This window comes from Garra rufa, chromosome 3, assembly GCF_049309525.1.
Source record: "Garra rufa chromosome 3, GarRuf1.0, whole genome shotgun sequence".
Classification (NCBI taxonomy): domain Eukaryota; kingdom Metazoa; phylum Chordata; class Actinopteri; order Cypriniformes; family Cyprinidae; genus Garra; species Garra rufa.
In genome coordinates this window covers 49,007,732-49,075,440 of record NC_133363.1, presented here as the reverse complement: position 1 = coordinate 49,075,440, position 67,709 = coordinate 49,007,732, and the positions used below count along the sequence as shown (strand labels likewise).

The 67,709-nt window shown below is 35.9% G+C and overlaps 2 protein-coding genes across 2 annotated transcripts; one reads left to right on the top strand and one right to left on the bottom strand.

The window, feature by feature from the left end:
- Positions 1–10,142: 10,142 nt before the first annotated feature.
- LOC141332135 (uncharacterized) lies at positions 10,143–18,685 on the bottom strand. Its single transcript, XM_073837232.1, has 4 exons — positions 18,583–18,685; positions 16,693–16,767; positions 13,508–15,073; positions 10,143–11,117 (listed from the first exon to the last, which is right to left on the bottom strand). The coding sequence occupies exons 2-4, from the start codon at positions 16,765–16,767 to the stop codon at positions 10,944–10,946; spliced, it is 1,815 nt and encodes a 604-aa protein (XP_073693333.1). The 5' UTR covers positions 18,583–18,685; the 3' UTR covers positions 10,143–10,943.
- Positions 18,686–19,006: 321 nt separating this feature from the next.
- On the top strand, positions 19,007–36,079 carry ccnb3 (cyclin B3). The gene is made up of 12 exons (XM_073837473.1): positions 19,007–19,132; positions 19,380–19,481; positions 19,579–19,659; positions 20,262–20,362; positions 20,479–20,596; positions 20,907–21,005; positions 22,896–22,988; positions 23,103–23,240; positions 27,880–28,035; positions 32,610–32,759; positions 33,408–33,538; positions 35,613–36,079. Exons 2-12 carry the CDS (start codon positions 19,398–19,400, stop codon positions 35,677–35,679), a joined length of 1,218 nt encoding a protein of 405 aa, XP_073693574.1. The 5' UTR covers positions 19,007–19,132; positions 19,380–19,397; the 3' UTR covers positions 35,680–36,079.
- Positions 36,080–67,709: the final 31,630 nt, after the last annotated feature.

Sequence of the window (67,709 nt, the reverse complement as noted above, 5' to 3'; positions counted from 1 at the left end):
TTGACTAAAACAAGTGAAGATGAAAGACTTGGAGTATGTCTAATAAATTACATTTATCACTTGTACTCTTCAGCTGCCTGTCTTGAACATTCCAGTCGTTTTGAGATGAACGGTCTATGGCATAACTGAAGGGACACGAAACTTCACTCCTCTCAACACACTGTAAATATCTGCTGCCTTTCTGTCTTTTTTAGTCATAAACAGCGGGAGAAGAGCATCGCGTGTGAGCCGGAGCGTATGTTTGTCTACATTAGCGTCTAGTGGAGATGGAAGACAGATGTCTAATGTCAGATGTTCGGGTTGGTCGAGGACCGTGGTCAGCCGGAGAAACCAACCAGACTGATGCTCACACCTCGACTACAGATCATCTCTGCTCAGTGCTATGGAAGTGCTTTGAAAGGGGTGAGCAATTAATAAATATGTGAGACATCTTCTCAGTGATCGCTCATGTCTGCTACTGATCATTTGTCAAATGATTTCCAGCAATTGACATTTAGTGCTGTCAACAGGGAGAAGAGCTGGTGCTGGTTGCAAAAGTTTTAAAATGTAGTAATAACTGAGTCTGGTATGTAAAGTCAAATACATAAAAAAGTAGTCTGATTTGAATCTGAAAAGTAAAACACAGTCAACTCAACATAGTGGCATATGGAACTGGCCCCTGAGCTATAGAGAAGAGCTATCAAATCACATACAGCAGAACAATTGTTTATGATTTAATGGAAGAGAATTAAGGATAAGGATTTTTAATATTTTTCTTTTATTATATAGATTTAGAAGCTTTGCATAATTATAAAAATGCATATTCATTATAAAACTGCCCATTGGTTTATAAGATCTTATTAACTGACATAACTTTTCTAGGTCAAGTGTGATTAATCAAAATTAGGCTACTGAATACTCATATTCATACTGTAGATCACGTTTTTTTTGTTTTGTTTGTTTTTGATCAACTGTCCTCAAAGGCAGTCCAGGAAATAACCCTTGTAACATCAAACTTTGCAAGAAAAATTACAAGTTTCTATCTCAGAATTACGAGTTTAATCGCAATTCTGACTTTATTACTTAGAATTGCTAGTTTATATCATGCAATTCCAAGAAAAAAAGTCAGAATGCTGACTTTATTTCCTACAAATGCGAGTTTATATCTCACAATTCTGACATTTTTTTTTCTCTCAAAAATTGTGACTTATAGTCACAGAAAAAGACTGATATGTTTTCAGAATTGCACATTTATATCTCAGAACTATGCCTTTATCACAATTCTGACTTTATTATTTGCAATTGTGAGTTTATATCACGCAATACTGAGAAAAGTTAGAACTCTGATTTAATTTCTTAGAATTTGCGAATTTATATCTCACAATTCTGACTTTATAACTCACAGTTGCGAGTTTATATTTCATAATTCTGAGAAAAAAGTCAGAATTGTGAGTTTGTATCACCCAATTCTGATAAAGTCAGAATTGCGAGACATAAACATGCAATTGCGATGGAAAAGTTTTTACCACATTTTTACCATATTTTAATGTTATATTATATACAAAAGATAGCTGTATAAACAAACCCCTCTGTAAAAACATTTAGAATATAGCTAGGGATGAAACAAAAAAGTTTGGTAGTTTGGTCAACATAGTGGTTTATGCAACTAGCCCCTGAGCTATAGAGATGAGCTATAAAATCACATACATCAAAACAATTGTTTATGATTTAATGGAAGAGAATTGAGGATAAGGATTTTAAAAAAATATATTTCTTACAATTACTTCATAATAAGATAATTACAAGCTTTGCATTACTATAAAAATGCATATTCATTATAAAAGTGCCCACTGGGTACTTTATTAGTAAACATAACTTTTCCAGGTCTGTAAATGACACTTTTAAAATTAGACTACTTTTAAAAGTAGGCTACTCATACTCATACTCATACTCATACTCATACTGTATATCACGTTTTTTTGTTTGTTTGTTTTTTGATTGACTCACCGATCAACTCACCTTAACGTCCGTCCAGGAAATAACCCTAACATCATACACTAGCCTATTTAAATCACGACTGGCTTAACTGGATTTTTGTTAATGACTCATGTCATGTATTTTAAGAAGTTATTGAATTAATTATCATGAAAGCAAATTCTTGATTTGTAGTTTTTGTTAATACTTATTGTGATACAAACTAGTAATTCTGACTTTTCTTTTTAAATTGTGAGATATAAACAATTGTAGGAATAAAATTAGAATTGTATGCTTTTATCTTGCAATTCTGACTTTTTTCTCACAATCCAAGTTTATATCTCGCAATTTTTACTTTATTTCTCAGAACTACGAGATATAAACTCGCAATTGCGAGTAATAAAGTCCAGTTTTGAGGGCAAAGAAGATTGATAAGTTCTCAGAATTGCAAGTTTATATCTCAGAAATGCAAGTTCATCACAATTCTGACTTTATTACTTTGTTTGTATCACGCAATTCTGAGAAAAATGTCAGATTTGTGAGTTTATATCTTGTAATTCTGACTTTATAATTCACAGTTGCAGGTTTATATCTTGCAATTCCCAGAAAAAAAGTCAGACTTGCAAGTTTATATCACACAATTCTGACTTTTTTTCCCCTCAAAATTGTGACATATAAGTCCAGTTTTGAGGGAAAAGAAGACTAATATGTTCTTAGAATTGCAAGTTTATATCTCAGAATTACGAGTTTATAACAATTCTGACTTTATTATTTGCAATTGTGAGTTGATATCACACAATTCTGAGAAAAAAACTCTGATTTGTCAGTTTATATCTTGCAATCCTGAGAAAAAAAGTCAGATTTGTGAGTTTATATCTGACTATTCTATCTCTGAGTTTATAACTCTGACTTAATTTCTTTGAATTGTGAGTTTATATCTCACAATTCTGACTTCATAACTCACAATAGCAAGTTTATATTTCATAATTCTGAGAAAAAAGTCAGAATTGTAAGATAAAAAGTCACATTTACTTTTTTTATTTAGTGGCGAAAACAAGTTTCCATGAAAAAACTGATTCAACAGCCAGATTTTTTTTTTTTACCATATTTTTAGGAATAAAAATGTTATATAATATACAAATGATATACTGTATAAACAAAACTCTCTGTAAAAACGTTTAGACTATAGCTAGGGATGAAACAGAAAAGTTTGGTAGTTTGGTCAACATATGGTTTATGCAACTATCCCCTGAGCTATAGAGATGAGCTATAAAATCACATACATCAAAACAATTGTTTACGATTTATTGAAAGAGAATCAAGGATAATGATTTAAAAAAATATATTTTTTACAATTACTTCATGATAAAATATTTACAAGCTTTGCATAACTATAAAAATGCATATTCATTGTTAAAGTGTTCAATGGGTTATAAGATTTTATTAATTTACATACACTGCCCTCCAAAAATGTGAAAACGACTCCAGAAAAGTGGGGTTTTGGACAATATTGGCATGAATCCTTTTTTAATTTGTGATGATTTTGCACTGATAAGGGACAACACAAACTACCAAAACATATTTTATTACATAAACAGTTTATACATAGAAAAAAACATACATTTTCGATTCATCAAAGCTATTACAGCTCTGCATAATCTGGGCATCCGAGCTGTCAGTTTATTCAAACATTGACTTGATATATTACTCCAAGCCTTCTGAAGAATTGCCCAAAGATGATTCACACTATGCTGATATCGTCCAAAATCACACTTTGCCAGGGGTGTTTCCAAACTTTTGGAGGGCAGTGTATGTTTTCCAGGTCTGTAAATCATACGTCTAAAATTAGGCTACTTTTAAAAGTAGGCTACTATATACTCTTACTCATGCTCATACTGTATATCACGTTTTTTGTTTTGTTTTGTTTTTGACTCATTGATCAACTCACCTTAAAGTCCTTCTGGGAAATAACCCTAACATCGAACACAAGCCTATTTTCATCATGACTGGGTTTTTCATCCTGTCATACTGTATTACTGTAGTAGACATTACTGTACTAGAATTAAAGAATTTGGATATCTTATTTTTCCAGAAAATTGTGGAAATCTTTTTCCGCCAATGAATAAATTTTTTTTAAAAAGGTTGGGCGACTTTTTATCTAACAGTTCTGACTTTTTTCAGAATTGTGAAATATAAATTCACAATTGCAAGTTATAAACTCACAATTCTGACTTTTAGTTTAAAATTAAGCTACTTGAAAAGTAGGCTACTTTATACTCTTACTCATACTCACACTTTTTTTTTTGTTGTTGTTTGATTGTTTTTGTTTTTTTTGACTCATCAATCAACTCACCTTAAAGTCCGTCCAGGAAATAACTCTAACATCGAACACAAGCCTATTTTCATCACGACTGGCTTAACTGGATTTTTTTATTGACTTAAAAAAAAAACTTTTATTCTTTTTAATGTTAAGTATCATGAATTAAGTATCATGAAAGCAAATCCTTGATTTGTATTTTTTGTTAATACTTATTCTCTACTATTAGTTTTTTTGTTGCTTATTTTATTAAAAAAAATTCTTTTATCAAAACAATTGTTTTGTATTGCAATATTTCTAAAGTGTTATTTTTAAGTATATTATACATTATCTAATTAAATATGCACTAATTTGCATACATTTGCAAATATTGATTAAAACCAGGTTCAAAATTTGTCTATGTTGCTGACATACTGTATTACTGTAGTAGACATTACTGTACTAGAATTAAACAATTTGGATATCTTATTTTTCCAAAAAAAATATGAAAGTCGTTTTTCACCACTGAATAAAAAATGTAAAAAAGATTAGGCGACTTTTTATTTCAGAGTTCTGACTTTTTTTTTCAGAATAGTGTGATATAAACTCATATTTGTGGAAAAAAAAACAGAATTGTACATTTTTATCTTGCAATTCTGACTTTTTTCTCGCAAATGCAAGTTTATATTTCACAGTTCTGACTTTTTTCGCACAAATGCAAGTTTATATCTCACAGTTCTGACTTTTTTTTCGCACAAATGCAAGTTTATATCTCACAGTTCTGACTTTTTTCGCACAAATGCAAGTTTATATCTCACAGTTCTGACTTTTTTTCGCACAAATGCAAGTTTATATCTCACAGTTCTGACTTTTTTCGCACAAATGCAAGTTTATATCTCACAGTTCTGACTTTTTTCGCACAAATGCAAGTTTATATCTCACAGTTCTGACTTTTTTTTCGCACAAATGCAAGTTTATATCTCACAGTTCTGACTTTTTTCGCACAAATGCAAGTTTATATCTCACAGTTCTGACTTTTTTCGCACAAATGCAAGTTTATATCTCACAGTTCTGACTTTTTTCGCACAAATGCAAGTTTATATCTCACAGTTCTGACTTTTTTTCGCACAAATGCAAGTTTATATCTCACAGTTCTGACTTTTCGCACAAATGCAAGTTTATATCTCACAGTTCTGACTTTTTTCGCACAAATGCAAGTTTATATCTCACAGTTCTGACTTTTTTTTCGCACAAATGCAAGTTTATATCTCACAGTTCTGACTTTTTTCGCACAAATGCAAGTTTATATCTCACAGTTCTGACTTTTTTCGCACAAATGCAAGTTTATATCTCACAGTTCTGACTTTTTTTCGCACAAATGCAAGTTTATATCTCACAGTTCTGACTTTTTTTCGCACAAATGCAAGTTTATATCTCACAGTTCTGACTTTTTTTCGCACAAATGCAAGTTTATATCTCACAGTTCTGACTTTTTTTCGCACAAATGCAAGTTTATATCTCACAGTTCTGACTTTTTTCGCACAAATGCAAGTTTATATCTCACAGTTCTGACTTTTTTTTCGCACAAATGCAAGTTTATATCTCACAGTTCTGACTTTTTTCGCACAAATGCAAGTTTATATCTCACAGTTCTGACTTTTTTTTCGCACAAATGCAAGTTTATATCTCACAGTTCTGACTTTTTTCGCACAAATGCAAGTTTATATCTCACAGTTCTGACTTTTTTCGCACAAATGCAAGTTTATATCTCACAGTTCTGACTTTTTTCGCACAAATGCAAGTTTATATCTCACAGTTCTGACTTTTTTTTCGCACAAATGCAAGTTTATATCTCACAGTTCTGACTTTTTTCGCACAAATGCAAGTTTATATCTCACAGTTCTGACTTTTTTTCGCACAAATGCAAGTTTATATCTCACAGTTCTGACTTTTTTTCGCACAAATGCAAGTTTATATCTCACAGTTCTGACTTTTTTTCGCACAAATGCAAGTTTATATCTCACAGTTCTGACTTTTTTCGCACAAATGCAAGTTTATATCTCACAGTTCTGACTTTTTTTTCGCACAAATGCAAGTTTATATCTCACAGTTCTGACTTTTTTCGCACAAATGCAAGTTTATATCTCACAGTTCTGACTTTTTTTTCGCACAAATGCAAGTTTATATCTCACAGTTCTGACTTTTTTCGCACAAATGCAAGTTTATATCTCACAGTTCTGACTTTTTTCGCACAAATGCAAGTTTATATCTCACAGTTCTGACTTTTTTTTCGCACAAATGCAAGTTTATATCTCACAGTTCTGACTTTTTTCGCACAAATGCAAGTTTATATCTCACAGTTCTGACTTTTTTTCGCACAAATGCAAGTTTATATCTCACAGTTCTGACTTTTTTTCGCACAAATGCAAGTTTATATCTCACAGTTCTGACTTTTTTTCGCACAAATGCAAGTTTATATCTCACAGTTCTGACTTTTTTCGCACAAATGCAAGTTTATATCTCACAGTTCTGACTTTTTTCGCACAAATGCAAGTTTATATCTCACAGTTCTGACTTTTTTTTCGCACAAATGCAAGTTTATATCTCACAGTTCTGACTTTTTTCGCACAAATGCAAGTTTATATCTCACAGTTCTGACTTTTTTTCGCACAAATGCAAGTTTATATCTCACAGTTCTGACTTTTTTCGCACAAATGCAAGTTTATATCTCACAGTTCTGACTTTTTTCGCACAAATGCAAGTTTATATCTCACAGTTCTGACTTTTTTTTCGCACAAATGCAAGTTTATATCTCACAGTTCTGACTTTTTTCGCACAAATGCAAGTTTATATCTCACAGTTCTGACTTTTTTTTCGCACAAATGCAAGTTTATATCTCACAGTTCTGACTTTTTTTTCGCACAAATGCAAGTTTATATCTCACAGTTCTGACTTTTTTCGCACAAATGCAAGTTTATATCTCACAGTTCTGACTTTTTTCGCACAAATGCAAGTTTATATCTCACAGTTCTGACTTTTTTTTCGCACAAATGCAAGTTTATATCTCACAGTTCTGACTTTTTTCGCACAAATGCAAGTTTATATCTCACAGTTCTAAATTTTTTCGCACAAATGCAAGTTTATATCTCACAGTTCTGACTTTTTTTTCGCACAAATGCAAGTTTATATCTCACAGTTCTGACTTTTTTTTCCGCACATATGCAAGTTTATATCTCACAGTTCTGACTTTTTTCTCAAACTATCCCTTTAAATTACTTTTTTCTCCCCTCATCAATCTACACTCCCTACTCCATAATGGCAAAGCAAAAAATAGGTTTTTAACATTTGTGCAAATTTATTAGAAATAAAAAACTGAAAAGATCCTGTTGCATAAGTATTCATACCCTTTTCTGGGACACTCGAAATTTAGCTCAGGAGCATTCATATTGCTTCTAGATGTTACTACACTTCGAGTGGAGTTAAACTGTGGCAAATTCATTTGAATGAGTATGATTTAGAAAGGCACACATCTCTCAGAAAAGGTCTTACAGCTGAAAATGCATGTCAGAGCAAAAACCAAGTCCTGAGGTCCAGATAACTGCCTGTAGAGCTCAGTGACAGACTTGCGTTAAGGCAATGATCTAGGGAAGAGTTCAGAAAAATATCTGCTGCACTGAAGGTTCACAGAAGCATGTAGCCTCCATTATCCATAATGAAGATTGGAACAACTAGGACTTTAGAAAATGTCTGCCAGCCCCCATCCAAGCTGACAGAGCTTGAGAGGTGAAAAGGTGAGGCAAAGAATGGCAGATAATTGCCAAATGCAGATGTGCAAAGCTTGTCACATCATACCCAAAAAGACTTGAGGCTGTAAAGGTGCTTCAACTATGTACTGAGTTAAGGGTGTGAATACTTATGCAATGTACTTATTTCAGTGTTTTATTTTTAATAAATTTGTAAAATTAGCAAATCTGTTTTTTGCTTTGTCATTATTATTATGTATGGAGTGTAAATTGATGTGGAAAAGCTAATTTAAAGCAGTTTAACATAATGCTGCAACAAAACAAAATGGGGAAAAAATTAAGGGGTATGAATACTTTTGCAAGGCACTGAATAAACTCACAATTGCGAGTTATAAAGCTCTGAGGGAAAAGAAGACTGATATGTTCTCAGAATTGCAAGTTTATCGCAATTCTGGTTATATTACTTGCAATTGTGAGTTTATATCATGCAATTCTGAGAAAAAAAGTCAGATTTTCAGTTTATATCTCATAATTTGGACTATAACTTACAATTGTGAGTTTATATCTCACAATTCTGACTTTATAACTTGTAATTGCGAGTTTATATCTCATGATTTCAAGAAAAAGGTCAAAATTGCGAATTTGCATCAGACAATTCTGAGAAAATTATGTAAGCTTGCAATTGTTATTTATTTATTATAATATAACAGAAAAGTTTGGTGAAAGTGCTACTGAACTGGAAATGTCTGGCCCAGTGAATGAGAAAAACAAACAAATTGTAATTTAAGTCTACAGATGCAAGTAGATAAAATGTAATCAAATATTTGTATTTTATATGTGTTCTTTTCACTAGTCAGAAAGAATACATGTTATTGGACAAAAAGTGTTTTGTCCATTCAATAAAAGTCATATAATGTCAAATAAACATATAATATATACATATAATGTAAAATGTCAATAATTTTTTTAAAGAAAATCTTATCTTCTTTTTTTTTGCAGAAAGAGAGCAACTCAACCCAGTTTGGAACAACATGAGGGTGAGTAAATGATGATGAGTTGGGTTTTAAGTGAACCATCTCTTTAATATAATGTGACACACATTGGATCACATTACAAACTGTGGATCACATGAAGAAAGTTGTGTTTTACACAAAATGACCTTATCTTCATGATCAACTGGGCCTACAAAGAGCCTGACGTGAAAACTCCATAAACCTGAACACACATCCCTATTCTCCAGAGCAAGTACATGTTACGTGTTAAATGTACTGTACTCATTTTATTTAAATTTATTAATCCTTTATGCAGTTTCCCTTCTCAGTCGGCTCCTTTATGGCCCGTTTGATCATACAAATACGAAGGATTGCTCGCCATCCCTGTTGACTTAAGTCGCGGCGCTTCAGTGCTTCGCCAGGCTTGAGTGATACGAATAGAAAAAATATAAGTACATTAAGTCTATGAGGCCTGTTTAGTGTAAGGAATTCCTCTACATGTGTCTGGCTCTCATTGTAGAGAATAAATCGATGCGTCATAGCTTGGGGAAAAGGGTGGGTGTGGGGGGATTTGGGATATTTTCCAGAACCCCCACGATCCATTTGACTCTATGTGTGTCAGCTCTGTTGCAATCACGTCTTCCCTTTTCTCTGTTCCCCACTCCCTTTTTCCTGCTATCTTTTTTCCTTATGCAGGTTTTTTCACAGTCTCTCTCATTTTTGGCAGCGACGGTTCCTCAGACATTGGAACAAACACTTCTCCAGATGCATATAACGGGGCTGGACTGAAAGCCATTGTGTCTTCACTGACACTGCAGCTGTGAAGTCAGTCCCCCTTGTGTATGAGAATATGCGTGTGTGTGCGGGAGAGAGAGAGAGCGAAAGACGGAGCGTGTCTGGGAGACTGATAGAGTGAGGCAAAGGGTCACAGAATGAGTATGTGTGATTTTGTGTGTGTGTGCGTGTCCCTGATTTTCAAGCTGTGGTCGCCAAGAGTGGGAGTGAGTGGGATGCAGGTTTTCGCTGAAGCGCATTCCTGCCATGTTAGGTATCACTGCTTGGGGAGTATTAATGGGATGCAGTAAAATAGTCCTGCTTTTTACACACCCTGCAAAGCCCTGCACAGCTCCATCATAAAACAGCTTCAACAATACAGCATTCACTGTTATATCACTTTATTATAGGTACTGACATGTTTTTGAAAAATAACAACACAGGAGCATATAGAATAGACCTTTTTCCTGAGTAAACGATGAGCGCCGCCATTACGAATTCTAACGTCAGATTGAATGCTTTTCTGTTCCGGTTTCCATAGGAACTCATTCAAATAGCGTCCATCTGTTTTTAATGTAGCTAACGTCCGCTGCTTCGTGTCATCTACACACTCATTAAAGTGAGGCACTGACAAATGATGGTCATTGCGACATTGCCAAGTGATGGCGCTATGGAGCCATGTGCTTTTTAAAAACATTTTAATAGGTTTAACATTAGTTTATTAGCTCGGAATATACCCTAATTTGACTAGAAACAATGCAGACCGGAAATGCAAAGCATTCTTTCAGTTAAGAGCCGGACTTACTTCCGTGTTCAGGAAAAAGGTCTATAGAATACAGGATCTTTGGTCAAGAATGTGTCAGTGTGTTTAGGTGCTAGTAACTTTCAGAGCTGATTTGTAGTCAGATTTCCGCTTACCTAATAATGGCTGCGGTTTGAGGGCTTGGAGCGGGAGAGCAGATCTCATATCCATATAAACAGAGAGCGTGCATGCAGCTGTTTCGTCTTTAAGGGCTCATTTTCAATGGGTCAGAGTGAAATTGATTATAGCTGCGTATACTTTGTTATGACTTTGTCTCCTTTTATTAATGTTTGGGATGTGATAGATTGTGTGGATGAGGATTAATGTATACCATTTTCCGTCTTTATTTCAGAGGGTGTTGCATGGATCATTGACCAGGGGTATCAGTTTAAACAGACATTGTCAATCAGGTGCTGCAGATGCTCCAGGAGAGAATCGGAGCTCTTATAGCTCCCTCTGCTGGTCTCTTGCTGGATATTACAAAACTCATCCAGAGAAGCCATTAAAGCACCCACCGTCCAGCCATTCAGACGGGCACTCCGAGAGAGTCTGCAAAGCTATGAGAAGGTAATAAAAAGCAATACAGTTATTTTATGATGAAAATGAAAGAATTCATTGTGAGGACTTTAAACTGATTGGCTCATTCAAAGCAAGTCAGCTAGTATTGGTGATATAATGAATGCCATAAAATAATTATAGTGCTTCCTTATACCCTCGTAATAAACTCAAAGCTATTACATAAGATGGCAATACTAGGATTGTTGTAAAATGTGGTGAGTTGTAAAACTGTCAATTTAACAAGTTAGAAATTAATAAAAAGGATTTATTGGAAAAAGTGCTTTTCGGAAAGAAAATTTTATTTGATTTGCAAATATGTTTTCGTGCTTACTTCGACTGGAACTTCAATGCAAACATATTTAATTGTTATGCCATTGTTACTGACATGTTTTATAGTATTTATTTAATAATTTTGGAAAACAATTTTTTTTCTTAACTTTTTGAATTATGATCCTATTATGATCGTCTTTTCATATTTGTGACCCTGGACCACAAATTGAGATTTATACATCATCGATAAATAAGCTTTGCATTGATGTATGGCTTGTTAGGATAGGTCAATATTTGCCCGAGATACAACTATTTGAAATCTGGAATCTGAGGGTGCTAAAAAAAAAAAAAAAATACTGAGAAAATTGCCTTTAAAGTTGTCTTTAAAGTTCTTAGCAATGCATATTACTAATCAGAAATTAAGTTTTGATATATTTACAGTAGGAAATTCACAAAATATCTTCATACAACATGATCTTTACTTAATATCTTATTGATTTTTGGTATTAAAAAAAATCAATCGTTTTGACCCATACAATGTATTGTTGGCTATTGCTACAAATATACCTGTGTGACTTAGGACTGGTTTTGTGGTCCAGGGTTTACTTTGAGCATGAAATAAACATACCTGAACATCAGAGCATTTTTTATTTTGACCATGGAAAGATGTCAATGCACACAATACTCTCTTTTCTGGTTTGTTTGTTGGACAAAATGGCGGATTTGGCATTATGATTGGTCAGATCGTCTGTCACACAACCTTTTTGAGAACAACCAATTTGCCATTTTTGTCCGACAAACAAACCAGACAGTAGTAGATTAACATCGTGGACTTGAACTTTAAAAATGCTTTGCTCTGAGATTACTTTGTGAAGGGTCAACTGGGTAAACTGTAACAATGTCAGTTTTTCAGGAAAAAAAATAGTCAGTGTTGCCAGGTCTGTGGTTTTCCTACAGAATTGGGCTACTTCAAAGTCCCCATGAAATCAAAATCGAAGTTTTATGGCTTTTAGTATAAATGTATTAGACTTGTGGTTATCTAATCATAACAATGACAAAATTCACATTTATAAGCATTCAAAACTTACAGTCTCTAACTTCTGCTAATAAGAATCAATGATTTCAATGACATCACGCTGCACTTCAGCTTTTCTGTCCAATCAAATGCTTGCGAGAATCAAAAGCATCCCGCCCCCTACACTATAAATAGATGCTGAAGCTGCAGCTGAAATCAGTCACTTTTTCATAGAGTGAGTATTTTCTGTGTTGTATGGCACAGAATGCACTATATAGGGTATAGTGAACAATTCAGACAGTGTAAATATGCTTTCCATTGGTGCAAATGAAGTCTGGCTTGGCATTATATCACATGAAACACCGCAGGTCTCACACCCATTTAAATTCGACATTGAATGCTATATATATATATATAGCGATATGGGTGAGATTGTGGCTGTCATAAGCTGTCAATTGAGCTTTACCGAGCTCAAACTGCTCTGACCTAAGCTGTGGCTATTTAAAAAAGGGGGCGGGACTACTTGATACACCCTGTCTTCCTGTTTCAGTTGAAATTACATCAACACAAAGAATAAAGCTATGTGTTTCAAAGCACTACAGTGGACCTTTAACAATGTTGCAGCTGGTCGTTTTTCATGTCTGTGGGTTGAAGCGACCCCAATAACGTGATATTGAGCCCTTGAAATGTGAATTTTACCAGGGGAACCCTGCCAAAAAATGTGTATTTTGCCCCCCTAGAATGCAATTTTTACCGGTAGAACACCCCAAAATGCAATTGGGCTAGTTTTGGACTAGTTTTGAGTAACAATTGGGCGGGTTTTGTTGTGAAAACCTGGCAACCCTGGTTATAGTTCTCTCAACTCCTACTTTAAATGATCAGGCTCTTTAAAACTGAGTGGATTCTGACAAAATTGGACAAAATTGTTCTGGAAGTGATTCCAATATTATTATTTGTATTATTAGTCGTTATCATCACAGAGTTAAAATGATTGTTAAAACTTTATGGTTATTATTATAGGTACTCTCCTTGGTGTGAACAGCCTTTAGACATTAAAGCAAGGTTATATAAAAATCAGTCTGTAAAAACTGTAAAATTCTGTACCTTTTGCTGAAGGCTTTTGTCTGGAAGCTCAAACTGAAGTGCTTTAGTCCCTTTCTGAGAGGCTGCGGCCCAGAGTAGAGCACATTGCAGTTCCTGGACCGGACTTTCCCCAGCACGCATCTTGATTACCCATGTTTTAATGTCTTTCTCTGGGCCAACTTCTGCTCCCTGAGATTGCTTATAGTTAAACAGTAAGCTGGAAACGTCACACACAGAATGCTGAAGCATGTCTTCTGCAAAGTTGCTGGCAAATGCGTGTACAGATGATTTCACTTTTATGCCGTCATCTGTAATTGGGATCAGTTCTGATTTATCGATGCAACATCTGAAGGTTTTAGCTTTGTGGGAGTTGATTGAGTCGTTACACAGTGTGCTTGAATATCTTTCTTCTTCCCATGGCTGCGGTTCTACAGCTTGGCCCGAAAGATGTGGCTGAGTTCCATGTTTAAACACGCCCTTCCCTAGCTTAGCAAAAGCATGAACCAAAGCATTAATGATTAGCTCACTAGCTAAAACTTTCACCCCATCTCTTGCAGAGATCATAGACCTTGTATCTGGAGCCATGTCTACCTTATATGTGGAGTATGATGTTGATTCTTCCTCTAAAACTTTCCTTTCTCCTCTCGCCAATATATCTGCTAAAGATGTTGTGAGAATTTCACTTGCAAGTTCATCAGCAACAACCCACATGCTTTTCACACAACCCTCATCCTTTACTTTTATCTCATTTGTGGTGATAAATTGAAGGATATCTGCAGAAATTTGAGCGGCATAATCACTCAGCGTGGGAATGTCATTTTGGAGTCCTCCATCATCAACTTCTCCACCCTCGTCTTCTTCTAGGTCTCCATTTCGACAGCACTCACGTGAAAGTGAGCGCATCAGTTTCACCATAAAGTCAGTGGACGCGTCTGTCATTTGGCTCTCCATTAATGTTTGCATATGGTCTTTGGGGGTCGGAGGAGGGGGTGAAGGAAGAAACTCTTTAGCCAGTCCTCCCTTTAGCTTCCTTGTGAAACTGGCTCGACTCCTTATCATCTCTGGAAGCAACGGGGTGCTTGGAGGAGCATCAGGGTACTCAATAGAGCCCAGACTAGCCATGCTCTTCAAGGAAGTAGCATATACGGTGGCGGATGTGTCATAATATTCTTCCATCTTGTTGTCTGGTTCCATTTCAGATGCGTTTTTATCACAGTTGTACCCTGAAGAGCACAGGACCGATGCATTCCCATCCATAACCCCTTTATCATCCATACTCTTGGATGATGGATCATCAGAGTAATGATGCCTCTCCATCTCTTCCAGTGCTTTGCAACAGACTTGTAAAGTTAACTCTTCAGCTAGCATCTCAACGTCATCCCCTCTCACTTTAATGTCTCTGATTCCAACGACTGAATCTAGAATTGTTTTGGCTGTCATCTGTGCATAGTGTTGAATGGGCTCTAAATTCTGTTCTAACGTTACATTCAGCAAATGGCTGTATGTTTCCAAAGTGTGTTGGATCGATGATGGGTTATAAGCAGGTTGTGGGTATGAATCACTGTTGATTACTACCTGTGCAGAGTCCTGAGAAGGTCATAACAGAAAAATTAAAACTTGACTTTTAAGAAATAAGGTTGAAGTTAGTGCTTAATACAAGTTTTAATAATACAGTAAACAATTAATATACTTTATATGGGCCATTCTACAGAATTGGTTCAAAGCCAGAGTTGGAAACATCTTGAAAAAATGTCTTTTTCCACAAATTTTGTGTGTATGCAAATTGTATAAAATTCTAGTACTCGTGCAGATAATTCTCATATTGTATCTCCCCAAATTTGTCACTACTGAAACAGTAACATAACATTTAATATGAAAGGTTACATTGACCTATTAAGGTTTTGCTTACATTTTCCTTGTAAATATCTAATTTTTCTATTTTATTAAAGTTCTCAGAGGCAAATCAATTGCAATTACAATTATAACAATATTTCAAGTGCGATTTAAGATATTTGTTGTATTTTGAATCCAATGTTTCTTTGTAAAAGGCAAAAAGTTGATCATACTGATTTCAAACCTAATGATTCATTAGCTTAAATATACATTAAGCCAAAAACATTTCATAACATCTTAGTTGATAATTCAGTATACTTTAGTATTGACAAAACATTCCATGTTTCGGGTTGTGACAGAACATTTTGGTAGTGACAGTGACTAAAACATACTAAAACATACTAAAATACAAAAAAAAATGCACAGCTGTATTAAAATTGTGTTTATTTCCCCCAAATAAAGGATTGTGTGTTCCCCTTTGTCCCTACCAAAACAATGATGCCATGTTTCTGTTGTGACTGTTATGGTAGTGACAAATTTATGGGATAACACCCAAAAAAAAAACCATGATGTCACTACCAAAACTTCACCAAATGTTTTGGTCCTGACAATTTTAGGTACTTTTGAACCTAGCTCAATGATGCTAATCAGCACATGGTTAGCTAGCACAGTTCTGAACAGTTGTACACATAAAAACTACATTTTATCGAATAAATCCTAAAAGAAATGATCTAATTATGAAAAATAGTGTTTGGTAGTGACATTCTTTACAATTATACACAGAATTTTCATACTTTTGAACACATTTACCTCAACATGATGGGGCCTATCTACTCACACCATGTAGCTATGAGAGAGAGTGATATTTCCTGATCGTAAATGCATGATAAAACAAACTGTTTTGGTAGTGACATGAAAATGTGGGACACTTTTTTTTAAAAACATAAAGTTTCATAAATTACAAAAAAAGTAAAAAACTTCACTTTAAAAAACAAAATTGAACTTGACGTTTTTAAAAACAAATCAAAAAGATATTATTAACAACAACAATAGAATCAAATGCAAAAATTATTTTGATATCATTTTCATAAGTTGAAATTTAGGGGTTTGGGTTGGCAACAGCCACCTCCCAATTGCAGGTACCCACTAAATGATAAGCTTACTGAGAAGCTTACTACTAAGCTTACTGATATTTGAAATATTATTGTGGGTTTTAACAGATAATAAAAGGATCTTAGTAAACATCTAAGATTGGAATACTTAAATGCTTTTTAAATGTGTTTTTTTTAGTTGTGGGACAGCAGTTTGCACCAATTCTGTAAATGGCTCATATACGTTTAATATATTAAATATGTTAAAATTTCTGTACTTACATCAGAGTGAGCAGACTCTGCAGTGACTAGATCACACAGTTTAAATGAGCTGCACAGCCAATCCTCGTTAATCATCTGAAAAAGACAAAATATAATTTGGGGTTGACATATATATGTAACATCTAAGTGTTTTTGGTAAATAATTATTGGCTTATCACTATCAGTCAGAATTTTTATATCTGTCCATCCATAGTAATAAAATGTTGTTTAGTTTTAAAACCAAACAACATGTAGGTTGGGATTTGTTGGATCAGTCTCTTATCCCTGTTATGTCTGTTGTGTAGTTATTTTCATGAGATTCCAAATCCAACGGCCAACTTGTTTGTTGGTGTTTGTATGTGCAGTGTGAATTGGGCTTTAAAGATAAAAGTTCTATGTATCTCAGGGCGAAAGTTCATTGATATTCTATTGCAGAGTTGCCTAATAATGCTCTTGGAGACATAACAACCTGCCTAATTTGGTTCCAACTCTTTTCTGACACACCTGCCAAGTGAAATTGAAGGCTTTGTTTCTTTGGAGGTAGATGTTCAAGATCCTCTTGGGGTGCATGATATTACTCAATTATCACTGAGGACAAAAGAAGCCCTATTCTCTGAAAAACAGCATATGATGGTTTGACTGTTATCCGTCGCACCCCATAAACGCCTTATTTTATCCAGAAATAGTTTAAATGTTTTAACTTGTTTTAAGTGTTTGACTAGTACATCCTGAGAGCACAAAATTTGATAATGGTGAGAGGTCAGGAATGAAATCAAGCAAAGAAAAGTACATTTAAAATCAAAGCAACGAAAGAAATGTGAGTCTCAAATGCGCAGTAAAAGAACTGAAAACCACAAGCGATCACTAGATGAACTGCACTTACAGGAACTAAGTCATGTGACTGACAGGAAAGTATGAAAGCATTAGAGTAGATGTTTCAGTTTGCATTTTTCTGCAGACTTTTATTTAATAATTAAGGCTGATACAAGACATCATAGTTCTAGATCATAAGGCAACCTTTACCCAATGCAATGTCGTGTTGGGTAAAGGCTGCATTATGAGTGTGAAGAGAAACAGAAAAGAGGCTTGCAAGAGGATGTCTGTTTAAGCTCTGATAAACATCGGCTCAGTCTAACACTTGTAAAGCACTCTGAGTCAGCGGCAGCAACCACATATTTATTTCATTTGGCAACGAATGCTACAACACATGCATAACCTGTTAGCTGCAGTAGGTTCAAGTTCAACGTTGAGGACATTTCAAAAGAATGGGGTCTCATGGGCAGTGTTGTGGAAGACATTACATTGAAAAGTCTTTGGTTTTCTAATTTATTGTTTATGTATTATAATTCTTTGAGATTTTCAAAGGAAACATGAAACGCTCAAAGGAGCTTTTCTAATAAACCACAAATGGCTTTCCAAGGAAATGCTTTGACATCAAATGTCCTATTAAAGAAAAGCTGTAGAAGGTGGGATTCATCATATTTCTTGGTATTGCTGGTAAGCATGTGTGAAACATGTGTGGTTGTAGAACAACGCTGTTCTTGAGACTGCACCTTAAAATTGCTGATTAGAGTATGAAAGGCATCTCACCAGTAATCACATGTGACCCAATCTATCAAATGTCAAATAACATGGCTTTAAAATGGATGATAATATGATTTTCATCCCCACATTTGATACTGGGAGACAATTGAATCCATCTTACATATAATTAATCTTTTTCATTTGCTGAGCAACAAGAGCAAAGCACGCAGACTAGCTTTTAACATATTGTAGATGTTAAAACAAAAAGGGAAAACATAATTTTAGCCAAAAAATAATTAAGTGAAACAAAATCAATCCTACAATAAATAAATAAAATGAGTGATAAATTCACCTCTTCATACACAGCGTAAATATCATTTTTCATACCTTTTTGAGAGATATCAGTCAAACAAGTTCGTCTTGATAAAACAGGCAGTTTGCAGACTATGCTGATTTCCTGTGTGAAAGATATACACTGCGTGAGTGTGCGCGTGGGTGGCTAGGAGGTGTGGCTTCATTGTAAACAGAATAACATAAATAATGTTCACAAGAAGCGAAGCAGTTATGTAACTATTAAAATTATTTTATCTAATAAGCGGAACCTCAGTTGGTGTCATTTAACCACATTCCCTTCAACGTCCGCCTTACTCAAAAGTCAAAAGAACGCTATCTCTCTTCCTATTGGTTGCTAGGATGTTTTTGAAAATTCTATTGTCCCGCCCCTTAACAACGGCATTCTAGCTCGACGCTCATTGGCTTACGGCAAGGTGCAGGCGGCCAATCAGATCGCTGTGTGTAGTTTTGGACGCATGCAGACAGTAGGGAGCTGTGTCGGTTTCAGTCTGGATAGCTTTCATTGTGCTTTTCGTGGATGTTTAAACGCATTCTCTTTCAAAATATTTTCATGCTTTGAGGTTGTTCAGCGTGTTGTAAAAAGGTAAGGTCGTTTTACAGAACTTATGATTTTATTTCTTGTAAAACTAAATGAAACGGTCACTTGTTGTTGTTTACCGACCGACTTGATGGTTCCTGCGATCAAAACAATTTCTATACCAAGCTTTGTTTCAATGTTTGGTAACCTTGAGGTGTATAACAAGTGTGTGTCTGATAGAAGTGTGCACTATGTATCACTAGTGTATGGTGACCTTTCCATTCATTCTTTGTATACTTCGCACTTCAAACAGAATATAAGTTAACTCTGAATGATCAAGATGCCGTTTTCAAGAGGAAAAAAACCCACCACTAGTAAAATCCCCAAACTTCACCCCAAAGGACTGGAGAACCAGGTATACACTGAGATTATGTCAGTTTTAAATGAATTAGAGCTTTGCTGATTTTGATTGTTGTTGATCTGATCAGTCTTGTGTTGATGTGTTTGAGCAGGATGGGCTCCAGACCAAGCGTTCATCTAATTCTCCCCAAGGGGCCCCTAAGAAAAGAACCGCTTTTGTTGATATCACCAATGTAAGGGTGCTATTTCAATTTTTGTTCATACATGCTTTTGTACACCATTTCATTGGTTTATGTTGCCTGACTAGGCTGTCTCTCAGTGTTTTTTGGCCCCTCGGTTTGATTCTGACGATGTCAAACCAGTAAGTGTTAAGCGTCTATCTTGTAACCACACTAACACCAGGAGTTTGCTTGAATGATGCAAATCGGCACAGATTTTGCATGGCTCATAAGCTCATTGAAATCCTATTCATGCCCGAGCAGTAAATTACAGACTGTACACAAAAGCAAGAGATCTCACCTTTTATTAACTCAGATGGGCACTCTTTGGTGGGTCTGGGATTCCAGGTGAGGTGCTCTCATATGCAAATTGCAATGATGGCTCTATTTGGCGTCGTCTAACACCTTGTATTCATTCCCTCTGTCTCAGATCAAACCAGTTTGATTGATTTGGTGTGACTCATTGCTCGTTTAACAAATTAAAGCTAAAGTACAGTGTTGTGTTAACAGTTTTTCCCAGGCTGAACTTTGACCTAAAGTCTCAGATTAAATAAAAAAGAATAAATTGTTTTTTTTTTTTAGAAAATCCACTCTTAAATTGCACTTTTTGTTGAAAGGCACACAAGATTGAGCTAAGCAACCCCATCAAGAAGAAAGATCCTGTCAAGAAGCTGCAGAAGAAGGTCTCGATATTTTCTAAGAATGATGTTAACCTAAAGTAAGTCTTATTTTATTGGCTCTTTATCTTTAGCCTACCATACACTGAGGTGTTTTGAAAGAACTTTGAGATGATTGGCCCAGAATATGCAGATTGCTTATCTTTTCTTCCCTCAGATCTGTGGTCAGTTCAGAGGAAAAGTTAGAGGAGCTGAAGAATGTGGAGTCAAAAATAGAGAAATTGGAAGAACCCTCTTCCAAAGCTCCAATTCCTCCACACCTACTACCTCCAGAGGTAAGGCCTAGTTCTAGGCCAAGATCAGGATATTATTAAACCATGACAAAACTGGCATGAATGTGAATATTTATGAGAATGTAAATACCCAGTTGTTCCAAAGTGTTTTTGGAGCGTTTAAAAGTTTGAAGCCGTTAATTACCAGAAAGAAAATGTAGAAGCAGAAGTAAAAATTAACTTTCAAATTAGTGCTAATGTAATTAATCATCACTCTTCCTGCTGGGCATGTTCTTTAATATTTTGGGGGTTATCAGGACTTGGGTTTTTTCTTGATAACAGATTTATAAACACAAAAAACTATGTCTTTCAGATTCCTTCAGAGTTTGACATTGATTCAGAGCACCTCGATGACTGTACGCATACAGCAGAGTACGCCAAAGAGATTTTTGACTACCTTAAGAGCAGAGAGGTTTGTTTAGTAATGTTTATTAAAAAAGCTTCCTTCCAGAATAAATTTTTTTTTGGATAATTTACTCACCCCCATGTGATCCAAGATGTTCATGTTTTTCTGTTTTCAGTCGCAAATAAATAGTTTTTTGAGGAAAACATTCCAGGATTTTTCTGCAAATAGTTTGATAGGATCCTTATTCCTTGGCTGAGATTGTGTAGAGCACTCTGAAGCTATGTTGAAACTGCAGTTTGGACCTTCAGCCTAGAGGTCTGCGCGGGACTGCTTTTCTAGTCCCGCTCCCGCAAGGTTTTATTCCGCACCCACCCGCTCCTGCTATATATTCACGCTTTGTTCACCCGCTGCCCGCTTAGAATAATTTTCTTCCCGACCCGACCGTTCCCGCTAAATTTAACTCTCGTTTCCAGAATCTCACATTTAACTATTAGGAAACAATACAGAGTATATAAAACTTTTTTTTTCCGCAGTACATCCATTATATTTCCATGTTACACTTTTAAGACGTATTATAGCTCTGCATTCAGCCCGTCATAGATCAAATGCGGGCTAAAATTATATTTTAGACATTCAATGGTGATTAAAAAAAAATTGCAGCGCTGGTGGAAACACCAGACCATGTTAGCATGACGCAGCCGGAAGGGTTCTGCGTTCAAGTGCACGCAGTAGGCTAAAGCTTGCCACAAAGCACCGGCAAAAGTAATTACCATGACTGTGAAATAGCAAGGAGATATTTAAAATTATTTATTTATAAAGTGGTGTTTTCTGAGTCAGTGATGGAAGTTAAAGATCGTCCTCATTAGAGAGAAATGCATCTTTACGGATTAGCTACATAATAAAAGAGTTTTTGTTTTCGATTTGTTTTATTTCGTTAAGTACTAATTTAAAGCTTTCTACATATATCATGTCTGACAAAAAATAACGGTTAAATAGCTTCCACTGAAAATGTAGGCTACTGAAATCACGCTGGCGCCTCCATATAAAACGCGTTCCACTCTCCACACAAACGATTGGATATGCGCCTATAGCGCACATTTATATATATTATTATTTATATATATATATATATAATAATATATATAAAAGTGTGTGTGTGTATGTGTATATATATATATATATATATATATATAAGAAACAAAAAGCTTACGTTTAACGAACAAAAAATGCTCCAAACGTTTTTTTTTCTAAATTAACTTTATAAAAAAGAAACGAAATTATAACCACTTTGCCATTACATGCAAAACTGAACTATTTTAATTGCCAAAACAGTAGTATAAGTTGTTTTGGCAAAGTGAAAAAAAAAGAAAAATAGAAAAATCAGTCAGCATAACCTTATGAAGATTTTGGCACTCCAAACATGGCTTTGCGCACTTGCCCACAGAAAAAACACCATCAGTACCCCCACTTCCCGCGCCTATGAGACCTTGCCAATAAAATGCATGACGCAGAAAACACTGCGAGTGCATAACAGTTTTGAGCGCAGGCTGTAGCCTACAGGTGCTCGATAAGAATGAGTAAAGCTCAGATTTGTTGTTCAGAAAAGACGTCGGGAACGGTATATTGTTACCGCCCGCTCCCGTTCGAATTGCACCAGAGTTACCGACCGCAACCGCTTTTATTTGGAAATTTATTCCCGCGCCGCAAGAAATGTGGTCGGGTCCCGCAGACCTCTACTTCAGCCCTTTGGCTCCCATTGAAGTCCGCTATACTGAGAAAAATCTTGAAATGTTTTCCTAAAAACCTTAATTTCTTTGCAACTAAAGACATGAAGATTTTGGATCACATGGGAGTGAGTAAATTGAGGAAATTTTAATTCTGGATGTGAACTTCTTCTTTAATGATAATGCAAGTTGAAAAACAGACAACATCAAGCTAAAATTCTTTTATTTGCAGGAAAAGTTTGTCTTGCATGACTACATGGCTGATCAGCCAAGTCTGAACAGCAATATGAGAGCGATTCTGGTGGACTGGCTGGTTGAAGTCCAGGTAAGTGTCAGTGTTTGTCATCGTTTCAAATGTGCTGTTTTGATGAGTCTTGTAAAGCACTGTTGGCTTTTGCTGGCTTAAGCACTGACTTTATTCTTGCTCTTTATTCTGCAGGAGAATTTCGAGCTGAATCATGAGACTCTGTACCTGGCTGTGAAAATGACGGATCATTATCTGGCTGCGGGCCAGGCCAAACGGGAGTCTTTGCAGCTCATTGGTTCCACTGCCATGCTTATTGCTTCTAAATTTGAGGTAAGACATATGCTTTCTTATGATAGCTGATAGTTTTCTGGGCTTAGACGTAATTACTCAAGGACTTAGTCATTCACTCATTATCTCGCACACACACTTACACAACCTAATAGAAATGTAGTTACTGCTTAAAAATGTGCACTTAATGTCTAGATCCAGGTGCTTTCAAATCCTAAAAATGTATAATATTTTATTATCCAGAATAATTGTTCTTTTACTCTTTTGACATACAGTTTATGTATATATATATATATATATATAAGAGATCGACCGACATGGGTTTTATTTGCATGCTAAAATGTCACACTAATAATAAGTGGATGCACATCATTTCTAAACTTAACATCATGAACAATGAACACAATGAACCATCTTTCGGATCTTGATTTTGTGCACTGCCCAGTGTTATTATAAAAGATTTAACCAAAGTTAACCAAACAAATTGAACTGACCAAGTATTAAATATATAAAACAGATAATATAAAAACTGTTAATCATTTACATAAAAGTTTAAGAGCTGAGATTAATGTTAAACTTTAATGTTTTAAATATAAAATTTGGAATACAGACATTTTAAATGATTTATATAACTGAGAGGACCTGCCAGCAGATGGCGGCAAGACACTGATTGAATTACTGAATCATATCATTCATTTGATTCGTTCGAACAGCTGATTCATTCCTGAATAAAGCAAATGACTGTCTTTATGAATGGGAAATTGAATCATTTCACTAGATTCGTTTAAAAACGCACGTTCATTCTGAAATGAAACACCGCTGTTTAAATGGAGATGCAAAGCGGCTCAGTTGTGACTTGTTTCAGAATACTTTTGATGGCAAAAGTGAGCAAAATCTTACTTTTGACGACGAAATAAAGCAAAATCAGGCAATAGTGTAATCTGCCTGCCACGCACCCGCACCTATATTTTTTTCTCTGATTTAGCTAACCCCACACGATCTTCCTATTACAATTATTCTAATTCTTAGTTTTGCATGATAATATGATGAATGGATGGTTCATTTTAACAGCTGATCTTCACATCGCTGCACACTTATATAGGCTACGCTTAATCATTCGTGCTTTTAAGCCAAATCCATGCTGATAAATATAAATAAATAAAAATAACGTTTACTGACATCTGGACGTGGCCATAGTTATAAACTAGCAGTATTTGAGGTGACGGAGAGGACGCTGCGGGTGCATCAGGTACAATCATCAAAATATATTTAAAAGGAAGCTGGCGCCACGGTCCTGACCACAAAACTCAAGTTCAGATTTTAGAAAATGTAGTTAATGTTTACATCATTATTGCGCGACCCACCCACAAGAATGCATTTTTTTTATTATCAGACCCACTGTCTCCGAGCGAGGCGGAGTAATCGCAAAGCTGCATTGTTTGTGAGAGCCGCCACCTTCTCTACCCCACGCACACAGTGAAATTCTCCAACTCCAATACAGGAAAAATAAAACAGAACTTATAACACTGGGGCTAATATGTTAGCAAGCAAGCAGCTGATCGTTTTCGACTACAGTCTTAAAGTCCCCCTGAAATCAAAATTAAAGTTTTTTTGGCTTTTAGTATGAATATATTACCCTTAAGATTATCTATAAGCTAGTGTGCTTTAAAACAACGACAAAATTCGCGTTCACAAGATATGGGCATTCAAAACTTAGTCTCGTCACTTCCGCCAATATGAATCAACGATTTTGATGTTATCACCGTGCACTTCAGTTTCTCATCAAACGTTCTGTCCAATCAAATGCTCTCTAGAGTCCGTAGTGTCCCGCCCCCTACACAGAGACGCAATACACGAGCAGATCATATGCGCTCATATGTGCGATCGGCATGTATTAAACTACACAGCCTCAGCATGATTATGATTACTATTTTGTTTTAGCAAGAGTTTCATATTGAATCTGTGGGGTAATTTATTAGTCTGTAGCTGTCATAAGCTCACAAATGCGGCTTTACCCGAGCTCAACGGCTCTGGCCCGAGCAGATATCAATGGAATGCTATTGGCTATTGGCACTTCAGTGGACCTTTAACTGCAAGCAAACCTTTAACCAGCTGTAGCATTATGCCAGTTCCCAATGGTTCTATGCTTTTCTTTCACTAAAGGAAAGCAACACTTCCTAGTTTACTAGTAATATATAGTAAATATATGGCCATAGGACAGAATTTAAGCCTTACATTTATCTCTCAGAACTGTTATTGAATCTTACAAAAGTTTGGCTTGGGGTCCTTCACAGCAGCGCGTTTTACCGCACCAATAACACGTGCCTGACTTTAAATCGGCGCTACTAAACACGGATATCGGCCGACGCCGATATATTTATATATATATATATATATTAGTGGTGGGCTGCTATCGGCGTTAACGTGAGACTCTTATCGGGCGATTAAAAAAAATATCGCCGTTAATCTATTCTAAAAGTTGGGTTGAGAGCTGTGTCTAAACTATGTAAGCTATGATGATTTTCACCTTGATATTTTAGCGCGGATGACGTATACCTAGTCGAATTGCACTGTAGGGGGCGAGAACGAGTCTTCAACTTCTGTGAAATGACCGCATCAAATGAGACGTGCAAACATGGATGCAGTTATGAAGCCGCTTCAGGGCAGGTGCTTTGCTAGACCCTTTTTACTGGGGCACGTGCCCCAGTGAAAATCTTCTGTGCCCCAGTAAAATCTCAAGTTTGAGTTATAATTTACTTTGATAATCCCGAAATAAAGACATTAAACTATATGCAACTACTGAATTGACGCTTCTGAAAGCAACGCAGTTTAATGGAAGACTATGCATGCAGAAATCCATGCCCGTGCGCGTCTGTGTATTTAACGGCAATGCGCAGGTCATGCAGCCTTTTGCGCAGAAGTACTTGGTTACACAAGTTTGTATAGGTAATTATGTTGTAAATGCAATTGTCAAGCAGTTTGTGATGCATTTTGGAAACAGGAGATGAGCGCCTGGTCTAATGCGCCACATGGCCCGTTCTTGAAGACTTACTTTTAGTCATTATTTGGGTAGCGCACACATTCTGAAAATGCCTTCAGCAGAATTCAAATTAGCCATTTTAATCTAGATTAATCTAGATTAATTCCAAGATTTAATCTAGATTAATCTAGATTAAAAAAATAATCTATGCCCACCCCTAATATATTATATATTTGTAATAAATTAAGTAATATACACTATCAATCAAAAGGTTTGTAATGTTTTTTTTAAAGAAGTTTATTTGAAGTACAGCAAAAACAGTAAAGTAGAAGTTTTTTTAAATAATTTTTTTCTATTTAAAAACAAGTATTAATTCCTGTGATTTTAAAGCTGAATTTTAGCATCATTACTCCAGTCACATGATCATTCAGAAATCATTCTAATATTCTGATTTGCAGCTCAAAAAAACATTTATTAAGTTGAAAACAGCTAAGTATAATTTTAAGTTTCTTTGATGAATAGAATAGATAGTTCAGAAGAACAGCATTTATTTGAAATAGAAATCATTTGCAACATTATAAATGTCTTTATCATCACTTTTGATCAATTTAAAGCATCCTTGCTAAATAAAAGTATTAATTTCAATAACTTTTTTCCAAAAAAGAAAAAAAAAAAAAATACTGACTCCAAGCTTTTTATTTCAGATAAATGCTGAGCTTTGTTTTTTTTCTATTCATCAAAGAATCCTGACATCATTCAACTGTTTTAAATATTGATAATAATAATAAAAAATGTTTCTTGAACAACAAATCAGCATATTAGAATGATTTCTGAAGGATCATGTGACACTGAAGACTGGAGTGATGATGCTGAAAATGTAGTTTTGATCACAGGAATAAATTTTAAAATGTATTCAGATAGAAAGCAGTTATTTTAAATAGTAAAATAGGATCTATAATAGGATCAATTTTTTGAAATTAAGATTTATACATCATCTGACAGCTGAATTAATAAGCTTCCCATTTTGACGTATGGTTTGTTAGGATAAGACAATATTTGTCTGAGATAAAACCATTTTAAAATCTGCAATCTGAGGGTGCAAAAATCTAAATATTGAGAAAATCACCTTTAAAGTTGTCCAAATGAAGTTCTTAGCAATGCATATCCCTAATCAAAAATGAAGTTTTGATATATTTAATGTAGGAAATTTACAAAATGTCTTAATGGAACATGATCTTTACTTAATATCCAAATGATTTTGGGCATCAAAAAGAAAAATCAATAAATCTGACCATACAATGTATTTTTGGCTACAAATATACCCGTGCTACTTAAGACTGGTTTTGTGGTCCATGGTCACATATATTATTATTATTTTTATTATTTTATATATAAACCACTGTAGGTTGCTTATCATCGTTGCATGTCCATTTGTAATTTCAGAAATAATTTGTTTTTTTTTTTCTTTTTTGTGCATTTCTATACTGTTGTGTAAAAAAGCCTTTTTCCAGGTCTAAAAGTCTAAAAAGTGATATTGAAAATCACAAGTTGACTTTGCATTGCGTGTTGCAGTATTCGCACAGTGTGCTGTATTTTTGCAAACTGTGCACATTCTACATATATTGCATGCTTTAAAAAAATAGTGAGTACTATGTGATTTTTTCAGTTGTTACCCATCATCTCTCTGGTGTATCCTCACAGGAGCGAGCCCCACCTTGCGTAGATGATTTCCTATACATTTGTGATGATGCCTACAAGCGTTCTCAGCTCATCACCATGGAAATCAGCATCCTGCAGGCGCTGAACTTTGACATCAATATTCCGGTTCCATACCGCTTCCTCCGCCGCTACGCCAAGGTGAGAAATAACACACGTATATACCCTCACTGAGGAGACAGGTGGAACTCCTTTGGAGTCAGCTGACACACACCAGGATTAACATCTAGAGAGAGAGAGAGAGAGAGAGAGAGTGTGTGTGTGTGTGTGTGTGTGTGTGTGTGTGTGTGTGTGTGTGTGTGTGTGTGTTTGTCAAAGTCAGAAAGAAAGACCATGCAGGGTAGCATGCGTTGATCGCTTTGTGTTTGTCAGGTGTGACCTGTTTGTTTCCTCTGTATTCCCTGAGGAATCAGTGTGTGTGTGTATGACCAGCTGTCACTGATTGTTGTTGTCAGATCTATTCTCATTTACAGCAGCTGAATTAATTGAGCTTTAGTTAAAGCTCTGTGATTTAACAATGTCTTTTTTGTGTGTTTTTATTTGTTGGCAGAATGGCTGGTTTTACTAATTGCTCTTTCTGCAAAGAAAATTAGCTCCTTAAGTGCACATTGACAAATAATACCATTATATTCAATTGTAAGAACATTAATTATAAGAAGAACACAATAAAAATAAAATCCTTTTTAATTGGTGGCTTAGTTTTCTGAAGAAAAGCAATTACAGCACGCACCAAACAGATCATTTACACTTATTCCTGCCAAAGCTTCTATCCAGGGACCTTCTACAAGTGTTTTGTCAACCGATTAGGGCACAGTAGACAAACTCACACACTTCTTGACTGTGTTTATTGATAATGGGATAGTTTACTTATCCCTTATTCATATTGTTCTAAACATTGCAGAAGTTACACTTTCATTTAAAAGATTTAAGATAATTTATATTAAATGTAAACATAAATGATGTCTCTTACTAAAGTATGTAGTAGTGCTGGGCGATATGGAAAAATCATGTATCACGATATGGATTATTTTATATCACGATAACGATATATATCACGATATACCAAAATAAAGTACGTTTTCAGTTATTCTCTGAAAAGTTTGACAAAAATATCATTGCATAATTTTTTTGCAACTTTATTTTTATTCGTTATTTGAAGTGACATTTAACTGAACTGTCACAAATGAGAAAAATACATTTTAGTGCAGCAATATAAATGTATCAAATGACAACAGGTGTGGTGGAGGTAGAGCTACAGTAGCCTTCACATTTTTTATCCACATCATAGTTAAATAGTATTATCAAAATAAACTATTTTTTTTATTAAAATGCACAGCCATTTCAAGTTTCTGAGCAGAAAAGCACTCAATTATATATATATATATATATATAAACATTTTTCAACCTTGTAGTGCAAAGTTTGCAAACCAAAATGAAGTATCACGCCTGTTTCACACATACTCCGTCTGCAGTCCGTGTGCGTTATGTATGCGGTGCAGAGGCAGCACGGACTCGTTTTGCTTTCACACAGAACGCGTTTGCAGTCCGTTCCTGATCCGCGGGTGTTTACCACAAACACACCATTTATCCGTTATTTTAATTTCAAATCCAATCGTGCTTTTTCAGCATTGGGATACTCTTTTATCACAGTACACTAATACAATATTACTAGACATATTCACGTTTAAACTCAACGTATTATAAACAACGTAGGCTATTATTCAATGCACTTGACTTCTAGATTTGTATATTAAGTTGCTCAAGCAAGTTGCAACACATTTAAACACAGCATAGCTTCCTTTTTATATTGAAATTGGGCTATCACAAATATTTTAAATTAAAACTTACCACAGACAAGCAGTCGGCTCTCTGTGCCTTTCTTTCGTATTAAATCTTTATTAAAAAACATATTTAAAAAACTTTTCTACCTGGACAAGTGCATCTATTATGTTGCCTTGTTTATTTAAAACTGCACTATTTTAAACCTAGCCAAAAAGCCACGTGTTGACTGTGAAACACAGTAGACTGCATTTATATGCATTTATGGTACATTTCCGTGTCAATCCATGTTCATTTTTACAGCGAACAATGCGCTGTCACTTTAATTCAGCGCATGCAGCGCAGCAAAAACAGACTCTGTGCCGAAAGGATCGCTCCACTGCTACAAACGCACCGCTTCTGGAACGCACTACCGGACAGCAACCGCGTGCAGTGTGAACGATCTGATCCGTTAACATGGGTGCGGAAAAAAATACGCAACGCATACGCACCGCAGACAAAGTATGTGTGAAACAGGCGTGAAACAGGCGTCAGCGTCGGGCGCGGAAACAGTCTTTTGGCAGAGTTTGCACATGACTGTCTTCTGCTCCGTGTCGGAGCTCTTGAAGCCAAAATGCAACAAAATCACTGACGTACCCACGTGTCGGTAAAAGTACTTCTTGTCTGCTGCCTGCGTAGCAGTTTCAGTTTGTTGTTGCGACTCCGGGCATATCTTCAACCTCTTGCGTCTCCATCTTTAGGCTAAGCACTCACGAGTTAAAGCATGTTGCACTCGCAACAAGGTAAAGCGTCACGTCGCACAAGACGGAGTTTCTTTGTGAAAAAGTTCGTTTTTATTCTTGATTATCACTTATAGGGTAGAGTATGCATTGCAAAGCAACAAGACACTATCATACATTTGTCATAGCCTATTTAATGCAATATTTTCTTTAGTAATTGATAAAATTAGGTTAGAGACGATAGAAACGATAGAAGAGAAATAGGACGATAGACACTTTTCTATCGTCCCCACGATATATATCGTCATATCGCCCAGCACTAGTATGTAGTAGAAAGCCTATAAAAGATTTACATTATTTAAAAAATCCACATTGTTTTACACATTTCAGACTATGGGGGCTGCCATTATTTTATTGGTTGCACTCAGTGAGCTACTGCCACTATCTGTTGCTATATTTACCACGACACAAATTGGAATTAGCAATTTGGAAGATAAAATACTGATACAATGCCGCATTGTGTGGCTTTTGGTTGTAATTTTTAGTTAAGGGGCAACAAGAGAAGCGATGTAAGTCTTCACTGCTTTCCTAGCGATAAGAGGAGTAAAGAATGGAACCTTCTAAAGACCTGCGTCTTTGTTCTCTCCACTTTAGCCCTGATTCCTTTGAGGCTTTTAGTAGACCACAGCTACTGAAAGAGCTTACAAACAATGTAAATGTGATATCCAGTGGCGTTTACCGTTTAGACTGTTTGTAGGGAAAATTGAAGGTACAGCATTTGGTTTAAGCCTACGCTTATATCCATTGCCACCTATAAGCTCTTTGAATAGCTGTGGATATCCTATCAGTAACGTTATTTTATTTTCAGAGTTATGTTGCAGTAAAAATAGTAACAGATAGTGGCAGTAGCTCTCCAAATGCAACTGTTTTACGTAATCAAAATAGTGGTGCCCCAATATCTATATAACAATGTGGATTTAAAAAAAAAAACATTAATATTTCCTGGGTTTTTTACTACATATTTAAATAAGAGACATCATTTACTGTACATTATATTAAGCCATACAAGTCTTATACCCAGTGGTCTCTTTAAAAAAATACTTTTAATCACAAAGTATACATTATATTGATCAAAAGTGAGTTATCATCAGTTATCAAAAGACATTTATCATGTTGCAAAATATCTCCATTTCAAATAACTGTCTATTCATCAAAAATGAATTCAGAAAAAATGTATCATGGTTTCCACAAAAAGTAAATATTTAGTAAATATTTATAAATGACACAAAAATATATATTTTAGAGTTTTGTTGAACACCAAGAAAAAACCAACAACAACAAAATCAGCTTAACAGCCTCAGTAATGTATACAGAGCAATTGGTAAAAAAAAAATGATGAGGATAAATATGTAAATATTCAGGATTGCTGTATAAACCGAATAATATTTCAAGTAGACAAATTAATGTACAGGAAAAAGGAAAAAGGGGGTATAAGACATGTTTCAACATCAAATTAGCATATTTAAATGATTTCTGACGTGTGACGCTAAAACCCCGAAAATGCAGTTTTGCATCACAGGAATAAATGTAAGTTTTAAAAAATTTTAAAATGGAAAGCAATTATTTAAAATGATAATATTTCACAATATTACTATTTTAATGTATTTTTTTAAATCTATTTAATCTTCAAACTTGATCATTTTAGTGTATATTAAAATAAATCTTGAAGAATCTCTGTGCGGGTTTGTTTCCAAGAACAGTTCATGATGACCATGGCTGTTAAGCTCCAAAATAACAAAAACAGCATATGACACTTTTGATTTAATAATTCAGTATTTATTTATTTCTTGGAGCTTAATGGCAAAGTTCACTATGAATTGGTTTATGTATAAGAGCTGTCCTCGAGCTAGGAATAAAGTTTAACATTTCAGATGTTTACATGTTAATGCATTCCTGCTATGGCTCACTGAAGCACTTCCTTTAGTAATTGTGTGCTGAATTTGCCAAGAATGAAAACTGCAGAATGTTGGAAGGTTAGATAAGCATTGTGTACTTTTTCTGCATGGCCTAGAGGTACTGGCACTGCTACTGATTCTGTGTGTGTGTGCGTTTTGTATGCGAATGAAACTACTTCTCCTCTCTGCAGTTTGTCAGTGTAGGGATACTCATTGTGGTTTGTGTGTGTGTGATGATTAACAGTCTTTCGTCTTCTGGCAGTGTGTGAATGCAGGTATGGACACACTGACTCTGGCACGCTTTATCTGTGAGCTGAGTTTGCTGGAGATGGAGTTTGTGCCTGTGAGAGCGTCTTTGCTCGCCTCTGCCTGTCTGCTCATCGCTCTGGTTACTAAGGATCTGGGAGGATGGGTATGTGTTTACCTTCATGCTTTTAAAATGTATGCATAAGCACAGAGCTCATGAATTATACCATTTATTTTCACCGTTTCTTGGTGCTACACACACATATAGACACTTTTACTGTGAATTCGACATCCCTGTGCGTGTTTGTGTACGCTGTGCTCTTCTGATAGCACTAAATGAGCTAAAGCTGCCGACAGCTCTGTGATGGCCTGGTAACTGCTCATTATGGATGCTAATTTCTGTCCTTGCACACACAGATTCACACTCTTTAAGTAGTGGATTGTTTGTCCTTTAAGACTGTGACAAAGGTGTTTTGGTTAATGAGAGTGATGCTGGACTTTGTTTACCCACGTTTGAGTAATTGGTTTGTGTCCTCTGTGGCTGTACAGTGAAGTCTTAGATGAAGAAGCTAATTTACCTTAAAACAACACCGCGTTCATTTATATTCTCTTCGCATGTTGTTTCCGTCATATCCTCAAGTTGACAGCTTGAGGGCATTTTCTTCTCGCACCCTGAAATATTTGGCAGGCATCTTAAAGTCTCACATCCCTTATGTAACACACATTATAGCTTCACAGATATCTGGCTTCACTTCACAATTACACTTCAGTGTTTGTGTGAATGTTTTGACTGATGTTCCACTTCTGTTTCCAGACACAGTGTTTGCAGTTTCACTCTGGGTACAGTGTGGAGGATCTGGCACCCGTGGTCAGAAAACTTCATGATATGCTCATCAGCCCGCAGGACAGTAAACTCGCTGTTGTCAGGAGCAAGTATGCACACAAGTAAGTTTAAATAGTGTATTTTTTTAATGGGCTGTCATGATTCTTCAATTCAATTAGAGGACTCTATTTTAAAAGATCCTTGATTGCATTTTACCCGTGTCGAGTAACCGGCAAAATATGTAGCACTTTCCACAGACGAGAATCCTTAAAACGCATTATTATTAGTTTTCCAAGACTACATGATGAAACCCATTTAAAACTATATTAAAGCATAATGCTTTTGTGAATTCACAAATTCATAAGTACATGCGTCTCAGAGTGGCTCTGTTCATAGTAAATGCCGCTCCACATGTGTGGAGCATCTCAAAATCCTTCTTTGCATATTGCTGTCAGTTTGGGTTTATTATAACGCTAATCTGGAAAAGCAACATCCACCATTTAAACAGATTCGTAAGGTAAATCATTTATAAACCTAGGCAAGCACATAAGAACACATCAGTATCTTTCTCAACATGCTAACTGTTCATTGCGATTTCAAAATAAAAGTTTAAACCCTCACTCTGAGTTTACATGTGTTGACGTCCTGTTGCCGACACTGTTGCCGTGGGTTGTTCTCCATGCCTTGCGGGTTGAAGCGACCCCAATAACGTGATATTTATCCCCTAAAATGTGAATTTTACCAGGGCAACCCTGTCAAAAAAAAAAAAAAAAAAAAAAAAAAGTATTTTACCCCCCGGAAAGCAATTTTTACAGAGAGACCCCACTCGAAACACAAGCAATTTGACTAGCAATTGGGCAGATTTTGTTGATCAAACCTGGCAACCCTGATCCACATATTCAAGAAATTACAGTGGCTGTAGCACTTCTGTAGAAAATAAATGACCAAATATTAAAGATTAAATGGACAATTAGATTAAATGTTGTTTAGTAAAAATAATAATTATCTAAATACTCGATTAATCGTCAGAATAATCAACAGATTACTCGATTACCAAAATAATTGTCAGTGACAGCTAGGGCTGTTGCGATTCGTTGATTCTTTTCAGGTATTCTTTTTTAAAAAAAATCCTCAGTTTCATTTTGGCTGCATTGAGTAAGCGGCACCATACCAGAAATGGCGCATTCCACAAACGAGAATTCATGAAATGGCTGCATGATATAATAAACCTATTTAAAAATCATATTTAAATTATTTACATGTGTATAGTTTATGTGTGTGCATATCTTGACAGCTCTGTTTACAGTAAATGCTGCTCCACACAAACTGTTATAATTTACATAGCCAAAATAATCGTTAGTGATAGCCCTAATTTTTAATGGGAATAGATTCTTTTTAGTCCCCCCAAATTATCTCAAATCTAAAATAAGTTAAAATAGTGTTAAACGAAAAACTAACAAGGCCTGAACATATAGATTTTTATAAAACTTTATTTACCCCAAAGTTCAAAATGTTTAATTAAAAATCTGCCATTCAAATACACATCAAACTACAGGGTTTGTTTATGGTCTGAACAGTTTTGTTTGCAGTTTCTAAAGTTTCACAGCACATTGGTATTTTTTATATTATGTAAAATCATTTGCTTTAACTGGTAAGCCTTCAAAGGAATAACTTATTTATATTTATATTTAATTTTTTTTATTAAATCACCCCAAAATGCTATACAGCTATGTTCAAAGACATAGCTTATCTCATCTATCCAAATACACTTAAAGGTTTCTTGCTGGGTGTGTTTAAGTCTAAACATTTCTAGTTTGTTTGCTGTTTTGAACGATTTTTTATATATATATAAATCATGTGCTTTTAAAGTTTGTTGGCAAGCCTTGCAAAGAAGGCATTTGGGACAAATTATACTTCAGAGAAGTTTAGATGGATGAAGTTTAGTCATAATTCATGTTTAGAAAATGTTGATTTTATTCGCTTATCTGAGTCTCAGCATGACCGCTGTGTTGTTTTGAAGCTCTTCCCAAACCTGATTGGCATTTTGACATGTATTATTTAATGTTACGCCTGCCTACAGCAGATGTTGACTTCTTAAATGCATTTGGCTAATGAAGCAGTTTGTTCATATTTAAATACTCCAGATTGTGGCATTTGATTATGTCTGAGTTATTTATTTTTGGGTTTTTTTTGCAGGGTTTTCTTTGAAGTCGCATTGATTCCCACAGTGAGTCTAGAAACGTTGGAGGGGTTTTTGAAATGACCCGAAAGAATCGATGTAATGTTTCGGACATTGTAAATAATTGTATTTAATGTTATATTTTAATCTTGTGAAATAAAGTGTTTATGTGTGTAAATTTACCTGTATATGCATGTTTTCCATTATATGTTCGACTATTCAGTTGTTTATGCAAACCATGTTATTCTTGACCAAAACACATGCCAGTGACCCTATCAGTGTTTCAAAAAATACTGATAAAGTACAAACCATTTATCGGTTCAATATATTAGGTCATTAGATTTGTGTTATTAATTGTTACTAAAGTGGCATTTTAATGCTTAATCTTGTACATATCTGATTTAGTCTTTTTCAAACTGCTGTGTATAGTTCGCCAAGTCTGTATGTTTACTTAAGTGTTTTTTTTTAAACACTGGTTGATTAAAAAAAAAAGTATTTTGCATATTTGCCTCATTCTTGCATTTACTTGATTTGAAACCTTAACATACACTGTATTGCCAAAAGTATTGGGACACCCCCTTCTAATGAACAGGTTTGACTCCATGGGTACAAATCCTAATGTTTAAGCATATAATGATATTCTAGACCTAGGATATTGTGTTTTTCTAATTTGATAGCAACAGCTTTAACAGGGCCCTTTTCTATTCTAACATGACAACGCCTCTGTGCAATAAGGCAAGGTTAAAAAACAAATGATTGATTCAGTCAGTGTGGAAGAACTTGACTGGTCTGCAGAAAGCAAAGTCCTAATCCCATCTCTGCAGTGACTTTAAATGAAGACTTTGAGCCAAAAACTCATCAACCAATGACCAATGACTTGTAACTATGGGTACAGTCATTTTTGACACTTCCAAAACGGTTGCAACAGAGATGGAAATACAATTTAAAATACTTGAATTGTTTCCATCTTTGTTGCCACAGTTAAGGAAGTGCCTTTTCCTGTTCTAAAGAAGGGGTCTCCCACACTTTGGTCCATATAGTGTATGTCCAAGTCATTGGTATTTGGTGATGAGTTTTTGGCTCAAAGTCTGCATTTAAAGTCACACCAGAGGTGTTCAGCTGAGATTAGGACTTTGCTTTCTGCAGACCGGTCAAGTTCTTCCACACTGACTGAATCAATCATTTGGTTTTGAACCTTGCCTTATACAGGTGCATCTCAATAAATTAGAATAGAATTAGAATTTTTAGTAATTCAACTCAAATTGTGAAACTTGTGTGTTAAATAAATTCAGTGCACAGTAGTTTAAGTCTTTGGTTCTTTTAATTGTGATGATTTTGGCTGACATTTAACAAAAACCCACCAATTCACTATCTCAACAAATTAGAATACGGTGACATGCCAATCATCTAATCAACTCAAAACACCTGTAAAGGATTCCTGAGCCTTCCATGGTCTCTCAGTTTGGTTCACTAGGCTACACAAGCATGGGGAAGACTGCTGATCTGACAGTTGTCCAGAAGACAATCATTGACATCCTTCACAAGGAGGGTAAGCTACAAACATTCATTGTCAAAGAAGCTGGCTGTTCACAGAGTTGAGTGGAAGGAAAAAGTGTGGAAGGAAAAGATGCACAACCAACCGAGAGAACCGCAGCCTTGAGAGGCTTCTCAAGCAAAATCAGTTCAAGAATTCAAACACAAGGAATAGACTGAGGCTGTTTTAAGGAATTTGGCTACAGTTGTCGTATTCCTCTTGTTAAGCCACTCCTGAACCACAGACAACGTCAGATACGTCTTACCTGGGCTAAGCAGAATAAGAAATGGACTGTTGCCCAGTGGTAGCCTGGAAAAATCCAGACCCTAATCTATTAAGATTAAGGGTCTGGCATTGAGCAATGAAAAGGACCTAACTCGAGGGGCGGCACCAAGCGTGCATTTGAAACTCTCACTGCACGCAATTGGATAACGCCACGATCAATCACAACAATACATGGTGTGACGTATCCAGAGCGATGGTGAACATATGAGAGTGGATTTCAATGTTATAACATAAACAGATTAATAACTATTACGACAGCCGAATCAACCTCATAAAACAATTAGGTCCGATCAAACTATTCATTATATTAACTAATATGTGGATGGACACTAGCGTTTCATTCAGCAGCGAGACATATCGTCCTGTTCAAGTTAGGCTACTGCATTACTATTGAATAGTTCAGTTTTTCGTTACAGTAAGTTTACCAAGTGACTCTTACCATTTGTAAATGAGATGGACCTCATCCACCACAATCCTGATCAGGTTGTCCCGGTAGACCTTGTTCGATAACATTTATCGCCACTTCTTTTTTAACAGCCAGGACTCGAGACTGCCGAATGCTATCTGGCATTGCCCGATTCAGACCTGTTCCTCTTCGTGGTCGCCCCATACGCTTAACTACCAGCAGAGCTAACTGATAGATTAAACTCTTGCCGTATCCAGTTGGCAAAACAGCAAAAACGTCCTTCTTGCAAAGGAACGATTCGAGCGCGGTTTTCTGTTCCTCTTTTAAATGAAAAGCCAAGTCTAACTCAGTCATTGTAGCGGCCAAAGCCGTTTCAAACAACTGGTTTTCATCTGTAGAATAGATCTCTTTCAATGTTTACTAAATGATTCCGGACGTCGCAGCGCTGTCGTCATCAGCTTAGCTCGCCTCTGGCCCGCCTACATCAGATACACCGATTTGATTGGTTCCCAGAATTGCTTACGTATTGCAGTAACCTGCATCATTGCTCGATACCAGAGTGTCTTGCAGAGACAATTAAAATTGTGCTCTTGCGAGACCTCTGGATTTCCAGGGTAGCCCAGTGGTCCAAAGTTCTCTTTTCAGATGAGAGCAAGTTTTGTATTTCATTTGGAAACCAAGGTCCTAAAGTCTGGAGGAAGGGTGGAGAAGCTCATAGCCCAAGTTGCTTGATGTCGAGTGTTAAGTTTCCACAGTCTGTGATGATTTGGGGAGCAATGTCATCTACTGGTGGTCCAGTGTGTTTTTTAAAAGAAGGCCAACAATTCACTACAAATGTTTTTTTTTTTTTGGTCTTATGAAGTATTCTAATTTTTTGAGATAGTGAATTGGTGGGTTTTTGTTAAATGTGAGCCAAATCATCACAATTAAAAGAACCAAAGACTTAAAGGGGTCATCCGGTGCCACATGCACTTTTACAAGCTGTTTGAAGTGAAATGTGTGTTGGGAGAGTTTGTACACAACCACCCTAGAATGACAAAGATCCACCCAGTAGTTTTCTTTTAATTAAGTAAAATAATTTGCCTCTTCTCATATCGAGCTGTTCTCAGATGCCTGTTGTTGTGGCATAACACTGACAGAGGACGCTCCTGCAATAGTTGATAGACAGTAGGGGTGGGAAAAAAAATCGATATTGCAATATATTGTTGTGCTCTCTGTCGCAATAAATAATCGATACACTAACGGCCAATATCGATATTTTATTACAACACAAATGATTAATTTACCCGTCGTCAGTGTCACTGTCACTACCCAATATCTACCATTCTGTTTGCGGGGGGCGCTGTTCGAGTAAATAGGGGTAAAGTGGCGGAAGCAGCGGCCAGTGAAGAACACAAGTTATCTTACAACATCAGAGAAGAAGCACAGAAAAAAAGAGAAGTGAGAAGAATGGCGGAAAATAACGAAAAACAAATCAAAGACGCACCCGCTAGTTGAGCATGCTGATCAGTTACGCCTGTTTCACACATACTCCGTCTGCAGTGCGTATGCGTTGAGTATTTTTTTCCGCACCCATTAGTGTACTGTGATAAAAGAGTATCACAATGCTGAAAAAGCACGTTTGTATTTGAAATCAAAATAACGGATAAATGGTGTGTTTGTGGTAAACAGCCGCGGATCAGGAACGGACTGCAAACTTGTCCTGTGTGAAAGCAAAACGAGTCCGTGCTGCTTCTGCATCGCATACGTAACGCACACGGACTGCATACACACTGCAGACGGAGTATGTGTGAAACAGGCGTTAGTGTTCCTCAAGAAGAATATGCATTGATGAGACCACTGTCCAGGTTAACATAAAGCACTTTACAGTAACTTACTACTGACGTTTCAGTATCATGGTTTACACATGTTAGTTAATGTTCATGTTGTTTTTTAATGTTCAGGCACTTTTATCTGTCTAGCTGTACAGTGTTTACATTTAAGACCAGGAGGCAGTGAGTTATTATGCAAATGCATATTTCTTTGCACAGTGTTGGAAATTTTGGCATTAATAAATGCATAAGATTTCCTTATTATGGGTATTTTTTTCTTTTTCAGTCACATATATCGTGATATATCGTTGATGAAATTTCTTCCAATATATTGAATATCGTAGATATCGTGAATCGTGATATTATCGATATCGTGGGCCACATATCGCCACAGAATTGAATCGTGAGTTACCTGTATCGTCCCACCCCTAATAGACAGTAGTGTTTTAGCATAGACCCGCCCCGAGTCAGAAGTAAACTGACGGCACTGAGGAAATGTGGCCGTTGATCTACCTAAATGGGTTCATGTTTACACAAATCTTTTCTCACCACACTGCTTTAAAAACGAGGGTCAGTATAAAGCAGTTTTTGCGAAGCTGCTGCTGAAAATGGGTCTGTAACTGTCATGATCGGGGCTGTGGATTTTCCCTCAGCCACCTGAGGTCGCTGTCCTGCACTGCACTCAGATTCATCACGTCTGTTTTGTCATTAACACTGATTCACTCACAGCTGTTCACCATTTGGACTTTTCTATAAGAACTCTCATTTCCCACTACTCTTTCTGGCTGCATTGTTTTCTGTATGGTTGTTCTGTGTATTTTGGATTATAGATCTTGGCTCCTGACTGTGTTCTTGTTTTGTTCAGTTTATGTTTTGAGTTAATGTTTGATTGTGCCGTGTTGGCCTTTTTGGTTTATGTTTATTTGTGTTTTGTTTTATTAAATATTCTTACTTTCCCTGCATTTGGACCCAGACCCTTGTTCTCACGTGACAGTAACTATTTGTGTTCTTGCTTCATCTTAACCAGAAGTAGTGAGTGTAATTTCTTTTTATATGAATCTTTGCTAATCACCTATTAACTAATGTGCTAAAGTTAGCGCGTTTCACAATGAATGCGGCTGAAGTGTAACTAATGCCGAGTTCAGACCGCACGATTTTCAAAGCAATCGCGTCAGATGTTTTCACACTGCATGACTATCTGGGGTAGCATTCCGTCGCTGCTGTGTTCACACTGCACGATGGATCGGCGACAGGGGGTTTCACACTGCATGACTTTACAATAGGAAGAATCGCCGACAACTTTGTCCCGGTCCGCAAACTACGTCTCACAACCAAACACACGCGAGAAGTGACATGGAAACAACACGAGGTTAGGCGTGCAAGCTCTCACGTGAGACTGGTATTATTATAAAAAAAAATGGTAGCCCGCAAGAAGCTTGTCATACAAATTGCATGTGCACTCATTTGCAGCTAAAAGAAAAGAAGCCGAAGCTATTCTTGTTGATATTGTGGTCTATACCTTCGTAACTTCTCCCCCAACTTCCCGCTGGCCTGGATGTTGCTGTCTCATTGGCTGTAGGTAATCGCCGATGTGATTTTCAGTCAGATCACCTTTCACCTTTCATGTCGGCGATTCTCTCAGATCACGTCTTTGATAGTTCACACTGTGTGATTGTCACTCACATGAACGAGCACCGATTTGCCTGTGATTTCGGGCATTTGTCGGCGAGTCAAAATCGGGGCTAAAATCATGCAGTCTGAACTCGGTTATGTCGTCTTCTCTATGTACGTCTGTCTCAATATAATTCATAATCGAATGTTTATAATGAACAATGCATTAAGGTGATTTACAAACTGTGTACGTTGTAGTAAAACTACATTAAGCTTAGCTTTGTAACGCTAGATGGTTTAAAACGGTGTCTGTTAAAGGAGAAGTCCGGTGTGATTTTGACCTAAAGTGTATTGAATCATGATACCGAGTGTGAACGTACCTTGAATATCTCATCTCGGTTTGTGTCCTGCTGTCCGAAATCTGGGGTCAGTAAGCCGATGCTAACAACAGGTTGTCAATGAGAGTCAATAGGGCATCGAAGTAGCCATGTAAATAAATCACTGTTTTATGCCATTTACGAGGCACAAAGTAGCTCCACACTTCATTGGTAGACTTCCAAGGGCCCTGACATTTAAAACGAGACATTGAGAACTCATAAAAAGCACCGGTAGTTTATTTACGAGAAGATTTATACAGACAGTTCCTGCAAGAAAAAATCTGGTCGCCGCCATCTTGAATTTAGTCACGATAAGTCGAGTGCTCGTCACTACCGGTGTTTTTTCAAAGTTCTCAATGTCTCGTTTTAAATGTGCTAACATTCTAATTTATTGAGATGCACCTGTACACAAAGGAATCGAAGAGAGTGATGCACACACAAATCATGTTTACAGTCATGTATGTTTTGTTGGCCTTTGATGTATCACCTGTAAATAGTATATTTGTTGGCAATAAAAAAAAAAAAAAAAAAAAAAAAAGGAATCGAAGAGAGTCCTGTTAAATCTGTTGCTGTAAAATTAGAAGAACACAATCCCCTAGGCCTAGAATATCATTATATGCTTAAACATTAAGATTTGTACTCTTGGAAATGACTAAATTAGTCAAACCTGTTCATAAGAAGGAGGTGTCCCAATACTTTTGGCAATATAGTGTACCAACAACCAGCTCCAATATATACATAAATGGATTCACCCTAACCCATCAGAAAACACATGGCTAGATGTTGAACAAACAATTTGTAAGGACATTAACACTTCAGAATTACCCTTCCTTAACCGGACAATCAAAAAACATTACTGTTATAAAATGCCAACAATAGCTGCAACTCTGACAGCCTGGTGGAAATTTCACCAAATAACAAACTCCACGCTTGCACCATCTAAATTCACCCCGATTTGGAATAACCCAGATTTTATAGTTAACAAGAAGCCACTTAATTTACGCACATGGGCAGAAAAGGGCATAACACAACTTCAGCATATCTTTTTAAATAATAACCTGGCACCATTTTCCCACTTGGTCCAGAAATACGGTATTGGGAGTAATTGTTTCTTGGAATATTCACAAATCAAATCATCAATTCAATCAAAAATTGACATTCGTACAACTAATCTAGACCTTTCACCTCCAATCTCAGAACTAATTAATATATCTTCCTTAAAAAAACTACTCTCCAAATTATACAGGTTAATATCAAAATCAGACAACACATTGAGCCTACCAAACGCAAAATGGGAATCAGACTTATCCATTACTCCTGATGCCGCTTTCTGGACACAAATCTGCAAAAATATCTACTTCATGACAAAAAATGCCAACCTGCAACTTATACAGTATAAAGTACTTCATAGATTTCATCTAACTGGACGCAAACTATTTAAAATGGGTTTTACTTCAGAAATATGCACTCATTGTACACAAAACACTCCAGACACCTATTTTCACGCCATTTGGCATTGCACCTCAGTTAAAACATTTTGGGAAAACATAACTGGCTCACTATCAAATCTTCTGGGATGTCACGTCCCACTGTCTCCCTCCCTCTGTTTACTAGGCGACATATCACTAACCAACTTAAATAATACAAACACTCAGTTGCTCTTAGTGGCCCTAACTATCGCCAAGAAAACTATCCTCATGAACTGGAAATCAAGGAATACTATACATATTGCATCTTGGAAAAACTTACTAATAGAGTACATGTCCATGGATAACCAGTTCACTTCAATCACAAAAAATACATCAGAATTACACTCCTCTTGGTTATCTCTTGTAAACTTCCAACAATCATGAACCCACTCACCACTTTTTGTCTGAAACCACTATCAGAATTACAACCCTCTTGGTTAAATCTCATAAACAAGCTGACCCTCTTTGTCTGAAGCCACCCTCAACCATACAACTTCATCAATATCTAGAAGAAAAGAAAAATAAATAAATAAATAATAATTGAGGGGGTAAAGAGGGTTAAGAGGAGGTAGCAACATTGTTGTAATATCACACCTAATTAAGTATTTAAGTTTATTTAAATTATTAACATTATACACTATTATTATCATTATTAATATAAGTATAATTTTTATTTTATTTTTATTTTTTTTCTCTTATTCAAGCTCGCTCTCTCTTTTCTTCAACTCTCTTCCTAACACCACATCTGCCCCCCCCCCTTTTTTATTTTGTATTTGTTTATTAATTTTTATTTATTTTTTTCTCCCCTGTTTTCTCCTTTTCTGCCTCTGGGCCCCAGTTGGCTGTGACATCTGTGACCCTGTTCTATGTGGCTCGGATTGGCTGCAGGTGGGTGCACTGGGAGGCCGGGGTCCTTTTACCTTCAGATTACCCTGAGTTTATTGCCACTGATTAGCACTACATGTCTGGCTTTTTAATGCTTTATACATTAGTTGACATACACATACATATACATCATGAAGAGAAAAAAAAAAAAAAAAAAAAAAAAAAAAAATTACACATAGGGTAAGTGTGACTGCACAGGGATAGTCCCACGCTGCACGTCACACTTTTCTTTTAATGCATCTCACATTAGTTGAACATTCATCTATCACAAATAAAAAGGGTTAAATATTAAAAAATAAAAGTACAAACAAATAGGGTAAGCTGGACATGTGTGCGTGGTGGCCCGGGGGTGGGAGTTAGGGCCCTGTGCCTCCACGGCACCTCTACTAGATGGCCGTCCGGGTGACGTGAGCAGGGGATTAACTGGGCAGCTGTGTAATAACTCAATAGTGTTTTTTTTTTTTTTTTTTTTTTTTTTTTTTTGTAATGTGTATATGTATATGTGTATGTGTATATATATATATATATATATATATATATATATATATATATATATATATTTATAATAATAAGGAATACCTTATTTTTATTTTATTTTATAGATATTCTATTTATATATCCTATATATTACTAAATTACTATATTAATAGAATTGCCCTCTTCTTGATCCTCAAACCTCCCCTCATTCTTGATTAAAGTAGTTCATTTAAAATGTTATTATTATTATTATTATCATTACTATTATTATTAATATTATTATTACTGCCATTTATCATCTTCCTCACCCTGATCACTGAGTACCATTCACACCCTCCATCCTCTAATTTTTGTTAATACTACTATCATCATTTTTATTATTTTTTTTATTATGTCTGTGGTACTTTTCTACATGTTCCCTTGTGTTCCAACCTCGACACAGTTATAATTACCACTTACACGCACACTCACATGCACACACAAATCATGTTTACAGTCATGTATGTTTTGTTGGCCTTTGATGTATCACCTGTAAATAGTATATTTGTTGGCAATAAAAAAAAAAAAAAAAAAAAAAAAGGAATCGAAGAGAGTCCTGTTAAATCTGTTGCTGTAAAATTAGAAGAACACAATCCCCTAGGCCTAGAATATCATTATATGCTTAAACATTAAGATTTGTACTCTTGGAAATGACTAAATTAGTCAAACCTGTTCATAAGAAGGGGGTGTCCCAATACTTTTGGCAATATAGTGTACCAACAATGCTGCGTCTCAGTGTAACCAGTAGGAGGCAGTGTGAACCCAGATCCTCCATCACCACATCCATAATGTGTGTCTGCATTCAACTGCATGCACTGCATGTCTTTTCGAGCACACTCAATCATTGCACCTATGGAAAATAAATAAATAACCTCCATCACAGTCAGCCTCAGTGATTATTGAATGTAGGAAACCACTCTTGTTTATCAGAAAAGATTGTCTGGCGGTTCTGATGTCCAAACAGTCTGTGACGTCTACTGGTCGTTTTTGGAATGCAGCTTGAGTCACAGCTGTGAGCCGGCCCAATCCATCACAGCCAACAGCGAACAACAAACCTCTCGGAGCTGTTTCTGCTGTTTGCTCTTTTTGTTCTGTTCTCTTAGTTTCTCCTGTGTGGTTTAGATGTGGACTGAAAGGAGAAAAGACAGCCTTTGATTAGCATAAGTCTTGTGGACCTGCTCATTGGGATGGCAGAAGGCTGATTGCCTGTCCTCCGGGCTTTAAAGGCCGTGGTTTGTAATCCTTGTTATTATATTCGACTCATTGATGTTTGTGCGGTCCGTCCCAGACGGCGTGTTTGCCGGACAGCACCCTTTGATCACTGACCGATTGGATCCTGGGCTTTGTTCTCTGAGTTCTTTATATGTGTGCTGCGAATCCCTAAGTTTGACTGCAAAATTGACATGCAAATCTTGATTTCTCATTAGTAGTGGCACAGAATTTGTTTACTGCTAAAGGATGCCATTTATAATCGGGATGCTTAAACATTTGTGGATAAATGTCTGTGGTGACTCCATTAATTGGGATAAGGAGGCCAACACATCAATATCTGGCGGAGTAAAAATGGAAGAGCCATCTGTTGAATAATACATCATTTTTATGCCATTTTCTGTCAGCGTAATGCCAGTTCATAAATGTCCTAAACACATTTCCGTTAAATCAAGAGACAAAGATGTGGAAGCTTGTTTCTGCCACAGGATAAAAATAAAATAAACAGGCTAATTGTGACTTTTAATTTCACAATTTGTTCTTTTTCCTCGGAATTGCAAGACATTTATAAAGCTTCTAAGAAGAAAATTAAGAATTGTGAGTAAAAACTCGTAATAACTTAATCAGATTAGATGCCATATTGAATTTCACATGGATAAAAACAACCTACAGTTTTTACAATGGGATGCCCTGTATAAAGATTTCAGATCATATCAAAACTTTCAAAAATGTTTTATGGTGTTTTTCTATTTATTGAAAGTATTTTGGAAAGCTGTGTCATCAACTGATCAACCATTATGCTGTTAAACAACAGTATAGTCTATTGAACACATTGTACTTCTGTCCCTCACAGCCTCATTTTCTATCCTGTCAAAAATGAAATATGGTGCTACCCTGACTAAGGTCTATTGTGAGAAAAAGTGTCAAAATTGTGATATTAAAACTTTTTATTTTGTGACAGAAACAAAAAAACAGAATCATGTAAGAATTTATAGAAATAAAGTCATGATGTAAACAGATTTTTGAGGATGAAAAGGAAATCTTGCAAATTTCGTACTGTATATATCACACTTCTGAGTATATTGTAATTCTGACATTTTTGTTTCCAGAATTGCGAAAAAAAAGTCTTATTTTGACCCTTCGCAAAGACCCGCCCTATAAGTTACTTTTGGTATGAAACACAATCTCAGCTTTCAAATTTTGTCAAATCAATTGAATCAACTGGCCATTCGCAGGGATTGACAGGCGATCTGACCAATCATGACGCCAAATCCACCATTGTGTCCGACAAACAAATCAGACATGAGAGTAAATTAACTTTGGTGGACTTAAACTTGAACAATTATGTGTACTGAAGTCTTTCCGTGGTTTAAATAAAATCCGTTTTGATGTTCATTCATGTTTATTTTGTGCTTTTAGTAAATAAGAAAGGACCATCGGTTCATGTTAATTGATCTAATAAATAAGGCAATACAGTGATCTGTCACGACACATTGAAGAGCCACAAAATGGTATTTATTGTTTGAATTTCTTAAAAAATGAGAACCTTTTAAAACTAAGACCTTGTTTCATACCAGAAGTAACCTGCTCTGTCTTGTCTGGCGCCGTGTTGTCAGTTTTCTCTTTGCTTCGAGATATATTTTTCAATGCGTGAGAATATGATGTGTATTGTGAAAGCAGCATTATTTGTTGGACATAGCAACAGTAACTAAGGAGAACAGGTTTTGCTAAGGGTCAATTGCTTCACAAAAGGATTTACTGTTTCGAAATGCTAGTGATGCCTGCTGGTCAAAACTGTATAAATGCAACAAAACCTCATGCCGAAACATGCAGAAAAACAGCTTTTACAAACCCAATGCAAATGTTTTCTTAAAGTTGTAATATATTAAATGCAATCAAAATAATAAAATACTATTAAATATGAACTGTCTGTGTAATATTTTTTTTTTTAAATAACTATTTTTAAATTGCAGGGCTTGTTTTGTTTGTTTCATGAAGAGCTTGTCTAAGCAGGCCAGTAAGAGACTATTTACTACTACTCATCCTTTTAATTACACAAATGTCTTGTTAAAAATGTCTACAAATTGATCAAACTAATCAGAGATTAGGTAAAAATATAGACGCTGGTTCAGTGGTGCACCGCTGGGGGTGATCTCCATGAACTCACATGATTCAGTGTTTCACTGAGATCACCCCCCAACGGCAAACAATTGAAATTATGAAACGTTCCAAAGCAGTTATAATGAAATCATGTGACTTTGGCATTTTGATACATTCTCCGAACCACTGCTCAAAAGCAGCCATCACTAATTCAAACAATAAATACATTTTTGTGACAGATCGCTGTAGCGCCTCAGTTCAAATGGCACATGAACCATTCAACTCTTCCTCTTTAATAACATGAAATAAACATAAATGAACATCAGAAGGTATTTTGTTTCAACAAAGGAAAAATGTCAATACACACTATTTTTCAAGTTCAAGTCCACTGACATTAATCTACTGTCCTGTCTGGTTTGTTTGTCGGACAAAAATAGCAGAATCAGTGTTATGATTGGTCAGATCACCTGTCAATCAAACTCCCTGCCAAAGGTCAATAGAGTGTTTTCACGACACATTATCGGTGAATGTAAACAGTGCCACTGAACTGAGAAAACTCACATATTTTAATGATTATTGCTGTTGAAAATGGTCAATTATTGTCATATTGTAGGCTGTACTATTCGGTCGACCGGGATTAACATTTGGAGCACTATAAACTGCCAAAAAAAAAAAAAAACAGATTGAGGAAAGAAGGCGTTTGTGGTTGGCCAAACTGAACCAGGATTTCCAGGGCAAGAATCTTGACAACATTTGTGTTTGTTCTTATCATTTCCAGTCAGGTAGGTGAAATATTGAGCTAATATCTTAATTCATACTGCCCGTTTGTATCTTTACCACCTATTAACTTTAGTTTGTCAAAATATTGCACCCTTTCCTGCTTACTAACCCCTTTTCTATTTGATTTAGCAGCTTCCACATGTTTGTTCAGTGGTTTAGACAGCATAAATTAGCAGTACAGCGTATTCAGTTGTCCATTAGCAATGCAATCCATGCTGTTGTTTACATCTGAGTACACTGTAAAAAAGGTGTTTCAACTTAAAGTGTTTGTGCTGCCTTAAAATAAGTTTACTCTACTCAAATATCCACGTTTTCGTAAAGTACAATTAAACATTTCATGTTGACTAAACTTAACATTTTAAGGCAGCATGAACGCTTACTTTTTTTAGGTTGAAACAATTTTTTACAGTGTATCTGATAACTGATCAAACCGTGATGTAACTGATGTAATATTCTCCATAGTGAGATAAACAGTCGCAATTACCTTTTTTATTTATTTTTTATTCTGTGCTAAAACTGACTTCTATTTAAAGATAATGTCTGTGCTCTCCTTGTGGAGAATAATAAAACAGCCTGGCTACACCAAAAACAATTAACCGTGGTTAATTGCAGACATTTCGTTGATATCCTAATGTATTCTGTGAGAATGACAGAGCAAGAGGCTGCTTGTTAAAACACAGCAATATCAAAAAATTGTAATCTCAGTGACGTTAAATTACATAACCTCCAGCTTTTTAGCTTGTTTTGAACCAATTACTCTCATATGGCACATCGCTTTTCACCTCTTCCACATTCTGTGTGCGACCTCTTGTTTATCTGTGCTAAAACAGACTTGCGTTGTTTGAATATCGTTTTCGAACAATTTTCCTGTCATTTTCTCAGCCCCCCGAAGCAATTGGGTTGTATCCATGATCATTTTCACCCAAAAATAAATTCATGAGCATCGAGCCAGATATGCTATTTGGACCAAAAACGCTTCACAGAGCAAATTGCCTCAAAGACAGAAGCATTTACCTTAGCCAGCTAACTACAATTGAAAATTCATTACAATCAAGTTATGAAAGGCTACGCTCAGCTGCGATCACATGCAGCTCTGATGGGACACATAAACATGGCAGTTACATAATAGCAGGCAGCAGCTGTGATAGTTAGAGGTGAAAAAGATCAAACTAAGAGCATGATGACACTGACTAGCTGTGCCGCTCACTAATGGGTGTATTACACATGCATGAATCTGTCTAATGGACATGTAAAATACGTGAAAGAGGTCAATGATGTGTACCCAACATCATCTGGCCTGCACATCTGTCTCTATGACAATAATTACCAGAGTCAACGCTCAGACTATAGAAGATGCTACAGTAATGCATCTGTCGCAGGACTTACAGCCTAATTGACTTACTCATGTCTTGTTTCTTTTTTCTTCATTGAGAAAAACTGAACTTGGAAGTACATTTTATGTAATTAATTTTGTCCTTTGATCTATTTGAAATATATTTTTATATTAAAGAGTTCAAGCACGTATAGCGCTAAAAAAGCCTATTGTAATTGTTACAATGGCCAAAGATCAGCAACTGATCGTGCAGACCAAACCCTAAGTCATAGAGGCTTGAAATCGCTCATGACTCCTAAACAACAGATTTGATTGTGGTGAACTTTTGGGTGTTTTGGATTTTTTGAAAAACATACTCTTGCAAACTAGTCCTAGGTTTGTTGCCAAATCTGAACCAAACCAGTTCAGAAAGATTCTCTGGAGAGTGAATATCAATAATAATGAAAAAAGTTTAACTTTCGACTCACCGTCGCAAAGCGATGCCAAAACGTTCAAAAGGGACAGGGCCACTTTTAGTAATATGCCTATAACTCCTGAATGGAATGAGATATCTTTGCCAAACTCAGAACACGTTTGTAAGAGCTCAATCTGAGGTTGCAGGAAAAATATCATGGAGCCTGGCCACTTGGTGGCGCTATAATAGGAAAAGAACATTAAAAAATGGCTTTAGCTACGCATAAACGATTGTACATTGCGTGTTTTTTCGCACATACACACAATATTTGTATCATATGATAGAACTCCTTTGCCTTTAGAACCACTGTTGTTAATTAAATCATTTGTTAAATGATTGAGAAGATGTAAAAAACCTACTAGTCCTAGGTTTTTCACTCAATCTGGAACAAAACACTGCAGTACAATTCTCTGGACTCTCTAGTTCAATAATTCTCAAAAAGAATATTGAAATTTATGCTTTGGGAAGCTATAATGGGGTCGTTTAGAAAAAAGGCCTGTCCAAATTTACCCAAACTCCTATAAAGTCTAAAGGTAAACTTGAATCTTCACGAAACCTGGTGAGCACATGCAACAGGTGATTCTTAACAAGCATGCAAAGTTTTAAGGAGATCAGACCACAGCTGGCACTATAACAGTCATAAACATTAAAACACATAATATTTCTATGGTAAATTACCTTGATTTGCCAAAAATGCCTTTTTAAATCATTAATTTAGATGATTACAAGCTTACTAAATATTTTTTTTTATTATGTGCTTAAATGCCTTAAAGCGCTTGAATACCAGTAATTGCCGCTAGCAGCTACATTTTACTAAATTATAAGCATATGGTTTTAAATTATATGACCTGTTTTGAACAAACTTATGTAAATTAATAAAAGCCAGTTGGAAAAATGTAGTTGTTTCAATTGAAATCATGTCTCTGTAATCAGTGAAATGGTTTGGGGCTTTTGTAAGTATAGGCATGGGCCAGATTGTTTTTTTAAAGGAACACGCCACTATTTTCCAACTTCCCTAGAGTTTTCGAATCCATTCAGCCGATCTCCGGGTCTGGCAGTAGCACTTTTAGCATAACTTAGCATAGATCATTGAATCTGATCATCAGACCACAGATCAGCTGAATGGATTCAAAAACAGTAAAACTCAACTGTTTAACTCTAGTGGAGTTAGAAAATAAGCCTATTTTCAAAAATAGTGGCATGTTCTTTTAAGGACAGTATATCATTGTTGTTGGTAATTAATGTGGGATATGGTTATGTTTACAGTTCTCTTTAGTGCTGTTTAGTATTAAATTAAATAACAAATGTGCAGCATATTAAGCCATATTTAATAGCTGTGATAGACTAATATTTATCGCTGTAGATAAATCAATTAGGCTAGTCAAATGAATAAAAAAATACATGCAACAAAAAAGAAAAAAATAACACATTAAAATGAATAAAACATAACAATATACAATTAAAATACAATAAGTTACAAGTAGCCTGAGGCTATCTGTCATTTTTTATGAAACAGTGTGCAAAATCCCACACCCTGAGACATAAAACTGAAATATTTGTCCTGAGATATCACGCTGATCTCTCACAGCCATAGTCTCTGTAAACAGGAAGACAAATCAAGGCAAATAAAGGAAAAGGAAAATAAATAGAATCTTTATTCAGTCATTGACTTTCTTTCTATCAGTCATTTTGAGCTCAAACAAAGCGTGCAGCTTCCATACTATAGAAGTCAATAGTTTATGCACTGAAGAAGAACAGAAGTAAGAAACGTTTACAGGTTTGGAACAACTTGAGGGTGAGTTCATGATAGGGGTGAACTATTATTTAAATGGATGCTTCACCCAAAAATGACAATTATCTTATCGTTTACTCAACCTCATGTCCTTCTTCAGATAAACTCAAGTGAAGATTTTTAGAAAAACAAGCCATTTCTAGATTGTGTAATATAATTAAAGTGGTTAGTAACCCAGAAGTTGACGCTTCGAAAACCACACAAACAATAGCGTCGCTAACCCATATGACCCCAGTGGATGAATCAATGTCTTCTGAAGCGAAACAATAGGTGTGTATAAGAATAACAAGTCTATAGTTCAAAAAGTACCTGTTATTTCTCTTCACATGATTCATCTACTGCGATAGAAGTTTTGGGTAAAGTATTCCTTTAAGTCTTGAGGAGGTTCTAGAATGATTAATGTAACTCATTTGGTAAGTCTTGCTTTCTTTCAGTGGGAATATGTTGTTGTTCAGTCATGCATCTGCTGAATATGGTGATCAGTGATTTCTGAGGATGTGCGATTGAAATATGAATCCTGCTGTAACAGATGCATAGCTGTCAGATCCTCCCCCGGTCTCACTGGCTGGCTCTGGCTCCCTCTCTGATTTTCTGAGTTTCCTTTGGAGAAGAGGGTGGTATGTACACTGACCTTGATGATTAAGGAGGGATGGAGTGGAATTGTGGAGTGTTTTTGCTCTGCTCCAGGCTTTGGAGATTAAGAGGATTGAGATGAGAGCTGAGATTAACCTCTTCATTCATCTGTGACAGAAGCTCTCGCTCAACCAACACAGGGCACATACACAGTTCACCTGAAACAAAACAAAGGTCACATAAAAAGCTCCTCCATCTTTTTTTATCGATTGTATGTATTAAAATGGACTGCTAGACATTCAGAACCAAAGCATTTTGTGTTCATTATGCATTCAGCAGCTTCATAACGGCTGAGTTGGGTCTAATCTCAGGGCGGTGTTTGCTCGCTGCAGGTGTCATGCTGGCATTCGTATGAAACTGATTACTTGGCAGACTGCGCGAACAGTGCATTCAGGGTGACTGTTAATCAGTACATGCTCACTCTCGCTCACCGTCTCTCGCGAATGGGTGGCCAACTGAAAAATCAACAAAACAACCAAAAAAAGTGATGCTGGAATGTAAACTGTTAGAGTTTCGGTTTCATAATCACTTCCTGCTGCTCTACATGGAAAAGAACTGATGGGCAATTGTCTCTTAGATGAGTATACTTGAGAGTTTGTTTTGTTGAAAATCGCTGGCGCCAATTGATATATTGTTATTTAAAAACATGCTTATTTCGCTAGACAATCTATGCATAATTTCTCCTAAAGGGATGTTATTTATTTTCCTAAAACACCATGTAACCTTCTGAGGCTCCGTCCCTTAGAGATAAGGGATAATTATTTTCTGTACTGTCATCACTGTCGTTCTGTCTCTACCACCCCCTCTCCTGGGAATGGGAGGACAAAATGACAAATAAACAAAGTTTTAATTACTCTGCCGGTGCACAGTTCGAAGCAACTAATAAGGCAGACTCACATACAAACACGCTCACATCGAACTACCTGATTCATACCGCCTCCTCTTGCTGAATTCCTGACAGACTTAACATTCAAACCCGCCTCTGTCTTTCTTTCTGATAAAGAAGCAATTTTCTTCTGTTTCTCCCCCAAAATCCTCCCATTTCTTCCTCTTTATCCCTCTCTCCTCACACACAGTGGGCTTGTCTCATGATTGCATCACTGCTCATTTGCTTCCCCCAACCGTAAACGCTTAGAGCTCCTGTGAGCTTGTCATCCACGTATGGATGCAATCTGTTATCACGACTGCTGGGGGAAGCCGCCGAGCTACTAGCGTGACCGCCTACGGTCTGTCGCCAAACCACCAGCTGAGGATATTATGCATGGTGGGATAGTTCATCCAAAAATGAGCATTTCAACATGGCGTTTTGAACATTTACTCCCGTGCATGTCGTTCCAAACCAGTGTGAAGCACAAACAGAGACCGGGGCTGTCAGGTTCAAAAAAGCATTACCATATAAGCAGTCCAAGTCTTCTGAAGCCGTATGACAGATCTGTGAAAGGAACAGACCAAAAAGTTGTTATTCTTTGAGACTTTTGATTGACAGGCCATGGTCGGTATTCACTTTCATTGTATACAGTTGAAAGGGCAACAGTGCAGAGCAAAGACAGTCATATAAGTTTGTAATGACATGAGACTGAGTACGTAATTCCACTTTTTTTTGATTAACTATCCATTAAAAAGAGACTTTTTAAACAGCTTTCAGCACTCAGTGCTAAAAGCAGAATCAGTTTTACCTGATGGCATCTAAAGAACTTTGTAACTCTAAACTACTCAGACTGAATGACTCCCGTTTGAACTGTTTTGGGACAGGCTGTCCATTTCTAAGATTTCTCTGTGGATAGTATAAGCGATGAGACATCTTAGATCTGTGTAAAAGGATGACTTCAGCTGACACTGTAGCAGTCTGTTCTAGCATGCTGTCACTCATGATGATGAAATCTCTGCTTTTGATGTTGCCTTCAACAACTTTTTTCTAGCTGATGTTTTTACTGTATCCCAAAATTCTCAACACATGCATCTATCCATCTATCCATCTATCTATCTATCTATCTATCTATCTATCTATCTATCTATCTATCTATCTATCTATCTATCTATCTATCTATCTATCTATCTGTCTGTCTGTCTGTCTGTCTGTCTGTCGTTTCCTCTGAGAAGGCAATGGAGGCAGTGTCTCCTCAAAAAACTGGACAAGACAGAAATTCATAGTACAAAAATTCATAGTACAAAAATAAAACAGAGCAAATATAACAAAAAAAAAAAAAAAAATTGACAAAGCGCATAAATCGCTGGTTTTACTAAAGTAAAACTGTCCAACAGCGACACCAGCAGGTAAAGTTACAGTGAGTTTGTTGGGTGGTAACTGAGAATGAATTCTTGCGATATGATTGGATATAACTGGTTATAATTAGCTATGATTGGTTCATACGATAAGTCCCGCCTTATTTGTTCGGCGCGTTCCGCGTTCGTGAATTAGTTTGAATGAATGAAATAATGGCGTTAATAGGAATAAAAAAGTAAGTAAACAGATCACGCACTTATTATATCACCACTTTATCAAATCAAAATCAAACTTCAAATGGCACGAAAACATGATTTGTGTTTTTAGTGAGCAATCAGCTTGTTGAAATTAAAGGTATAGGCCTATCTCCATGTCTGTGACAAGTGTTTACCAAGCTTTGATGACTGATGATCCAAAAATAAGTTTATTATAAGTTTATTATGAAGAAAACAGCTAAACATCCGCTCATAAATAAAGTGTACTATAACTGTTTAGATAAAATAGGGTGACCATTCGTCCTCTTTCCCCCGGACATGTCCTCTTTTTGGACTTAAAAAAATGCGTCCGGCCGGGATTCCTAAATCACCCAAAATGTCCGGGGTTCGGCTTTTGCTTTCTACAGTCGCCATTCACTGTCTCCGTTTTTGTATTAAAGCCTTGCGCGGGACGGTTGTCTCCCGCAAACATTCTAATATTGAATATAATTTTCGCGCATCATAGAGTCGCTATCAATATGCAGAGTATTTAAATCGCTTCGGATGCAGTTCGTGTTGGATGTAGGGTTGCCAAATCCGCATTTTTCCAACGGAATTGGGCTGATTTTAAACTGTTGCGGCGGGTTGATTTTTTGAAAGTTTGAAATATTGCATACATTCCATTTGACTGAAATGCTTGTATTGAAACATTTTGCATTCTGTGACAAATCTGTGGTAGATATTAGTTTTGTGAAGGATGGCCACTGTGGTACACTCTTAAAAATAAAGATGCTTTAAAAGGTTCTTCATAGCGATGCCATGAAGAACCATTTTTGGTTCCACAAAGAACCATTCAGTCAAAGGTTCTTTAAAGAACCATCTCTTTCTTACCTTTTTATAATCTGAAGAACCTTCTTTCGCCAATAAAATTCACAAATAAATTTATGGAACCATTTTAACAAAAAAAGGTTCTTCTATGGCATTGTGAAGCACCTTTATTTTTAAGAGTGTAGGAAGCTTTTTAGCTGTGTTTATGATCAATCTCTATAACAGTGACTGTAAAATATGTAGTTTTGGTATGGAAATGACATATTTTGATACCAAAACTAGGACCCCAACCCCCCACCCCTCGTCCTACAATCCTCTTTTTTGAAAACTAAAATATGGTCACCCTAGATAAAATATATTGTTAAAATTGTTACATGCCATGAGTTATTATTTTGAAATGAATGTAAAATCCTTAAAAACACTAAATTGTTAATGTAAAAATACGTAATGTAAAAAATCTACCTATCTGTCTACACTGTCAGAAAAAAGGGTACGGTTGGGGTCCATTTGTGACACTTAGGGTACAAATGGTGAAGTTGTACCCTCGAGGGGTCATAGTTGCACCTTAGAGTACTCATATGTACCATTCAGGGGTAAAAAAGGTACAGATATGTTTCCAAATGCCAGAGGGTCCACGTTTGTACCATTTAATCCCCAAAGAAAGGTACAATCACTTGTGTGACCAAAGGAGTAAGCCAGATGTCTATGAAATAGTGACCCAAAATTAAACAGAGCAAGATAATAATTTTCATGAGTTGTTGGTTATTTGGAAGAGATGCACAAAATAACCAAATATGTTCAAGAGCCTTTCTGACCAGTTCCGAACAGTACACACGCAAATTACATTTTAGTGATTATGCAGACCATCAAGATAATAACTTTTAAACGTAAAGCATATGAATTAAAGTAGGCATTTTTTTTTTTAATTTTTAATTGTAATTTTAAACTGATATAAGAGCTGTTTTAAGTTTTGTTTTTAATGTAGAGTTAAACAAATACACGTATAATATTACTTAGCAAAAGCACAATGAAGTAGACAAAACTATTTAATGTTTATTAAACATTATATGGTGTACTACTTTGCCTCAGTTCAAATACATATTTTCGAAGCCAGCCTTTTCGTGTCGTCCAATGGGATTGTAGCCCGCGCTGTGCATTTTGAAAAAGAGATTGTGCATGACGCCGGTTATTCAGGACATCATTCGACGGAGGCACGGAGGATCTTCTTCAAAAACGGAAAGAAGCTGCCTGGAATACATGTCACTGAAGACGAAGCACAGAAATTTTGAGGTAAGTTTAATTTTAAGTACTGTGAAAATCTGTTGGTTCCCTTTCGATTTATGTTAACTTGACTTTGCGTCTGTAGCCAGGCCTAACGTTAACGTTACCTGACGCGTGAGGGAAACATTTCTTCGAAAACTGACCTGACAAAACCAACGCATTGCCATTACATTTTAAGCTTATTGTTATTATTACAATTGTTTTTTATCATTTAGCCGGAAATTAAGATATAATTTTTCGCTTAACTCATACTCCACTGAGAGATGGCACGAGACGCTGACAAAACAGCGGTGACACGGCCATAGAAACAGCTTAGGACTATCGCGTTTTGTGCTTGCTTATACCGTAGATTTATAAATTCAGTTTACCAAAATGTTCTTACTACTCTAACGTTAACGTTACGTTAACGTTAACTTACCCGTGTTCACTCCGGACGCGGGCGAACGCCTTTTATTTTAACGCCTCTCCTAGTCTTTCTGGAATTATATACATTACGAATGTTATCCGTGTTGATTTATATCAGTTTTGTTTGGTAACGTTACATATTTAACTAACGTTATAAACGTAAGTCCAGGAGTCTGGAGAGTCCTAATTATTTGTTATGTCGTATTGAGGCGTCGGTATCGAGCCCTTCCAAGGACAGCAAGTAAAATTGGTTTAAGTTACCATAACCATTATTTTTTTTTTTTTTTTTTTTTGAAAATGAAGTTTTTTTTATTGGTTTTCTTATACATAACATACAAGTAAATCTATTTACAAAAAAAAAAAAAAAAAAAAAAAGGACACAACAATGGTAATCACTGAGTAATAACCAGAGATAATACTGTAAAGCACAACAGGTTAAGCAAGTCACAATCTAAACATTGATCTATTATCAGTCATCCTTTGAAACCACAGTCTGAATAAATTTTTCCCATATGTCCAGATCTTTATAATTTTGATTCAATTTGGCTAACATTTTTTCATATGATACACTCTCAGTCACAAACTCAATCCACATTTTAATTGTAGGACATTGAATATCTTTCCAAAATTTAAGTATCAGTCGTATTGCTGTGACTACACCCACTGTAATAAGAGAGAACTCATTGTTTTTTATCTGTAAAATCTCTGATTTATCTCCCAACAAACATATCCTGGGTGATACTGGAATGTCAAATCCCAAACATTCTTCTAAATATTTTAACACAGCTTTCCAAAAAGGTTGAATCTTTGAACATTCCCAAAGAGCATGCATATATGTACCACTTTCTTCTTTACATTTCCAGCATTTATTATCTTCCATACAACCCATTCTAAAAAGTCGAACTGGAGTGTAATAATACCTATGTAATACCTTATATTGAATAAATTTGCCTCTTGCTTCTTTTATATACTTTCCACTGTTGGACAGAATTCTGTTCCAAGTGACTTTATCTATGTCACTATCGATGTCTCTCTGCCAAATCAGTCTTAGGTTTTCACAGTTATTGTCATCGATCCTTAAACAGAGTTGGTAAAATTTAGATGCTTTTTGGATAGGTCTTGGTAGTTCAAAGAAATTTTCTAAAACATTTTTATTTTGTTCCATGGGAACCTTTACCTTCAAGCAGTGTCTAATTTGTAAATATTTCCAAAAATGATCACGGCCTTCTAACTGAAATTTTCCTTTCAAATTATTAAAAGACAAAAGCTTATTATTACTAAGTAAATCATTTAGTGTACGTATTCCGTTTCTAAACCACTGTCCCCAAAATAAGGACTTTTTACCAACTTTAATGTACGGGTTATTCCATACTGAAGAGTAATGTTGACACCAGTAAGAAATCCGACACTTTTTGTGGGCAATTTTCCACACCTCTTTAGAATGACGCAGTATTGGGTTGTTTATTGGATGCTGTAAGTCCTCCTCTGAATTTTGGGAAAAAGCCTCTATTGGCCTAAAAGGGGAAGTAAGTTGTCGTTCTATCAATACCCAATCTAAATCTGAATCCTCATTCCCCCAGTGTCTCGCGAGCTTAGAGATTTCAAATGCTATTTTATAGAGCTCTACATTAGGTAATGCTAAGCCTCCCCTGTCTCTAGGCAACCATAATTTATTTACCCCAATCCTAGGTCTTTTACCTTCCCATAAAAATTTTTTAATCATAGCATTATATTGTGTATATATCTGAGGAGGCATGGTAACAGGGACCATTCCTGATATGTAATTAAACTGTGGCACTATCACCATTTTTATTATATTAATCTTCCCCCATAAAGTTAACATAAGTTTTTTCCAACTATCTAATTTTGTCTGTATTTTCTGCAACAAAGGTTCCATATTTAAATACAATATATTCTCTAAATTAGGGCTCAAATTAATACCTAAATATTTAATTCCTTTATTCATCCATTTGAATTTAAATGTACTCACTGAGGAAGAAAAGCATGCTCGTGATACTGGCATAGCCTCTGACTTATGCCAGTTTATTTTGTATCCTGAAAATTTTGAATAAGATTCAATCACATTAAGAAGTACTGGTAAGGAACAAGCTGGTTCTTTAACTAAAAGCAATATGTCATCAGCATATAACAATAATTTGTGTTCTCTTTCCCCAGCAAATACACCTTTTATTCTTGGGTCTTCTCTAATCATTGATGCAAGCGGCTCTAAAACTAGTATAAAAAGTAATGGACTAAGAGGGCAGCCTTGACGGGTGGACCTAGACAAATTAAAAAAAGAAGAAATTATTCCATTAGTTATTATAGCTGCTTTAGGGTTGGAGTAAAGAATTTTAACCCACTTCACAAAACCTGAACCAAAACCATATTTCTCTAATGCTGCAAACAGAAACCCCCATTCCACCCTATCGAAGGCTTTTTCCGCATCTAGGGATATTGCCACAATGGGGTCTAAATTAGAATGATTCATCCATATCAGATGTAATAGCCTCCTTATACTGTCGGTCGAAGATCTATTTTTTATAAAGCCGACTTGATCTTTATATATGATTTTAGGTAAAATACCTTCTAATCTTGAGGCTAGTAATTTTGTTAACACTTTGAAGTCTACATTTAATAAACTTATTGGACGGTAGTTAGCAGGATCTGTCATATCTCTTCCTGGTTTTGGTATGACTGTTATTATAGCTTCATTAAAACTGTCAGGCAGCATATTATCCTCAAGTACCTCTGAATATACCTCTGTTAATATTGGGGTCAACTCCTCCACAAACTTTTTGTAATATTCTACTGGGAATCCGTCAAAGCCTGGTGATTTTCCAGATTTTAAAGACATTATGATCTTTTTGACCTCTTCTTGTGTTATCGGTGCATCTAAAAAGTCTCGTTCATCAGGGGATAAAGTAGGCAATATAACATTGGTCAAAAAATCTTTTAACTCTTCCTGACTATAGCTGGATTCTGATGTATATAATTTGGAATAAAACTGGTTAAAAACCCTATTAATTTCTTTGTCTGAGGTAAGCACCTTATTTCCTTCCTTAATTGCAGGTATGATATGAGATTCATCACATTGCTTTATCTGTCTAGCTAGAAGTTTCCCAGCTTTTTCCCCACTTTCATAATACTTGGTCTTCAATTTAAATAATGCATATTCTGCTTTTTTGTTAAAGAATTCATGTAAATCAAATTTTAACTGACAAAACTGTTTAAATTTGGATTCCGTAAAACCTTGCACCAATTCTTTTTCTAAATCACCAATTTGTTTTTCTAGAAGTTTCACTTTTCCGGCATATTCTTTTTTCTGTCTACTAGCATAAGCAATACATTTTCCCCTGATATACGCTTTAGATGCATCCCATACTGTTGCTAATCTTGGAGTTGACCCAATATTAAGTTCAAAAAACATCTTTATGTCATCTTGTAATGAATTTACAAAGACCTTATCATCCAACATAAAAGTATTTAGTCTCCACCTCCCTCTTTTCTTATAATCAATCTTCATTTCTAATTTCAACTCCACCTGTGCATGATCTGTCAATGATATAACACCAATTATACAGTCAGCAACAGAGTCAATTAACGAGTTGGAGATCAGAAAATAATCAATTCTCGAAAAGGACTTGTGACAATTTGAGAAGAATGTGTATTCCCTTTCTCGTGGATTAACTAGTCTCCAAATATCCGTTAGTCCATTGTCATCCTTCAGAGTGTGGATAGCAGCCCTGTCTTTGGGGTTAGATCTGATCGTCTTTTGACTTCTGTCCAGAATGCCATCCATAGTCTGATTAAAGTCACCTCCAAGTATAACGTATCCCTCAAGATTAGCCAGTATTTTGTTTACTTCATGAAAGAATTCAGGCTCCTCCTTATTTGGTGCATATATATTGCACAGCACTACTTGAACATCATTAAGCTTAGCTTCTATGCAGAGTATACGGCCGTCCTTATCTTTATGTTGATTTGTTAATACAAAATTTATTTTTTTTCTCACTAGAATAACTACTCCGCTCCTCTTGCTTGATACTGAATTATGAAAAACATGTCCGACCCAATCCCGTCTTAGTTTCAACGCTTCCTTTTCGTCCTTAAAATGTGTTTCTTGCAAAAATGCAATATCCACTTTTCTTAGCTTAAGATATGTAAGTATTTTCTTCCTTTTAACAGGTGACCCACATCCATTTATATTCCAAGTTATAATATTTATAATTTGCCTATCCATAACGCATTAATAAAATATAATACTTTGCACCTGTTGTGCTCCATGGCAACTTCCTTGTTGTGCTCCAAATGAGAGGGTAAAATAACCCTTTAGCATATAAACTGGTATTATCTTCACTGTCACATCTGAGTAAAAACCAACAGTCAAACTTCCACCATTTTTGTGAACAACAGAACCTTAAAATATATACAAAAAAAACAAATAAAAAAGAAAAATGTAAACAAAAAACACTGCCCTTAAGGGGCAGCAATCCCGATTGTGGGTGAAACATTTTGGTCCGTGATGCTCGTAGTCAGCGCACACTCGCTAACTCGGGAAGACAGACCCCAAAGCTTTCCCGGACCCACCTTCTGAATCATGTCTTATAATGCTTCGACTTACATTATGTCCAGTGATTTACTCATCACCTCCTTGTAGTTGGATGTGCTCCTTTATATAACTTTCTGCTTCCATGTGATCCGTGAAACTCTGCTTCTTCCCCTTCCAAGTAAACTTAAGTGTCGCTGGATGAACCAGCGTGTGTCGAACCGCGTGGTCCCAAAGTAACTTCTTCGCTGCGGAGAATTTTTTCCTCATCATTGCTCTCTCCCTCGACATATCCTCGAAAAAGGACAGCTTGCATTCTTCCCATTTTAATCCTTTGCTCTTTTTCGCTTCTGCCAGGACTCTCTCCCTCGCGGTATAACGCAGAAATTTCACCATCACGACTCGGGGACGTTGATCATCATTAGGCTTAGGTCCGAAGCTCCGGTGACTGCGCTCTATCTCGAACTCCGGTCCCGTCAACCCGAAGCCCTCTGACAGGATCTTAAGTACATACTCGTTCATTTTGTAGCCTGCTTCTTTCCCCTCTTTAAGGCCGAGTATTTTAATGTTATTCCGTCGACTACGGTTTTCTAAGTCCTCGGTTTTATTCCAAAGCTCGTCCACAAGTTTCACCATCCGCTCGTTGTCACCCGCCAGACGATTCGATACATCTTCCACGTGCGAAATACGATTCTCAGCTTCATCGAGTCTGGCCTGCACGGAGCTAATCGCGTCTTTAAGTTCTGTTGTGGTCGCTTTAATAGTGATCACATCATTTGCTACCCCTTGCAAAGTAGCGTTCATTTTGCTAATTTCGGCAAAAAGATCTTTCAAGTTTGGGTTTTGATTAACTTTACTTGACTCTGGTGACGGGGAGTCGTTAGCATCTGGGTTCGTTGTTTTTAGGCGTGTTTGAACCCCTCGAATCGGCTGCTTGGAAGATGTCATCTTGTCGTCTGTTGTTTACTTCAAGTAAGAAGTAAATTATCAATCGAAATTTGTTTGAATTTGCGAAGCAAATATCCTAAGTAATGTAATTACTGGTGGGTATCCAGAGCCGTGCTCTAGCGTGCTGCCATTTCCCAACTTGTCATCACGTGACTCCCCCACCATAACCATTATTTATCAAAACTCGTGAAATACGTTTCTAGTCTGTGAGCTGCAAATTTAAATAATTTGGCTTTTAATAATACACTCTCAGTTAAAAAAAGTATAGTTCTCTGTTAGTTCGTTAAGTGTACATATTGGTACCTTTTAGCTTTTGTACCTTAGGGTACTGTTCCAGTGACAGTATTGTACCTTTTTCTGGAAATGTATAAGTACTAACTTATTGTGTATTTTTCTGAATTAAAGCAATGATTTTATACTGATGAATGTCCATTGAAAAAGAGATTTTATTGTTGCTGTTAAAACCTCAAGTTCACACAGACTATGCATTTTTTTCCCTTTAGAAAATAAGGTGGATTTAACAAATTTGTACACAAGATGGAGGTGGTAACAGTAACACTAGTACCAGTGCCAGCAGAACCCTACCAACAAACTTCAACTACAGAAATGTAAGTATAACACTGAGTTCTGTGTATTATATTTGTCCTATGTTTAGCGGTTAACCGTATTGATTTTTTTGATGCCTGATGCCAATATTTTAAAAAGCAGGGTGGCCAGTCAGCACACACAAGGAAAGTTGGAAGAGTTAGAGTTAGTTTCATCAAAATTATTTTAAATTGTGTTCCGAAGATGAAGTCTTACTGGTTTGGAACGACATGAAGGTGAATAATTAATGACCAAACTAAACTTTTTGGCTGAATTAATGCTATAAGAAAGAAAATTTGAAAGACTAATAAGGTATCTTTAATTCTTTTTCTGTTACCGGCTTGAAAACTTCGGGCAAAAACAAGGGATTCTCCCATTTTTAAACTGTCACCGATAGCAATGTAGTAGTAGTAGATTGCTGAAGTCAGTAGATTTTACTCAGTCAAAATACATTTATTACATTTAATATTTTGGCTTTTATCATTATGTTAATAAATATTGAAATTAATTAAAATATTAACAAAATTACAAATTTGAGCCAGGGAAGATAAGAGAGATGAACATCCTCAGGGGTCAGTGATATCACAGATTTTAAATCAGTTATTAGCTTAAAATGAACGTTGAATGTTGATATAAATAAACAGTATGCTATAATGATAATTTACAGTTAAAAAAAAATTGTAGAAACATTGTAATTTTCTAAACCTTCAGGTAAACAAATATTTGTGCATTCAATCTTAGAAATATTTGTATATTACTAAAGGGAAATGGCAATGAAAGAATATTAAAATGTCTGATTTGATTGTTTTGAAGTATTTTTAGTTAATTTAAATGATTAACTTTATCTTTTTGTAAATTTTCAGTTGTGTGATGAAGCTGACCGAATGCATTCATCGACTGTCAGTTTAAGCCGGCACTTCAGGGATGGCTTTACCAGTATTGTGCCCAAGGTGCTTCAGCTTGTTCAAAGAAATGCTCCGTTGGACGAAGTCTACAAGAAGCAAGAGAAAAGATGCTTGCAGAATATCTAGGTATTGACATAAACATAGTGGTTTTGTGATTATCTATTTATTGATTATCTATTAAGCTTTTTTAAATGATATTTATAAATGATATTTAAATGTTTTTTCTTTGTGTGAAAAAAATCTTCATGCCTTAAAATTGCTCGAATGTAACTCTACACCTTGATTGGTTACAAGGTAGTTTATGGCAAAATTTTCACATTATTTGTCTTAAAACATTTAAAACAGCACATTGCATTGTTTTACTGATAGATTTTTGATGTTTTCTTTTCTTCTCAGTGTGATGCTGATACTCCATACCCAACCATACAGTTGGCAGAAACTGACTGGAAAATGGCTTTCTCCAAGAGGGTACAACTTTTCAAAGTGGATGGTGTGGAGTTGTGCAAGGAACTAGGAGTTGAAGAAAGGATCGCTACAATGCACAGCCTTCAGTGCTTACTATTGTTTTCAACTTGGCTTGTCCCCCCTACATGAAGAATTCACTGACTTTATGGCAGCATGCCATAGCAAAGATAACTGAGGTGGGTGGCAAGCCCCTTACAATATCTATCACCCAAATAATTAATATCCTGTGTTAAAAATGCCAAATATACTGATGCACAAGGGTGAAGATTTCGACATTCAGTGTTTTAAAAGTGACGATTTAAGTTCAATACATTTTAAATGTCAACAGTGTATATATATAATGTGGCAAGTTTTTTTTAATACCAGTGTCATATGATTCACAGTTCCATGCATACGCAGTAAAAGTTGACTTTGAATGAAGTGTTATAAAACCTGGGCAAGAGATGGACTTTCAGGCCCTTGCCGTATACTCTGCTTATGATAAATAAGTAGTTTGTGATCCCCAAGAATGTTTAAAAAGTTCCAATTAGTACTGTGTATTAGTGTAGTACTGCGTTTGGTAAAAATGGGTTTGTGATAAAAAAAAAAGTACGCATATAAAGTTACAATTAATGAAATGTGTACTGTTGGAAAAAGGTTGTTTTTGATTCTTAATGTTTAAAACAATTTTTAGAAAATGTAGAATGCAGTAGAAAAAATTACTTAATGGGATGTATTGATTATGAAAAAATTAATATTAAGCTTAATATTCTTGATATTTACAATTTTATAAAATGTTTTAAAAAGTTAGAAATAGTATAAACAATTGTTTTTTGAAAAAAGAATTGCTCAATATTTGCATCCTGTTAAGACACATTGAGGTAGAGCTTATTTTGTGATAAAATGTTAGGGTATAATCAATTAATGAAATGTGTACTGTTGGAAAAAAAATGTTTTGCTTTATAAGAACAGAGTATAATTATTTTTTTTTTTTTTAAGTAAAATTTTGCAATATGCATCCTGTTATGACATTGTGATAGAGCTTAAAACATTCATCCTGTGAAAAATGTGAGAATGTAATGTTTTGAATGTTTAATAAATGTGATAAACAGCATCCTGGCCTTTTTAATGTGTTGTATGTAGTACAGATTTGCCACCATAAGGTACAAAAGGCTTGTCACTGGGGCAGTACCCTTAAAAAAGACTAATTTGTACCTTTTTTAAAAGTACATTATGGTACCATAGCACTTAATGGTACAATTTAGTCAGCAAAGGTACATATTTGCCTTTGTAAGGTACATACTGCAAGGGTACAGATATGTACCCATGTGAAAGGGTACAACGGGTGTACCCTTGAGGGTACTGCCCCAGTGACAAGCCTTTGTACCCCTGAAGGTACAAATTTTGCACATTTTTTCTGACAGTGTATATTGTACAGTAATGTTTCTGACTTTCTGTATTCCCTTCTTCATGGTGGTTTGTTCGTTCTACTGTGTGACTAGAAAGTGTCTGTCTTTATTACAGACATTCACTCCTCATCAGACCAGACAGAAGTAGAGGGATTTGCCACCTAGAGCGAGTGACCTCCCACACATTTACTGAAGGAAGAAGCGAAAGGAGGATTACTGAGGTAAAATGGGATGTAAGCAAGAGTAAGTCATAAGAGGAGAGGATGAATGCAGAGTGGATTGGCAGTGAGAGAATAAAGAAAGATGGAACTGATGACTATACAAGGGATAAAAAAAAGGAACTAGACCAAAGAAAGAATACAAAATAAGATTGTACTTTTATATTCAGTATCTGCATAAGTGTATATAAGCATGCCATTATATCCCCTTATGGAGTCTGAAATAATTTTGCATAATTAAAATCTTTAGACTGCCCCTTTAGATGGATCTTTGTTTTTTACATTTTGAGAGGATCATCATAGAAACTGGTATTTTTGAAGCCATTTGTTGTATTACTTTTGTTAGCTTCCAAGTCAAATAGTTATGGACGCACTTCAAAACTTCGAAACCGAGATGAACTTAAGATAAACTTGAAGAGACTTGAGATAAACAGAGGACTTTAAGAGATTAAGAGATTCTCCCTGTTCTTAAACGCACACACTCACACACACACCACATTCAAGGCTTTACTTTTGGGACAGCAAAGGATGCGCATCAGCTCTTCTGTATAAATTGTGTCTCTCTAATAGGCTTCGAGAATGTTTGAACTCCCTGCCATTTCAACAGCAACAATCAATAGATCCTCATGGGCCAGAGCTCAAGTGTTCAGTAGAAGCTTATTGTATTTTAAAAACAAGATAAGAGATAATATATTAATAAAAAAAACACAGATAAATGTAAAGAGTAATTTCCTCCAGAATAGAAATTGTCCTTCAAAACAGCTGCTCTTTCTTTTCATGTTTTGAAGAATATTTTTACTGCTATTTTGTGTTTCAAGCTTGGTCCTGGAGGGCCACTGTCCTGCGGAGTTTAGCTCCAAACCTAATCAAACACACCTGGACAAGCAAATCAATGTCTTCAAGATCACTAGAAAGGTACCAGCAGGTGTGTT

Excerpts from the sequence above, each read along its gene's own strand:
- LOC141332135 (XM_073837232.1), bottom strand. The coding sequence starts at position 16,767 with ATGATTAACGAGGATTGGCTGTGCAGCTCATTTAAACTGTGTGATCTA. Across the intron at positions 15,074-16,692 it reads CAGAGTCTGCTCACTCTGAT|GACTCTGCACAGGTAGTAAT; the intron begins GTAAGTACAGAA and ends TGACCTTCTCAG. Across the intron at positions 11,118-13,507 it reads ACAAAAGCCTTCAGCAAAAG|CTTTGCAGACTCTCTCGGAG; the intron begins GTACAGAATTTT and ends ACCTTCTCATAG.
- ccnb3 (XM_073837473.1), top strand. The coding sequence starts at position 19,398 with ATGATCAAGATGCCGTTTTCAAGAGGAAAAAAACCCACCACTAGTAAA. Across the intron at positions 32,760-33,407 it reads CTAAGGATCTGGGAGGATGG|ACACAGTGTTTGCAGTTTCA; the intron begins GTATGTGTTTAC and ends TTCTGTTTCCAG. Across the intron at positions 33,539-35,612 it reads AGGAGCAAGTATGCACACAA|GGTTTTCTTTGAAGTCGCAT; the intron begins GTAAGTTTAAAT and ends TTTTTTTTGCAG.